This window comes from Drosophila santomea, chromosome X (assembly GCF_016746245.2).
Source record: "Drosophila santomea strain STO CAGO 1482 chromosome X, Prin_Dsan_1.1, whole genome shotgun sequence".
Lineage (NCBI taxonomy): Eukaryota > Metazoa > Arthropoda > Insecta > Diptera > Drosophilidae > Drosophila > Drosophila santomea.
This window is the reverse complement of record NC_053021.2, coordinates 20991862-21063950: the sequence shown is the minus strand read 5'-3', so window position 1 is coordinate 21063950 and position 72089 is coordinate 20991862. Positions and strand designations below refer to the sequence as shown.

General features: G+C 40.0%; 4 protein-coding genes and 2 long non-coding RNA genes across 8 annotated transcripts; 5 read left to right on the top strand and 1 right to left on the bottom strand.

Moving 5' to 3' along the window:
• Positions 1 to 2657: 2657 nt before the first annotated feature.
• LOC122756538 lies at positions 2658 to 5569 on the top strand. The gene is made up of 3 exons (XR_006356525.1): positions 2658 to 3735; positions 3851 to 5009; positions 5291 to 5569. It is a non-coding gene; the product is annotated as an uncharacterized LOC122756538 (long non-coding RNA).
• Positions 5570 to 39872: 34303 nt separating this feature from the next.
• Positions 39873 to 42937, top strand: LOC120455780 (double-stranded RNA-specific editase 1). Its single transcript, XM_039642237.1, has 4 exons — positions 39873 to 40026; positions 41341 to 41719; positions 41956 to 42524; positions 42585 to 42937. Exons 1-4 carry the CDS (start codon positions 39964 to 39966, stop codon positions 42780 to 42782), a joined length of 1209 nt encoding a protein of 402 aa, XP_039498171.1. The 5' UTR covers positions 39873 to 39963; the 3' UTR covers positions 42783 to 42937.
• A 572-nt stretch (positions 42938 to 43509) lies between these two features.
• On the top strand, positions 43510 to 45922 carry LOC120456732 (NFU1 iron-sulfur cluster scaffold homolog, mitochondrial). Its single transcript, XM_039643719.1, has 3 exons — positions 43510 to 43669; positions 43729 to 43985; positions 45196 to 45922. The coding sequence occupies exons 1-3, from the start codon at positions 43602 to 43604 to the stop codon at positions 45720 to 45722; spliced, it is 852 nt and encodes a 283-aa protein (XP_039499653.1). The 5' UTR covers positions 43510 to 43601; the 3' UTR covers positions 45723 to 45922.
• Positions 45923 to 47438: 1516 nt separating this feature from the next.
• LOC120456805 (tektin-3) lies at positions 47439 to 49718 on the top strand. The gene is made up of 3 exons (XM_039643842.2): positions 47439 to 48039; positions 48092 to 48679; positions 48882 to 49718. Exons 1-3 carry the CDS (start codon positions 47609 to 47611, stop codon positions 49417 to 49419), a joined length of 1557 nt encoding a protein of 518 aa, XP_039499776.1. The 5' UTR covers positions 47439 to 47608; the 3' UTR covers positions 49420 to 49718.
• Positions 49719 to 50277: 559 nt separating this feature from the next.
• LOC120455592 (neutral alpha-glucosidase AB) lies at positions 50278 to 54599 on the top strand. Of its 2 annotated transcripts, none has more exons than XM_039641964.1 (5): positions 50278 to 50410; positions 50987 to 51124; positions 51602 to 52351; positions 52516 to 54001; positions 54071 to 54599. In XM_039641964.1, the coding sequence occupies exons 2-5, from the start codon at positions 51018 to 51020 to the stop codon at positions 54500 to 54502; spliced, it is 2775 nt and encodes a 924-aa protein (XP_039497898.1). In that variant the 5' UTR covers positions 50278 to 50410; positions 50987 to 51017; the 3' UTR covers positions 54503 to 54599. The 2 variants fall into 2 exon arrangements, with proteins under 2 accessions (XP_039497898.1, XP_039497899.1); XM_039641965.2 differs by lacking the exon at positions 50278 to 50410 and adding an exon at positions 50879 to 50898.
• An 11471-nt stretch (positions 54600 to 66070) lies between these two features.
• Positions 66071 to 67302, bottom strand: LOC120456069. Of its 2 annotated transcripts, none has more exons than XR_005616801.1 (3): positions 67037 to 67302; positions 66726 to 66965; positions 66071 to 66657 (listed from the first exon to the last, which is right to left on the bottom strand). It is a non-coding gene; the product is annotated as an uncharacterized LOC120456069 (long non-coding RNA). The 2 variants fall into 2 exon arrangements; XR_005616802.1 differs by having other exon boundaries at positions 66075 to 66122; positions 66191 to 66657; positions 66726 to 67302.
• Positions 67303 to 72089: the final 4787 nt, after the last annotated feature.

The window sequence follows — 72089 nt, the reverse complement described above, 5'->3', positions numbered from 1 at the left end:
TTTTTTTCTTTCCGGTCTATCGTTCTCTTTTCCTTCAAGATTATTTGTTGGCTATTCGCACGCGATTTTAGTTTATTTGTTTTAATTTTTAAGAGCACGTATTATTGCGGTATTTAAATTCTAACCCAGCCCATTGCCGACAACATAGAGCCGGAACCAGCGCGTGCCCCTGCTACCACTACGACAATTACATCTGCTCGCAGTATAACTAATCTTCGTTATATGCTACAAACGATGAACTAATAAAGACAGCCGATAGACCAATGAATTCAAATCACAATACACTTTCGAGCTGGGAAGTGAAGATCGGACTAGGAATTACATTTTACATTATTTACATTTTACATTACTTACATTTTACATTATTTAACTAAGATCAGGTTTAACCTTTACACAATAACCGAAACTTTGAAAGAAATTCTGACCCAATTTTTGAGCTTATAAAGAAATCCTACGCTCAACATTTCAAGGAGTATAGGTTAATCCAATTTAAATCCCTTTTAACGGATATTACGGGTAGGGAAGAACAGGATCACGCTATAAAGGAGTACCACCTAAGGAATAATCATCGGGGAATTGAAGAAACCTTAAGTCACCTGAAGAGGACTCTTTATTGTTCGTACATGAAACAAAGGAATACCTAAGTAATTAATCTGTGGGATACGCGCCAAATACTCAAGTATGACAGAAGACCACCTAGACCTAAGACTCCGGAGTTCCATTGCAAATTCTTCATATGAATATTTATACCTTACACTTATTGACAAATTCTCAGAGTTTGCCAGTGCTTGTACAATTCCAGCAAGGAGTTGTATAAATGTGGTAAAATCCTTAAGGCACTATTTTTGTGTCGTAGAAATACCGACAAAACTGGTTTTCGTTCAGGGCACGGAATTTTCTGGGAAGATTTTTACCGATTTTTGTAACCAATATAATATTGATACACACGTGAAGTCGTTCCAACAATCGCCTGGTAATGCTCCGGTGGAAAGGATACATTCATCTCTCACTGAAACTTACAGGATAATCTTCGAGAACAGGAAGGCTGAAAAGCCTTCTCGTGTGATCACGAGGAAATATTATGTGAAACTTTTATTACGTACAATAACGCAATATACAACGTTTGAATTATTTTCGGGGAGAACGTATTCAATAAGGCGGTGATTTTCGATACTGAGCACGATTACTTACAAAGACTAAATGAATTTCAGAATACATTATATCCTAGTTTCAAAGCACAGTTACAACAGAAGATGGGCGCTAGAATTAAAAAATTAAACAAAGATAGGGTCAAACCAATCACAGTAAATTCAGAAGATGTAATATTCAGAAAAGAAAATAGGTGGAATAAGCTCACACCTCGTTTTTCTAAACACAGGGTGCTAAAGGACAACAAGATTACACTAATTTCAACTAGGAAACAAAAATTACACGAAACTAAGATCAGAAATAACATTTTAGAGAAACAAATCCCTTTTAATTTTGCAGATTTACTTGCATCGCAGCCCAAGCATTAAATGTCTAGCATTTAGGAAATGAAACGCCCCTATTAAAGATCAACCTGGGACAAGCAAGAGTCATTCAGTCGCATATATTCCTGACCCACAGAATCAACCTCCAGGATTTCATCGATGGTACGGTCAACTTCGAAAGAGCTATTAATAAGCTTGAAAGAAACATAGAGTCAGAGTATGCAATCGAAAATGTATCAACAAAGATTGGACAACTGAAGGCTAGGGTAGAAACATTGCTACCAAAGAGGAGGCAAAAGAGAGGATTAATTAATGGATTGGGAAATGTAATTAAGATAGTGACAAGGAACTTGGATGACGCTAAATGCAAACAAGCAGGAAATAACAACATTCAGGCTAGATCCGACAATATAACGGAACACATTAAAAAAGAACAACAGATAATTAATTATTTTTTAAACACTTATAAAAATAACATCTTCAAGACTGTTAGCTCGGAAGACCATCTTTTACACACGATGCACGATGTCTCTAGAATAAACATGAATTTGGATGTTTTGTCAACCCATTCAAAGAATGTAGAAGAAAGTTCTTTACTGGCCAAACTAAAGATTGTACCCACTTTTATTGTATCTGAGGAGGGAATAAACGTAGTCAGACGACCCGGAGTTACGGGAGATGTAAGAACTAGATACGCTCATGATTGGAATTAAGATAAACTTTAGAATAAGCGACTTTTTGAGATGTTTCTATTGGCACCACTTGTATAAGCTGTTCTGTATAGTAGCGCCAGTGCGGATAGCGGTATTAAACAACACACAACTGCTTTACCAACACACTACACTGCCGCCACTTTTTTTGACATTACTGGTGAAAGTACGGAGACAGAATGAATTCTGTTCCGCATCCACGAATTTATTTCGCCTCTGATTGCACCGAGTGGAATATATACAAAGGTACAATTATTTGCTTTTTTTTAATATTACATAGGTGAGGTGAGTATAGGGTTTGGATAAAGTGGTATTACTCTAAGTTTGTATTTTTCTTAGGATTTTAACATTGCGTAGGATGGTAACACTAACATATGTCTTGGTTTGTTTACATTGTCAAAATGCAATAATATTTACAATAGTCATTGATATTTATTTTAAAATTGATTTTTATTTCTCTTTACAGGTACTCCCGCTAGAAGGACGGATTCTCCGAGTCGCTGGAGGACTCAGGAGTCATCGCCGGTGGAGAATTGGAGTTATTGGCCCCGATTTGTTGCAGACGCAAGATGCAACATTTAAATCGGGCCGGCGTTGCTGGTGAGTAAATTCGTGGTGGAAATATAACGCAGCTGACATTTGTGCCACTACAGCAGCCGTTATTTGCGTTTGCAATTTATTTGAATTGCAGTTCCGGATGTGAGTCCCGCGCAGCCGTCATTGCGATTTTCTTGGAGCCGCTGGCATCATTTGACGGTGGAGTCTGGCTGGATTTGGGCAGAGAGCTCGTCGCTTTAAGTGGAGTCGGGTGTTGCCAGCAGCGCCGCGTCTTCCAGTCATTTCGCCAGGAAACTGCCAACCCATTTTCGGGATTCATCGCCAGTCGTCCAGAGGGTCCAGAACGTTGTAAATTCCCGCGCCGCCGTCTTGTTGCAAGGTCCGGAAAGTTGCTGCATCTCAGCTGGAGTCCGTCATAAGATCGGCAAGGAAGTCGTCATTTTATTTGGAGTCGTCGGAAGCGCCGCTTCTGTAGGCCATTTCGCCAGGAAAAGAGAACCATCTTGCAGTCGCCGGGCCAAAATGCTTTGCCGAGGGCCGCCGCTCGAGAAAGTCCATGGAATTGGATGCATAAAATTGGATTAGATAAGTGTGCTTATGTGTTTAATTTTTGTTTTGTCTGATTTTGGTTTCTTGTCTTTTCTTTTGCAGGTCCAGTTGTCCGGGATTTATCAAATTTGGAGGACAATTTTTCAGACGTTTCTACAAGGATGTCGTTGTATTTTGCCGTCGGGATTGGAAACGGTATACATACATTGCCCATACATTGCTCACCAAAAGGCTGCAGGAGTAATCGTTCGTGTGTGTCGTGTTACCACTGTCTGTCGTGTCATTATTGTCATTTTGCGTGTGAATTTTTGAGACATTCCGGCTAGTGGTAGCCGATCGCTTGGTACTTGTGGCATTCAGTGGTGACTGTGGCATAGAGACGGAATGAAAATAGGTTGTATTTCAGCAGCGCGCTTGCAATTTAAATTATGGAAAACGAAACAAGGGTGAGTTTTGATTATAGCGCGACTTTTTTAGGGGCCGCATTCATCTGGTCGGTCTTGTTCCTAATATTTCGCAACTTTGTCATTTTATTATTTATTAATTAACTGCTATTTTCAGTTCCTGTTGTCAACCTATTTAAGCAAAATGCCAATAAATTTACACACATTGTCCATTGAGCCACAAATGAATCTACATTTTTAATTGTACCTAGTTACATGGCATATTTGAATACTTAAGATGTCTACTATTTTTCCGACAAATGTAACAATATATACAAATACTACATATATCTGCGAGAACGCAATGTCAGTCAAAAATAATGTTAAAGCTGAATGTCTCAGTAGCATACTTACGATGGAAACTGCAAATTGTAAAACTTAAGACATAGGGAACCTAAAAATTATAAAAGAAATAGAACCAGCACACATTTTAATATTAAACACACAGAACACAACCATTGAATCAAACTGTACTACTAAAATTTCCATTAGGGGATCCGCATTAGTAACGAAAACTGCAAAGTAGTTGTAAACCAAATTCCGTGCGACAAGGAGCTATCTCAGTACGAGGAGATGATAGATGCCCACATCCCAATCATAAAGAATATAAATTTCACCGAGAGCACAGAAGACATCAACCTACATAAGCTGAACCTTGTAGTATATACATACATGTATAATAATAATAATTACAAAATTACACATATAAATCATAATAATAAGACAACCAATATGTAAACATAAGTCCACCCTAGAATCTTAAGTCCACCCTATCTTAATATGCTAATTCAGCAATGTACGCATTTAGGGGTTGCGCTTGACTTCCATTGGTTATCGAGCATGAACTTCATACATGCATATTGCTGTTTTTGCTAGTGTCAGCACTTTTGCTGTCACGAACGATCGGCCTGCAGGCCACGCTGAGTCTCAGTTATAAAATAAGAATATATCAAGAAGTGCACGTTGTGAAGAAAAATCAAATAAAGATGAAAATAACTAATTACATTGGAATTAATTAACTACATGGCGACCGTGACAGGACCAACCTTCGGAAGGACCAAAAATAAAAAGAAAATTTTTTAAAATAAAAGCGACAACAAGTACGAGTGGCAATCCGTCACTTATACCAACGTTGGAAGATATGCAGATGCCAACTACAACAACACCAGCGCGGGAGACCTAAAAATTGAACACCAAAGTTACTAATAAAAATCGTTGGTGTTCGATTTTACTGAATAGCAGAGCTGAATACAAAAAGGATGGCAAAAATAAACTGAGTAAGTAAAGTCTAAGTGTGATATGGGTAAGCGCGGAGGCGAAAACAATAAAGTGAATAAAAGAATAGCCCATATTAAGTGGCTACTATTCACAAAAACGCCCCCACCGGCCGGGTCAACTGAACAAAAATTGCAAGAAGAATTAGACCATCTGCAAAATTTAATAAAGCAGAAAAAAGACAAGACCCACACCAAAACTTACTCTAATATAAAGAAATTAACAAACAAAGAAATTAACAAACAAAGAAATTAACAAATCTAAACCGCCTCCTAAGAAACAGATTCCAACCAAGAAGATACGTGACCAGAGGACTGCGAGGGAATTTGGAGCCCTTTTTGTCATGGAACCTGTGCGATGACCAGCACCGGTACCGCCTGATCCCAAAGGCTCCGGGCAGCAGCAGATTGTCATCGAGGAAGTGTCAGCGTGTCAGCACCGGCGACGACCAGCTGACACAGGAAAAAGAAGACATCAACAACTATAACATAAGATGACATCAAGCAGAAATTTTTTTAATAAAATATTTAAGATACAAGAATATAATATCCATAAAATTGTAATTGGGGGGTACATTTACTGCCCGATAAGCTTGTGGACTTGTATAGTCCACAAACTACTAGGTAGGAAAATGTAAATCAAATAAAAATCGAAAATAATAAAATAATAATAATAATAAACAAAACAAAAATTTGTTTAAATAAGATAAAATAATGTAAAATAAACCAAAAAACAAATTATTGTAATTAAACATATACAAAAATTAATCTGACGATAGTCACACAAAAGATAATACGGCCAATGTGATCAGTAATGTAAAAATAGTCGACCATACAGAACACATTCAGTCACTGTGGTTGCTTCTTTTAATTTTAACAATTGTAACCTAACCTCACTATAGTTAATACAAAACAATATAAACAAACAACGCATCAATAAATAATAAAATTACAGCTAATAATACAAAACAACATTTAACAAGAATTGACTAAAATAATAAATAACAAAATATTGCAACATTGTTCAGTTCAATAAACTAAACACCCGCCGACCCAACTGAAGAATTGCAACATGGTTAATACACTGTTCAGTTCAATAAACTAAGCATCCGTTCAAAACGTCGCAAATGCCATTAACAGCGTCCGTAGTTTGTCTTGCGTGCGCACTTTCGGCCCTTGACGACAAATTGCTGACATTGCAGATCATGGTCAGTTCAAACCAGATCTGCAGAGCTCTGCCGCGTCGCTGCCTAACACCCACAGCTAGCTAAGGGTATTCTAAGATCTTTTCTGTTCAGTCACAATTTGGAGTTGAATAAAATCACAACGATATAAAGTTTCTGAGTTTTTAATTAAACGGAAATTAATTGGCGCCCGAATAGGGACCAGTGCGAGGAAAAAGTGATTAAGTTCAATTTAGTGCAAAAAATAAAAAGTTTTGTGCACAGGTAATAGAAGATAACATATTTTTAGGAGAGGCCACAATTTATAAAGTTCGATTGCACAGATAAATCCATATTACTTTTTAAATGGACTGGCAAGAAATGAAAAACGAGCTTAAAGAAATTAAAACGACTTTCGACAAGTCTTATAAATGCATGACACCAAATAGAGAAGTGCAACAAGACACTCTTAACAAACATGCACAGATATTGGTAAGATGCTTTAATGAAGCACGCCAATTAATTCACAGAGAAAGAAAAAGACTAACAAAAAGTCATTTATCCCAATCAGTAAAATTTCTAAACAGGCTCCGTGAGAACTTGTTAAACGTCAAGTACAGACATAATTTAAATGTTACTATCCCAACGATTTTAAGCACACCTATAGTGGCTGAGATCGGTGAGGATATCGAAAGTGTAGGAGAATCAGAAATAGAAATAAAAGAAGAGGATCTCCACGATCTTTCAATTCCAGCGGTAATAACATTACCCCAATTACTCGAAGAAGAACTTTTAGATTCAAATACTTCAAGTATACAAGAAATAGCCAAAATGACAGACTCTGCCGCAACGTCAAGGGAAAATGTGCGACAAATTTCGTCCAAAATACCTGAGTTTGACGGCAAAAAGTTAAACCTAAATAGATTCCTCACGGCTCTCAAGCTAACAGATCTGACAAAAGGAGATCAGGAGATGCTAGCGGTAGAGGTAATCAAGACAAAGATACTTGGTCCATTATCATAGGTTGAAAATGAAAGGACCATTATCGGTATAATAAATGTATTAAAGGCATCAGTTAAAGGCGAATTTTCTGATGCCATTAAAGCTTAATACACAACAGCGTGGCAAAACTGCAGCGCAATATACCACGGAGATAGAAAACCTACGTAGGTTGCTCGTGGCAGCCTATATAGATGATGGCTTAGATTCAAACAATGCAGACAAATTCGCTACAAAGGAAGCCATATCTGCAATGACTAAGAGTTGTGAGCACGATAAGCTCAAAACCATATTGGAAGCTGGAAATTTCAACACAATGAATAGCGTGATTGAAAAGTACATACACTGCTGTACAAAAATGACCGGCAATTCACACTATTTGAATATAATAATTTGATCTATAATAATAGAAGACACTATCGGGGTAATAATTACCGAGGCAATTACCAAAACAGAGGTAATGGCCGAGGAAATTATAATTCATATGATAACAATTATAGAGGCCGAGGTGGTTACCATGGTGGAAACAGAGTACGAGGCGGTAACTCAAACTATAATAAAGGTGGAGGTTACTCAAGAGGTAACCAAAACCATAACAACAACACAAATTATACCAACAGTGTCCGAAACATTCAATCGGAAAACGAACATGCCCCCTTGAGTTACAATCAACAGTAAAACTGTACAAAATTAATCTCAATTTAAGCATTTTTATACGATTAAAGAATATGAGTACCAATTCATGGGTAACTCTTTTAATAGATACAGGTGCAGAAATTTCCCTGCTTAAATGCAGAAACAAAAATCTTACTGATTTCAATAGAAATAAAAACACAACAAATATATCAGGAATAGGGCAAGGGACAATTCAGTCTCTAGGTACACTACATTTTGAAATGTGTATTGCTAATGCAGCAATACCATATGAATTCCTTATCTATTTCAGAATATAATAGCCCACTTCTCTTAGTGCCCAAGAAAAGATATGGCGATTAGTAGTCGACTATCGTCAAATCAATAAGAAACTGCTAGCAGATAAATTCCCACTTCCAAGAATATAAGATATTCTTGATCAATTAGGTCGAGCAAAATATTTCTCGTGCCTAGACCTGATGTCAGGATTTCATCAAATAGAATTAGATGAAAGGTCAAGAAATATAACATAATTTTGAACTTCAACAGGAGCATTTGCTTTTAAAATAGCCCCAAATTCTTTCCAAAGAATGATGACTCTTGCATTTTCAGGCTTAACGCCTTTGCAAGCATTTCTGTATATGATTTAATAGTCAGTCATAGGCTGTTCTGAAAATCACATGCTTAAAAATTTAACCGACGTTTTTAAATTATGTAGGCAACATTTAAAGCTACATCCAGAAAAATTCACTTTCATTATGAAAGAGGTTACTTATTTAGGTTACAAGTGTACTGACAAAGGTATATTGCTAGATGACTCTAAATATGAGTTGATAAAAAATTACCCCCAACCACTAAGTGCAGACGAAGCTAGACGATTCGTCGCATTTTACAATTATTACAGAAGATTTATTAAGAACTTCTCTGAGAAATCACGCCACATAACGAGGCTTTGTAAAGAAAATGTTCCACTTGAATGGACAAGCGAATGCAATGAAGCATTCGAATATCTCAAAAGGGAATTAATGAAACCTACACTTCTTCAGTACCCAGACTTCAGAAAACAATTTTGCATAACCACAGATGCTAGTAAACATGCACGTGGAGCGGTATTATCTCAAGACAATAACGGTCAACAGCTGCCTGTGGCATACGCTTCAAGAAGCTTTACAAAAGGCAAAAGTAATAAGTCCACTACAGAACAGGAGCTAGCAGCTATTCACTGGGCAATAAATAACTTCACACCATAGGCCACTATCATATCTTTTTTCGATGAGAAACCCCAGTTCAAAATTAACAAGAATGAGACTAGACTTGGAGGAGTTTGAATTCACAGTAGAATACCTCAATGGAAAGGATAATCACGTTGCAGATGCTTTGTCCCGAATAAACTTCGGAGAACTTAAAGCAATGAATAGGCAAGTAATAAAGGTCACAACAAGATCTTCAACAAGACAGAAAAATACCTGCGCAGGTGAAAAATTGCATGAACCAAATAAGAAAGAAAATATAAAAATGCCCAATATCTATCAGGTAATCAATAACATTGATGCCAAAAAAATATGTTATACTTAAAATAGTCAAACAAGCACTTATGCTAAAAAGAGGAAAAAACATTATAACATATTTTGATACGACTAATTTTTATTCTAATGAAATAATCGATTTAGATCAATTCTTTCAAAGGCTTAATAAAGAAGCAAGAATAAATAACATAATTCAAACACAATCTTCGAGTTTGTCACTATGAAGTATTTTAAAGAAAAGGGCAATAAAATATTAAAAAGTTTAAAAATAGCGCTATTAAACAAGGTGACTAAGATATGTAGATAAAAATAAAATACAATAAAAGTCACGCGACGTACTGATTTTTTTATAAGAAAGCAGCTATAAGGTAAGTTTTTACGTACTCAAAATTTGACTACGTAAAATTCTTGAATTGAATCTCGCGCCACATTTTGTCACTAGTGCCAACTTTGAACGCACGAGAAAATTTAATGATTAATCAGATAATTATATAATACTGAGTGATAATGAGAGTCACCGAGAGTGATAAATGTGTTTGAGGTGAAATCACAGTCTACATCGTAACGGGTGAGTTACCTTTCAAGTTATTCACGTAACATAATTTTTCATAAATATATACATAGATCACCTCACGGGAAATAGCCAAATGTGTTGTGTGGAATTTCCAACCTCATTTGCTAAATTTAGTATTTTTTATGCGTGATTATAATTGTGCGCGATTATAATTTCGATTATTTTCGAAAACAGTTGTTGTGACTGATTCTCCCTTTCTTTAAAATTTATTGAGAATTAACTTGCACGAGTGAGTGACAATTTATCACGTGACGGTCAGGGCGGGTTGCGGTGAGAGTCACGGTATGTCACATAGGGGGGGGGTCAAAATCGCCCAAAATTAGCGTCACGAGGTTTATGGACGGCCCCATATGCGATAATTTTATTCTCAAGTACGGTTGAAAACAATCATCACGGACATGGGAACAGAACGACCTGTGCAAATATATGAAGATCAACAGCACACCATCATCAGACATCGGGAACAATAGAACGAAGTCACAGAACATTCAACGAGTATATTCGCTTATATATATCTGTTGACAAAACCGATTGGGATATATTGTTTCAACACAACACCATCAGTAGTTCATGAAAATTGTCCATATGAATTAGTATTTGGAAGATTACCAAGACAGTTCATAGGTTTTAACAGGATAGACAGAATAGATCCTATTTACAACATGGATGACTATTCAAAAGAAGTTAAGCTAAGATTAGAAATAACATATAGAAGAGCTAAAAATATTTTAGACAAGGCAAAAGCCGATAGAAAAATAAAATATGATAGAAATATTAGTAACTTTGAATTAAAAATAGGAGATAAGATATTACCTAAAAACGAAACAGGTCATAAACTTGACAATAATTATTTAGGACCATATTTAGTTTCAGAAATAGGAGATAATGACAATATTACAATTATAGGAAATAAAAATAAACAACAGATAGTCCATAAGGATAGGTTAAAAAATTTTAATTCCTAATACATTTTGTTTGTTTGGCCAACTACAAATTAAAATTAATAAAAACATTAAAATACAAAAAATTTTAATTTTAAATACAATCTAAATAAATATATTTTTTAATATATATATATATGTATATATATTATATGAAAAAAAAAACAAAAAAATTATTGAATACATATATACTTGAAAATAACTTTATATTATTACGTTATTTTTCAAAAGGAGGGAAATATAGTACATACGAACATAATAATAATAATAATTATAATATAAATCATAATAACAAGACAACCAATAAGTCCACCCTAGATCCTTAAGTCCATCCTAATCCTAAATATGCAAATTCAGCAATGTACGCCTTTAGGGGTTGCACTTGACTCCCATTGGTTATCGAGTATGAACTTCATACATACATATTGCTGTTTTTGTTAGTGTCAGCACTTTGCTGTCACGAACGATCGGCCTGCAGGCCACGCTAAGTTTCAGTTATAAAATAAGAATATATCAAGAAGTACACGTTGTGAAGAAAAATCAAATAAAGATGAAAATAACGTACAGCCTTTTTGGAAGATCGTAAGACTTTAAAGATTCAAAGCCGGAATCTAAAAGCAGGGGAAGGGGTACCATCACCCCGTTGACTCAGTTGGATTGCGACAAGGAAAATGCAAGTCGACAGTAAACGAGTCTCCGATGACCCGGTCAGCGGCCGCAATAGATTGCAGAAAGTAAAGAAAATAAACACCAGTTCCGGGCACACTTCACCGAAGGGGGTATTGACTACCCAAAATAGGGGAAAGTGAGAAATATGATTCCTAGGTGGGAACACTTGGCATAGAAGACCAATAGATCAGAAAAAAGCTCTGTGCCGGTATAAAAAGGCCATGGCTCACCGATGAAAGGGCAGGCAGATAGAGAGTCAGTACCCGGGTAAACACCCGTCGTCCGTCGGTACCCGGGAAAACATCCTTACGTCAGATACCCGGGCAATCATCCTTTTGTCCATCGAGGAGAAGACTCAGGGATAACTCCAGTCTCAAAGAAAAGCGTCAAGGAGCAACTACACTAGCATCCTTTAAAGGAAATAACAGGACTAACAAGGAACACACATTGAAGGAAGACCATAGTTCCACGAAATTCTCAGGATGGGCGGCAAGGAGTCTAAGGCCTCCGACAACACAGCAAATGTGATAAACACCGTGGAGGTTGTCGACCACAAACAGGAAATAGAAGGAGTACAACATACCCTGGAATTCATCGCTGCTATACTGATCTTCCTGGCTCTGTTAAAGATCGTAAAAATGTACAAGAGATCCGTACAGCGGAGGAGGGACCATCACCATGTCCTGGACAGAATTGTCTCTGGAGTCCCGCAAAGTGCTTAATTAAAAATACGAACTGCAAAACAATTAAAAGGTCAAGTTAACCGGTGCAGGCCGTTAATGTGAACATTAGCAAAAACCAAACAACAGCAAGTGCTCGCTCCAAGTAACCGAATGAGAGCCGAATAGCAGCCAAAGCGTGCTACAAAAGAACAGAATCCCAACTCATTCATACGTTTATATATGTATATGCATACTCCACTTTTTTTTTATTTTGTGTTTGTGTATATCTTATTATTGTTCGGTTACAATTAAGTGGTGCACGAAAGTATATGTACATATGTATAACTCCATCACCATATATGTATATAGCAACACCCAGGTTCCAACGCGTCGAGATCTCATCGCTCCGGTTTAAAGTGGGATAAGTTTGACGGAACCCTGTTCCCAAGTTTTTTTATATTCATATATATACATATATTCCCGTGGTCATTTTATTTTTACACCATTACTACATATAAATATATTGGTGTCAGGTTTAAAGAAAAATATCTTATTGTCAGCCTCTTCCAGGCAATTTATTTCATTAATAGGAGTTAAATATTTTGTGTTCCATATTGTTTTAAATTAATAAAAATTACTTGCGCACCTTTACGTGCGCACCTTTGCTTGGTGATGAATTCGATACTCCTCGCTAACAACAGTTATAGCCAACTTATCATAAATTCTGTGTGCTAGCTTTTTTATTCTTGTTTGTATTACATGGCACTAGCCAACAATCTATTACTCAATAAAATTGTGCTATTATTGTAACTACAACAAAATGAGTAGGTAAACATTTCCAGAAGGGGTGCTGACGCGCGAAGTGGAGTAGGTCAAAAACGATGACATAACGTTTGACGGACAACCTTGACAAAAGGGGATCGTATTGCGCGGCCCGCGACGATCCATAAGGCATGCGGAAGCATGAAGGGGAGGGAACGTGGCCGAAACATTGCCCGATCGTTTTACGATCAAGCTACAGCTTGTGGGGCAGTGAGGACTGTTGACTGACGAACTGTACGAACTTTTTCAGGCACTACTAATATTTATTCTCGTTATGTTTGGGAGGTGAGGGGCTTACCAAGATCCCACGACCCAAAATCGACGAGCTTACGCCGGCATCCTGGTGCCTGAACATCGGATGCCCCTCCCTCGGCCTGAGTCCTTTCACAGGACACAGGCACGAATACACCGACGTAACATACATTGGAATTAATTAACTACATGGCGACCGTGACAGGACCAATCTTCGGAAGGACCAAAAATACAAAAAAAAATTTTTTAAATAAAAGCGACAACAAGTACGAGTGGCAAATCGTCACTTGTACCAACGTTGGAAGATATGCAGATGCCAACTACAACAACACCAGCGCGGGAGACCTAAAAATTGAACACCAAAGTTACTAATAAAAATCGTTGGTGTTCGATTTTACTAAATAGCGGAGCTGAATCCAAAAAGGATGGCAAAAATTAACTGAGTAAGTAAAGTCTAAGTGTGATATGGGTAAGCGCGGAGGCGAAAACAATAAAGTGAATAAAAGAATAGCCCATATTAAGTGGCTACTATTCACAAAAACGTTCCCACCCGCCTGGTCAACTGCACAAAAATTGCAGGAAGAATTAGACCATCTGCCAAATTTAATAAAGCAGAAAAAAGACAAGACCCACACCAAAACTTTCTCTAATATAAAGAAATTAACAAACAAAAAAATTAACAAATCTAAACCGCCTCCCAAGAAACAGCTTCCAACCAAGAAGAAGACGTGACCAGCGGACTGCGAGGATTTGGAGCCCTTTTTGCCAAGGAACCTGTGCGATGACCAGCACCGGTATCGGTGCCCATAGGCCCTTTCAGGCACTTTTATACTAACTTTAGGTCAAATATAAACCAATAACCCAAAAACACACTCTAATTTTAAACAAATTTAAACACTAAATCAAACTTCATTTTTATCGATAAACGTATTAGTTTAAGTAAAATCAAATCTCAAACTAAACTAAATTCCCTAACATCGACAAATTCCCTAACAAATTTCACTCGTATGGCTAATCAAAATAACCTTATCGGGCCACCCGTTCTCAAAAATTAATTCAACAAAATAGAAACATGGAGCAAGAACAATTACAAACTACCATTCGTAACAATTTCCAACTTTACTACTTAAAGCCTAGAAACCAACACATGACTTTACAAGTGCTGAAAACCAAGAAATTTTACCACAATTCCGAGCAAATTTCGTTGATCTTGATAAGATTCCTGACATAGTAAAAAGTCTTCGCGAATTTTCCGGCAATCCGTCCAAATTCAGTTCGTGGAAGAAGAGCATTAATCGAATACTATTAGGAATAAAATTAACGGTAACGCAGACACAGCCCTCGAATCGTACAATGTCCCCCTTAATTGGAATGCTATTTCCAAATGTCTTACACTACACTACGCCGACAAGAGAGATTTGGGTACACTTGAATATCAAATGACAATAATTACCCAAGCTGCAAATCAAACTGTTGAAGAATTCCACCAAGCAGTATACAAAAATTTATCCTTGATTTTAAATTAAAGTGGATGCATGGAATTATGCGCCGAATCAGAACAACTCATGACCATGCTGTATAGAGATAAAGCACTAGACACCTTTGTTCGAGGACTTCGTGAACATTTGCCACGACTTCTGGGCATCAAAGAGCCCACTGACCTACCTTCAGCCCTCCATTTGTGCTTGAAATCAACTAATCAACTATGCTTGAACTAATCACGTGACGATTAAGGGACAGCCTATTGCACATAGAAATCTACCACCAAAGCTTACTACAGTTCCACCACATCCTCATCAAAACCAAAATTTCCAACAAAGACCAATGGTTCCACCAAAGAATCCTTATGCCACGATCAGACCTAATAATAACTTTGGACAGCCACCAACAAGACCATTCTTCCCCTTCACACCCACAGCCTAGGGTATTCTAAGATCTTTTCTGTTCAGTCACAATTTGGAGTTGAATAAAACCACAACGATATAAAATTTCTGAGTTTTTAATTAAACGGAAATTAATTTATATATATTTACTTCACTTAATGTATTTTTTTTATTTATAGTAAATATAAGTATATTTTTGTAACAATGGTAACAGAAGGGTGTCAGGTTTAAAGAAACATAGTTTATTGTTAGCCTCTTCCAGGCAATGTATTTTATTAATAGAAGTTAAATGTTTTTTTGTCTTAAATAAAAAAATTACTTTTCAGCGGCGAGTATCCGCCTTGTTTTTTTTGTTATGCAAAAACAAGAGCCCTCAGATCGACGTTTGTAGTCGTGAATACCCAACAATTTTTGTTGACGTGCGCACCTTTGCTTGGTGATGAATTCGATACTCCTCGCTAAAAACAATTATAGCCAACTTATCATAAATTCTGTATGCTAGCTTTTTTATTCTTGTTTGTATTACATGGCACTAGCCAACAATCTATTACTCAATAAAATTGTGCTATTATTGTAACTACAACAAAATGAGTAGGTAAACATTTCCAGAAGGGGTGCTGACGCGCGAAGTGGAGTAGGTCAAAAACGATGACATAACGTTTGACGGACAACCTTGACAAAAGGGGATCGTATTGCGCGGCCCGCGACGATCCATAAGGCATGCGGAAGCATGAAGGGGAGGGAACGTGGCCGAAACATTGCCCCATCGTTTTACGATCAAGTTACAGCTTGTGGGGCGTGAGGACTGCTGACTGACGAACGGTACGAACTTTTTCAGGCACTACTAATATTTATTCTCGTTATGTTGGAGAGGTGAGGGGCTTACCAAGATCCCACGACCCAAGATCGACGAGCTTACGCCGGCATCTTGGTCCCTGAACATCGGAAGCCCCTTCCTCGGTCCGAGTCCTTACCCAGGACACAGGCACGAATACACCGACGTAACACATTACACTATTGTTTGGCACCAAGTTCAAAATAGTCACGGATCATAGACCATTGACCTGGTTGATGAGTGTGAAAGAACCTGATTCTAAGCTTGTAATATGGAGACTCCAGATGTTAGAGTACGAGTAGTTTATAAATAGTTTATAAAAAGGGTTCCCTGAACGTAGTGGCAGACGCACTGAGCAGAGTCCAACCAGAGCTAAATGTCTCAGAAAATGCCTCAGATGTAGCAACGAATGGAGATCGCGGTAGAAGACTTACACTTAGGATTTCCAATTTCTGAAAAACCATAAAACGAATACAACATTCAGATGTTAATAGAAAAAGGGGGAATGCCTAAGGTAGTGAAGGAGATTCCGTTTAGGAATAAGATGAGAATAATTTGGACACAAAATAATTTCGAAGACGAAACAATTGGACGAAAACTTAAGGAGATATTAAAAGAGAACGGTGGCGTTTGCTGATACCGGAATACTTGTTTTTGAACATCCAAGAGGTGTACTGCAATTATTTTGCTTATAGTAGGTTATATAGGACAATAAGATGCACAGTGTTATGCCAGATATAATAGAGAGAAGCCAGCAAGAGGAAGTTGTCAGAGAATATCGCATGAAAAGTAACCACAGGGGAATAGAGGATACAGTAGCGCATATATAAAGGAAGGTGTTTTTCCGGCATATGAAACAAGTGATAACACAATCGATCAACAATTGCGATATTTGACAAATCCAGTCGGAAGTCGGACAGAAGACCTCATAAAATCAAATACAGCGTAACAGAAACCCCAGAAAGGCCCATGGAGATAATGCATATTGATTTATACTTTGTCAATAAGAAATCTATTTTTACAATTATTGATAAATTTTCAAGATATGCATGGGGAAAAACAGTTCCAGCCAAAGAAAGTATTAGCATTGTTAAATCAACGAAGAACTTTATGGCTTTGTTTGAAATACCCAAGAAGGTTATCTGCGACCAAGGACTGGAGTTCACATCAAATATCTTTAAGGATTTTTGTAGGCAGTAAGAAAAAATAAAACTGCATACAAAATCCTTTCAGCAGTCTTCGAGTAACTCTACGGTCGAAAGACTACACTCCACCATAAAAGAAATATATCGGATAATTACAGACAACAAGAAAACAAGTAAAATGGATATTAAGCATGACGAGGTATTGAGTGAGGCATTAACGCTATTAATTCGAACAGAAAATACAAGAATTAACGCATTCCAAGCCAAAATATATCCAAAGATTAAGGAAAGGGTAGAGAATGAAAAAATAAAAATAATTGAGTCAGCTAATACAGACGGATCCGGATCCAGTACAGATAGGGAACACTGTATTTAGGAAAGGTAACAAACAAGATAAACTGAATCCGAGGTTCTCAAAACACAAGGTGCTGGAGGATAACAATTTAACCATAACAACAACTAAACCTCAGAAAATCCACAAAGAAAAAATCAGACGGATTGATAAACCAAATGAATAACATTAATTAAAGATGGTCAATTGCCGGGGCCGAAGAAAACAAGTTTGAAGTCATACCGTTGAAAGGGAATAAACCGTTGGCTCGAATACAACTGGGAGCAGCAAGGGTAATTCAGACTCACAAGACATTCATCCATATTGTAAGGTTACAGGAATATCAAGAAACGATAGAGAGAATAGGAAATACACTTAGGGAGATTGTAGAAACAGCCGAAACCAGAGACCTAGTTAAATCACTGCAGAAAAAACTGCAGATGATAAAAACAAGACTGGAAAGCATATGTCCCAAACGTAGGAAAGCAAGGGGAGCCTAAGAGCCATAATGAATAGAACGGATATCATATTTTCAATTAGATTACCTATTTTTAAGAAAGAAATGTTTTCATTGCGTCCAATACGAAGCAGTGGAGAAGCTTGGCACAGCTGGATTGAAGCTGGATATACCGCGGATAGAGACGAGCAAGAAGAACAGAACCACCCAAGAATTTGGGATACACGAGTTAAGGATGGAGGATCTCGAAACCAAAATACAGATACAAACTATATATACGATGCATGGCGTCTTACTGATATCTGCTGTGGCATGTTTCTCCAGGAGGACAACCATCTTCTCACCGGCGGGCACACCACTTACCACCTTCACACCAACCACCGCTCCAGTTGCAACGTTTGCAGCAACCATGTCCCCGCTATGGTCGGTAGTTCAGTCTGAGAAGGGAGGAGTTACCGCCTCAGCATACTCTATCATTCCCACATAGAATCTACTTATCAAACCTAGCCTTTTCCGCAGTAGGCGGACATTTCGAATTTATCCGAATGACATTTGTCTTATTTAACTCGCCTACAACCTTCCAAAGGGTGATGGATAATGTCTTGGCAAAATACAATGGCAAACTTTGCTTGATCTATCTCGACGATATAATAGTATTTTCTACCTTCTTAGAAGAAAATATCAACCACCTAAATTATATTTTCAAAAAACTCAGGCAAATTTAAAACTTCAACCGATAAGTCGCGGAATTTCTCAAGAAGGAATTAAAATATCTTGGCCATATAGTAACCGAAAAGGGCGTCAAGCCGAACCCAAAGAGAACAGGAAAAGATTGAGGAATAGATTAATAATTTTAAAAATAGCATTTATAAGGAATTCGTAGTAGACGATCAAAGACTTACAATTTTACAAATATTAAACATAATCAATAACAATATTGACATTCTACAAAACCATATACACAATTTAGCTGAAAGTATATTGTTGGCTAAATTTAAGATAATATCAAATTTAATTTTACCATAGATGAATTATGGGATATTGCACAGATTTTCAATCTTCAAAATTTTTCAATCAATTCAGAAGGGCATATCTACAGGCTACTTAACATAGAGATAGAATTCGAAACAGCAAGGATAATATTTCACATAAAAATCCCAATTTTTGATAAATACATTTACACACTCTCACATTTAATTAAGTTACCAATTAATATCACAAATTAAATACATTTATCATATAAATTGTATGATGATAAATGGAATTACATATATGATAAGTTTTCAAGAAAAATGCCCAAAAATACACTGTACATACATTTTCGACCCCAGACCTGCGGAAAACAACATGGGCAACAAAGAGTGCGTGAAGCAAATAATACAAAGAATGAACCCTATTTGCGAGGCCAAAAACATCAACACAGACGAGACTGTAGTAGAACCGGAGCAACAGTGGATGGTTATTATCAGTAAAAATCAAACAAGTGCTGAACCAAGCTGTGCTGAACCATTCCTCATCGATCATCGATTCCTAACCTTCGCATCAAGTGTCATCCTAGTCATCTTTATACTGCCTTATATAGTATGCCTTAGTAGTAAAAAGGAACATTACTTACCTGACCAACCCTGTTCCATCGGTCAACTACGTTTCGTCCATTCCTTAGTTATGGCCGTCACTTCAAACGGAGACATTCACCAAATCTTATGGGTCAGCAGATTCGGGATTACCAGGCATAGATATATATTAAATTTTCCTCTGTTAGTCTTAAGACACCATTTGAAGTGACCACATTTTATAAATTACTTTGTAATACCAAACAACTTAATTATTCCTTGGGAACTGGAAGGATTCTTTTGCAACTACTAATAAGAAGGTTTTGTCTAGAGCATTACCACCACCAAACTATAATTGGCGCATTATCCCTGGGAACTGTAAATAACAGTAAGCAGGATCATTATATCTGGAATACGTTTAGTGAATGGGCATACTGGGTTTGGAAAAACTGTGTAACGATATATACATGTTGACAACATATAAATAAGTGTTTGTATATATTTATACAAGAACAAAGCAGCTGAGTTCTGATAAAGAAAAAAAGAAATTATATCACTTATTTATCCCGGATTTACTCTGAATCCAAGAGCGGACTCAAGCATTCAATTCATTTATACCGAATGCATCTGGAAAACCAAGTGCGAGGTCAGCACAGGTCCTCATGATTACACAACGACGGAGGCTCTAATCAGGCTGGAGTCAGATCTGCAGCCGAAACGACGGAACAGATTGTACTTTAGTTTTTGTGGACCTTTCGAAATAAAACGCGCCTTTCATACCCGCCACTAAGAAATATCTTAATATCCCAAGTATAGAATTCTTTAACTTTTATATTCTTGATCAGGATCACCAGCCGGGACTATTTAGCCATGTCGAGCTGTCTGTTCGTCCATATGTATGTCGAGATCTAAAGGCTTTAAGACGTAACGATCATTAAACATATAGCAGCTAGATGTTGACTTCAAAACAAACGCTCACGCGAATATTCTCCGGCTGTGTTCGTTGACTGGTGTAGGTCTTTGCTACCTCGTTCGCGCTGCGTAACTATTATAAAATTAAAAAAAAAAAAAAAAATCTCGTGAATGTGACAAGCTAAATTACGAGGGACGATCTACTACCTATCTAAGCCCAAAAGTTAACAGGAACAACGGAAAAAATGGGGTTTTGATACACATTGTCCTCACTTGGGGACCCCGGACTGCAAAATTCTCAGATGACTTCGAGAACGCTTCGCCCTCCCTACCTTTTTTTTTTGGGCGGCCCCTCCTGGTTCCAGGAGTCTCAAGGATCCATGTCACAGTGGGTAAAGGGATATTTCGAAAATTAGAGCATTATAAAATGTATGTTACCGTCAGCGCTGGAAAACAAAACTTCGCTGCCAGCATTGGGCCGCGCCGCTGCTGTTGTCGCTGAGCTCGTTTCGCAACATCCGTTGTGCCACTATTTAGCCAAAGGAGTTTTGGGCAGTCCGGTCTGGAACGGCGAGCGGTGTCGACTAGGAAATATTAAACCCTTCAGATCAGAAACCTTAAATATTATAATAAACTGAAAATTCACGGAATTGAAGCCTTATGAATGAAAAATGAAAATTCTGATCCTCGCGAAATCGCAACTAGGTAACGTGTCGAGCCGAATGGATCGGCTAAGGCGACAACTGACTAAGAATAAAAAAACTTGGAGAAATGGTTTTTACGTCTGTATTTCTTTAATCTCGGCTTAAGACTAAATTCTTGTGTCAAAAATCTTACTTTTGCTGCCCTTTTGTTTACATTATTTCGGAACCAAAATCACCCGCTTGACATATTGATTGTATACAATAATTGAAGACTTAGAGTGACGCTTAGGGAGAGCGGCATTGGTTGCTCCGGATGTGGATTGTCCACATTGCGTGCACACTCTGCATATTCTTATTTCTTCTTATGTGAATATGTCACTATATATATGTACATAGGGTCTGAAAAGCTTTCTTCTTCATTCTGTTTAATACTTTTCATCGAATAATATATACTTGTTTTCTCTACAAGTTAATAAAAAATATTAAAAGGAGGAATTTGCAAACAATGAAACAACTACATTAAAACCAAAAGTACAATTACTTCAAATGACTCCAATAGTAACCAAACGACTCCAAATATTAAATCAAGAATCTTTAGAGGCCCTAAATATTAAGAATCTAAAACGCTTAAGGCATTTTCTATGCCAAACGAAAATGACGAGTTCCTTTGGTTCCCGTGTTGCTAAAAAACATTGGCAAAATATGCTACGTGTACATCGACGACACAATCGCCTTCAGCGAAGAATATGGAAGCCACTGGCAGTGCTCGAAAACGCAAGAAAAAAACCAACAAAGTTAAACTTGAGAGGACAGACAAATGTGTAACTTATCGCAACACTACTTATACGTTCAACGACTGTCCGACTTGACCGATCGCTTCTGGAAAGGACCGACCGACTTATCCACTTTTCCACAACTGACGCTCTACAACCTTTTTCTCGACTTCTACGCTGCCACTGCTTTTCGATCATTCCGGCCGACTGCACTCCTGATCCTATCGATAGTTTCCTATCAAACTGCCACCACCAACATTATTTACATTTATGTAAATTAGGCAAACGACTTTTCTGTCAACTTTACTTCTAAAAACTGCGTCAAATCGAATAACATACATATGTTGTTAACCGGAATTTTGAACTTTATTCTGTGGCTCTTCGGGACGGTGAGCCGAGATCCTCGAGCATTGATTTCAAGTATTTTATTGGACACGCGTCCCTACGAAATTGGCTTTGAAATCCGTGAGACTGCGCAATCGTACAAACACAGAGATCTGTTTTTCGGATTGGATGATACAGACCCCATCCAGGCTGATGAATCCATCCAGGCTGATAAACCCGTCCAGGCTGATGAAGCCGTCCAGGCTGATGAACCCATCCAGGCTGATGAACCCATCCAGGCTGATGAACCCGTCCAAGCTGATGAACCCATCCAAGCTGATAAACCCATCACCGCCATCGCCGTGTATACAACCCCAAACGAAGAAATGACATCAGCATTGAGATACATGGGAGTCATCCTAATGACACTAGGAATACCCGTACTGTTGTTCGAAGGATCTAGTGTAATTCGCAGCATGTGGGAACAATAACGGATGCAAAGCAAGAACATGGATTAATGCTTGGAAACGTAGAGGACACAGAGAAAACATAAGCATTGAGTTACCCTTATGATGTTAAATTTCTTTGAATTTTCTTTACATGTTCCTTAAATCTCAAATCTGAAAAAACAAATGTTACTATAAATCTAAAAACGAATATGACTTTTGATTTTAATTATATCAACTTTTATAGTTCACAGTTATAGATCACAGCCTTCATACGGAAAGACTGGAATTTTGTTTGAATTTTCTCGTAGCAAAAACTGTAGCAAAAGCTTTACTTGAAGATTTTATTCTAAAGTGCGGTCCAATAGACATTTTTTACGGACATGGGAAAAGAATAAAAAAATACAATAATTGAAGAGTTTTGTAAAACTTAGGACAGTAGAACAGTGGAGGGATGCCACACTACCAACTTTATGGCAACCGACAAACTTGCGCTGCGTCTATATCCCTGGAGTCTGTATGCTTAATCACAACTTTCTAGCTTTGGTAGTTCCTGAGATCTCAGCGTTCATACGGACGGAAAGACAGACGGACATGGCCAAATCGACTTGGCTATTGATCCTGATCAAAAATATATAGTATACCCTTTTACTCTACGAGTAACGGGTATAATAACAAAACAATTCAGCAACCGCCTTGTTGAACTCCCGTTTAATTTAATTTAGTATACCCTGTTACTCTACGAGTAACGGGTATTATGACAAAAGTAGAGACTAATATGAGACCAAGTTTTATTACAAATTAAACAGGTCAAAGGTTTTTAATACAGGCTTTAAATACACAGGACCACATAAGGTAGAGAAAATAGAAGACAAAAAAAAGGTATCAGTATCAAATATAGAAGATAAAATACAATCAGTGCATAAAGATAGGCTAATGTCGATAGGCTAATAAAGATAGACTAATGTCGACCACGGAGTCGAGTCGATCTAAACCTAATGGAGTATTGACGATTGAATTCTTAGATAATATTAAAATTAAGTTGGCGGAGGTTGATTCTACTATGTCTACTAGAGGTGGGCGCGGACCGTGCTTTTTTTCGTGGCCCGCGGGCTTTTGCCAAAAAAAACGTGCTCGTGCCTAAAAAAGCCCGGAGGCCAGCAAAATCGAACCGCACAATCGGTGGGACTCGTGATATAGAAAAAAAATTTTATTTTTAAATAAGAACTTGCCATAGGTTATGTTTAAAACACTGTATAATAACACTGTAATAATTAATAAGTATATTGGACTTAACTAAATTTCTTTGTATATGGCATACTGTAAATTAAAAAAAATTCCATTGGTTTTTTTTTGTTGAAATTTTCGTGTTTGGCTTGGGCCGGGCCGTGCTTTTTCAAAAAAAGTCGTGCGGGCCTCGTGCTTTTTTTTGGGACTAGGTTTCGTGCTCGTGCCGGGCCGGGCCTCAAAAAGTAGGCCCGCGCCCACCACCAAGCCTTTACATTATCGGGCTAATACTTTATTTAATATTGGAGATACATTTTCTGGTGAGTATCGCACTTCAGGAGCGCCTGATACGATTGCATTTAAGTTTTTGAAAGAAGAAATAACAATACCAAACGAGGCACTCGCTATATCACTCAATACTAGATCCAATAACTTAGGTGTAGTATATTGTACCGATGCTGGTATGGCTACCATTTCTCCATTTCTCTTGCACTTGTCATCATCCTGTAAACCCATTTGTTAGCATAAGGGCTTTGACCATTCAAATTAAATTTAACAAAAGATACTGCCTACCTATTCATCAGGTCACATTTTAACTTAAAACAACATTACCAATGAAACTCCGCTAAAATACACTAAAATAAGGAAATCGTTCTTTTATTATATTTCCGAAGCAAAAACAAAACTGGCGGAGCCGGTGGGATAAAAGTAAATATTCTCGCGAGTACATAAAGTAAACTTCATAAAATCACCTTGTGAAAATATTATGTCTATCAGTATCCATGAATCATTTTCTCCTGCAATTAAGCAGATGAACTAATTTAATGGACCCCATTTTACCTAGCTCTCATTATATAAGAAGTTGATGAACTAGTCGACCTAATGGTAGCCCCTACAACATCATACAATTATACAAGCAGTCAGGACGAGCCGGATGAGGAACAGAAAGACTGTTAATGAGGAATATAGCAGAGGACTGGGAGGAATTGAGAACGAGTTCAAGAGCGAAACGCCTTCGAAGTATAGATAAAATAATTTACGTACATTTGTTAAGGAATTAAGAACTGAGCTTATTAAATAATCCATCAAACACAGCGCTAGCTTAGGTGGCAAAAACAGTAGTAAAGGAAATAAAAATAAGTATAAGACTAGTGAGGTTGATACGAAAAATCAGACGCGTGATCCAGACCAGTGCTACACATGCCGCCAGGGATTCAGAGTATGTCTAAAAAAATCATACACTAACCCTCCAAGATGCATGAAATGCGCCAAAAACCACCACACAAAGATGCTAGCTAGTCTATTACTAGCCATTTTTATATTGTTAATAATAAATGCTTTATAAACTAAATAATAACAGCATATTCAAAAACTATGATAAGCTATGATGTTTAATTTAAATAAGATCACTTTCCTGTTGCTGACCATTTTCATATTTTTAATTATTAACGCATTCATAAAGGCATATAAGTAGCTGATAATTTTTAAATTTAAATTTGAAATTTAAAAGTACTTAAAACAAATAAAACCTAAATCGGAAGACTAAACATTAACAGCTAGCAACCGCCACACTATCAGCACGTTCCTACAACGTTCAGGAAACAACAAATAAACATAATACATAAAACATAATATAACATAACATAAACAAATCGGGACTTAGGTCAAAAATAAGAACAAAACTTTAAAGCTCAAAACAGAGGTATGATCGTAGAGGACGTCAGAATGAGAAATTAAGTACAGTTCTTTATTAAAAATGGTAAAACCAGTTTGTTAAATGATATATGTCTTTTTATTATATATGGGGAAATACGATCAATAAATCATTCAATTCGTGAGTGAATATATTGATACAAAATGCCAATACCGGCGACTTCCAGCGACAGGAAGGATGGAAACAATATCATCATAGAAGGAAGAGCCCAGAACAAGGAAGCGCGCAGCAACGAAAAAAAAATGTCAATTCCATTGCACTGCGTTGCATACCAATAATCACTTCGAGCCTGTTACGTACAACCTGAATACCCAGAACAAGGAAGCATCACGGACACGGGTATTTATACAACTTCTTGGCAGAACTACGAAAGTTATACTACTGGCCCGGGCAGTCGATAGATGTGCAAAAGATAGGAAAGGCATGTGAAGTATGCAAAGTCATACACCATCAAGAATAATCGCCCACCAATGGGAGAACAGCGAGTAACTAAACGACCCGAACAAAGGCTCTTTATAGACTTCATGGGACCGTATCCACGGACCAAGTCCGGGAACTCAGTTACTTTTGTATGCCCCGACCATTTTTCGAAATTCGTTTGGTTACAGCCGATCAGTGCTACAAATTCTCCGGCTACAATTGCAACTAATCAAGGAAGCTGGGATTTTCAAATCAGCCGAATTGAATGTACCCTTCGCAGTGGCTTTTATGAGCCGATCGGTGTGGAACCATACTATGCCATGTTCGGAAAGCGAATGATCACCCACGGCTCTGTCTACCCGGTTCTGAGGAAGTTAGGATGCATATAATGCGCAGACCTCGAGATAAGCCTTCCGGATAAAATGGAACTTATTCGGTAAAACGCAATACATTGGTTTAACAGGACCCATACAAGCGCAGAAGCCGGTAGAATTTTCAATTGGACAAGTTGTCTATAGAAAGAACTACAGGCAGAGTACAAATGCAGAGGGTTATAATGCCAAGCGTAGGGGTAAATCGTCATACGAGCTGGGCAATCTCAGGGCAAAATTGTCAAAGTGTTCCATGCCAAAGATTTGTATGCCACCTGAGAACTTGCAGCCGCGTCCAGAAACTCCCTATATATTTAGCGGATCACTGAGAATGGCTATCAGAAGCAGACATACACTACAACGATGACCAGCGGAATCACCGATGACTGGAAGTCCCAGATGTAAGTCCCTTTTTGTAAAAACATAAGATTTTGAAGATTCACAACCAGAATCTAAAGCAGAGGAAGGGGTTCTACCATCGCGACAACGAAAACGCAAGTCGACAATAAACGAGTATCCGATGATCAGTTCAGCGGACCGCAAAATGTCGCAGAAAAAACCTACTCCAGGTCTGAGCGCAGTTCACCGAGGGGGTACTCCCAAATAGGGCAAATCCCCTAGGTGGGAACACTTGGCATTGAAAACCGATGTCCGGCTCTAAGCCGGTATAAAAAGACCGTAGCCCACCGATAAAGTAGTCAGTTCTCGAAAGTCAATTCTCGAGATTCAATTCTCAGGAAGCAATTCCCGGGATGTCTATTCTCGGGAATTTAATTCTCGAGATTTCATCCTCGAGAACCTATTTTCGGGAAGGTCTATCCTCGGTCTATCCTACACAAATCAAAAATTCGAAAGATAGGTTTGGGAAAAGAGAAAAGCAATAACCTACCTAATACTGATAATAGCTGACCCAACTACCTCTTAACTTACCATTTCAGGTTCACCCTTGGCTCAACTCAGGCTATCTCTACCCATTACTTAAATGATAACACCCCTATAGCCAGGACGGAATTAGGAAAAGCCTTACTAATTGAGAGATACAAAATAATTAGTCATGTAATTAACTTACAAGACTACAGCAGATGTATGGAACACTTTCATCTGACCATTAATAAATTCAACCCCGACTCCACTCTGACGGACTCCGTCACAATTTTAAAAGCCCAAGTAAAACTCAAAGCCCTTACAAAAGCCTATACAAAAAAAATTCTGAAATCTCACAATTTAAAAAGACAAGAAATGTTTAACAATGAAATACTCATCCGGTTCGAAAATATCACGGACCATATAAATAATCAGCAAATTTTGATAAGCAAATTCTTTGATACCTCACAAAACAAAATTTACAAACAATTAATCTTGCAAGATACGCTTCTGGAAGAAATACAATATTTAAACAGAATTAATTATAACATAGAATTATTCACTAACCACTTAAATGACTTAACAGAAAGTATGCTATTGGCGAAAATAAATATAATTCCCAAGTTCATCCTAAATGAACAGAAAATAGATAAAATAAAAACAATACTGGAAAAACAAAAAATCACAGTCAAGAATGAACAAAATGTATATAATTTCCTACAAATGAATACACTGAGCAACGAGCAAAAAATAATTTTTAATATCAAAGTCCCAATTTTTAAACAGCCTGTTTATACCCTCGCCAGACTAGTTCAATTATCAATAAATAACATATATTTTGTAATAACCCCAAATTACCTAGCTTATAATAATAATAATAAGAAATATCATATGACCCGTAAATGCCCCAAACTGGATGATACATTCTTGTGCGACGCGGACTTTTTCACTGACACACCGCAAAATAACACATGCCTGGAACACCTGAGGAGGAGTTACAATTCCGCCCCCTAAGCCTCCACGCCTCTAACCGGGACCCGGCCAACGAACCGGGAAGACCACAACCGGGAAGACCAGCTACACATCCGGCCGATCTGACACAGCGTCTACCAAATTGTTGCGCAGCAACAATGTCTAAACAACAATCCGAACTATCCAGCTGAATGCTGACACAGCGTACACAGCCATACACATCTTTCCTGCAACCAGAAACGCTTCTGACGCATACTCACCAACCTATACAGGGTTGAATCATCCCCGCTCCCCCGCACTCCACACTGATAACTCGCGCGCCGCCGTGGACGGACCCGCCCCCCTCGAGCCCCGTTCGGGAGCCGCCCGGACTCGCGCCCTGACCCGCCGATGCGCCGCGAAAGCATTTGATCCGCGATATAAACTACCGTCTCGTAGGACATTGCAAAATGTTTTAATGGCAGAGCAATACGAGGACAAAAAAATGAAATTGATGCATATTCTAGAAAAAATTTACCATTGCGCTATAACCACGAATCTGTGGTTAAAAGCACCACAGCCATTTACAGTGGATGAACTGGACATTCTTTCTGACCTTGTAAGGTTACTTGCTCCATTTGAAGCAGCTACCAGACAAGTATCTTCAAATACATCAGTGATGATATCACTATGTATCCCCATAACTTGTGGACTTTTGCATAATTTGGAGGCCGTGAAACCTAGCCTAAAATCAAATGAGGGTCTTTCGGCCTGCGATTACCTAATATAGACGAGGCTGTCCAGATACGAACACTAATAGACCCGCGTTTTAAAAAGCAAAGCTTCCGGTCTCCTTTTCAACGCTTGGCATGCAGAAAAACTTTTAGAAAACGAAATGACGGTCTTTAAAAACGCCTCAGATTCCCTACTTCATCCTGTAGAGCCGCCACCACCACTTCAAGTCCGCCAACCCCTTTTCCAATTTGTACAAAAAAACAGCGAAGAATTGCCTAAAACAAAAAGGGCGGGCGCAATTGTTGACCTCAATATTCTTAATATTTTAATATGTTGCCCGCGCAACAACATCTGGTCCTCAACACCCAGCAACATCAACACCCGCAACACGGGCCCAACAACATCGGCAGAGCTCACAGCGACAGAGCCACCCGACGCAACACACAACATCGGCAGAGCCCACAGCGGCAGCGCAACACCCCAGCGGCAACACTAGAGAAAGACCCTTGAAGGGCACCTAGATTAAGAACCCCCAACACACACACACACACCCACCCGCGCAACAACATCAGGCTCTCAACACTCGCAACACGGGCCCATCAACATCAAACCCCGCAACACCGGTGGCGAAGTTCGCAACACCGCATCATCAGGCCCGCAACATAATTGGCCAAACCCCGCAACACGGGCCCAGCAACATCGGCAGAGCCGTTGTTTAATGTTGTACAACAATTATAAAAAGATACATTTCTAACTAAAATTAAAATACAAAGGGTATCAATATACCCTATATTCAAAAAAATAATCTGTAAGTTCATAAATAAAATTTTAAATAACCAAAAAACCTAAAATTTAGAAAAACATAAAGAAATTCCTAAAAAAAAAAATCAATGCCAAAAGCAATAAAAGAAGCATTTTTCAAAATTGTGAGCTTGGCAGTTTTGGGCGGTTTGTGGGCGTTAAAGTGGCCGTGACAACATAAATCAACAAACTTGCGCTGCGTCTATGTCTCTGTAGTCTGTATGCTTAATCTCAACTTTCTAGCTTTTGTAGTTCCTGAGATCTCGACGTCTTGGATAATAATAAGTAGCATGAATCGCATCGAATGCCCTAATCTGTCGGAAACGCATCCTTCTACATGTTACACACTTTTTAACTCGTAGAATAAAAGGGTAATCTAATATACAAGTAACGGGTATAAATAATTAAAAAGTAGGGTATTCCGTTTTTAGAGTGAGCGTATAAGACCTAGCTAACTAACTAAATCTGCTGCATTACTTGTCCACATCCGTTTGACTGGACTTCTCAGGACTTTTGATAAGCTTATGTCTAAACTAAGCAAAGAAGTGAAATACACTTGCATAAAAGATTTATAAATAAATTTAGTTATTTGTTGTTTTTGTAATATTTTGATTTAAAGGTTAAACTTGAAGACTACTATTGTAAATTTAACCAATCTATTTGTATTCATGAAAGGCATAAGGTGCGAGAAATAATTAACTAATTATAGGGGATAGTTCATTAGGTGAGGACTGGGGCCAGTTAATTGTTTCCAATATTTACCACACAAAATTGTATTCCTTTGACTAGTAACGAAAAAATAAAAACTTGTATATATTCATAAAACATCGTAAATGAAATCCGATAGTTAGATTTACTACCTTACTTTTTGATAAATACTCTAAAGTGTAACAAAAAAGTGCAAGCTTAGTGTTAAAACTGTGATACAATTCGTTTGTAATTTGTTGTTTTAACGTATAAATTTGTCCCTAGATTGCATTTGCAAATCTCAAATTTTAGTCTTTGTCGCTAAGCTAACTTCATACTGCGCTATTCAAAGGAACAAACGCTTCATGAAAACTCAGAGTTTGGGCTAAACTTTTTCATAAAGAAAAAGCAAACCACATTTTTTGAAAGTAAATTTGTTTACTTTCTTGATTTATAACATGTTTAACTGCGGTTTATCCGGTCAGTATGCCCACGCAAATATTTTTGTTTGCTTTAAAATATTTATTAAAAGGTAGGTAAAATTAAATGTGAAAAAGTAAATATAAAAAAAGAGTTATTTCTCAGAGGAATACAATTTAAGATAAAAATGTGCCCTTTTAAAATCGCTCAGCAAAACTTAAGCGATTCCATAAAAGAAAGAAGGATACAACTGCTGATAGTGGCATCGGTGAAAAATTAGCAAAGGAAAAAAAAGTTCTCTTTTAACTTGTTCTCTTGTAAAATGATACATTACTAGCTTTAATATTTTCTTAATTCTATTATCCTTTAACTGACCTGAGTTTGCTACTAATTGTTTGTTGTCACTAATTCTATTTCGCATTCATGTCATATCATAACGGATAACTTTTGCTCAGTTTGGACAATGAAGGAGTTTATTTAATTTATTAAAAAATAATCCAAAAAAAAAAAAGCTTAAGGGAGGATTCGAGGATTAAAAAAATTTAATTAAACAAATTTAGAAAGTGAATTTTTGTATCTTTCTAATGTGTATTTTCAGTCAATTTAAGACTTTTTTTAATGTTTCTATTCAAAAATTGTGTTTTCTTTTTGGTCTGTTTTTGCACTTTGCCCATAAAGTATACTTACAAATTGATTTAACTACGTATATATCAAATATATACACATGTAAAAACCAAGAACGCACTTAAAAAGTATTTTTGTCGAAAAGAGATGTTGAAGAAAGCTATTTTTAACGAAAAGAACGATCCAAAGAAAACACCAAAATGTTAGAATAGAAAAAAATTGTTTCTTCTGTTTTTTGAAATACGTTTCCAAGTGAACATAGTCACAAATTAGATATGTCTTTTAAAAAGTATTCATTAAACCTTTTTAGAAGTAACTATCCTTTTTGACTCCGCTTTACGTTTTAGTACCGACAATAATATTTTTAGAAATTATTGTTTCATACATTTTGTTTTCTGGATATACACAACAAATTCTGAAAAAAAAACATTATACATGAATAAAAAGCTGGGATTACCACAGCCCGTTGTTTGTAATTTTAGTTCTCCTAGCAAAATATTTTAGGCAAGTCAAATTAAATTGGCGGATGGGTAACAACGCAATGATCAAGTAACAAAAACTTAATTTTGTCGAGTAAAATTAAATTTACCTGAATGCCTAAAAAATATGAAATTTATTTAAAGGTTGGAACCTATGTTTTTAGGAGGAACCCTATTATACATGCTTTCGAATTGTTGCCAATCCACTTTACAACGACTGTAAGATGTAAATGTAGAATGCAGATATAGATAATATCAAGAACTGGCTCTTGCTGATGCTTTCATGTTTTGTTATGAAAGCACGTCGGAATAAACTGGGTAATATTTTCAATAAAATTAAAGTTCTAGTCATGACTCAGAATCTGACCTGCTGGATTCACAAATTCAACAATTGGTAAAATACCCAAAAAAGTCTTGCATCAATAAACTGCCAAGCTTGTACTAAAAGTGTTGTTGCCTACTTTTCGGCCGAAATATATTTTAGCCCACAGACAAGCTACGCCACAACAATTTGAAAAATTTATAGAAATATACGTTTGAATGTCCTTCTTGGGTGATAATTCCGAATAAGATTTTTTTGTGATCGTGATTTCGTGTTAGTGGTCAAGCAGCCAATACTTCAGAACAAGCTATTCCTCAGAAATAGCCTTTTTTTATTTTTTGAAGAGTCGTTTCCAAAAATTGTCGGATCCAATTAATATATTTATCCATGCCTTTAATGCTTTTATAACCAAATAGTAATCTTAGAGTACATTTTTTAAATTTGTATGCTGTTTGTTTTCCGAATTTAGCGGAAATACTAATATGGCTTCCATTATGATTATTAAAACATAAATTTGCTTACAAAGAGAATATAAAATATTGCAATGTTACGTTTGTACCCAAAAGTACCATGAAAAAATATTTTTAAAAAATACAAAACAATACAAATTTAAAAGATAAAAACATAACTACATTAATTAGGTTTTTAAGAAATGATTAGAAAGTTTATTATATTAGCACTGCAAATACTGATACATAATCAAAATATGAATTTTGAAACCCTTTCTATGTGGAACCAAGTATTGTTCATTGCAATATAAGCTATGACACATAAGCCTACAATTACCAAAACCAACTCAAAAACTTCAATCGAAACCCGAAAAAACGGACTCTCCCCACACATTACCATGATATTCAAGCCAGCACAAAATATTCCCCATTAGTTATCGAAACTCCTTTCTTGCTAATTTGAAAACTGGATCAGTCAGCTAAATTTTCATAAATCTCCAATGTCCCATAAATGCAAACGCGCTGACTCCACAGATCTCCACTTGGCGCTTGTGGATATACAATTTCTTACATTACGTAAGTGACTCGAATTTGATATATCTAAATACCTTGTATTTTAGGCCACTATATTCTACAATACCACTGCACTAATGAGTATGATTAAAAAATTATTTGAAGTCAAACAACAGATCTGTTTAACAGATTTCACTTGGGCACATTTTCAATGAAGTGACCAAATAGATTCCTTTATTATTTCGTTGTACCGCCGTTAAATTGTTTTCATTCTTCTTCCTTTTGTTTCTCTTTGAATTAAAATTACGCAGCATTCTTTTTTGTTACACGAAACGTTTTCGAATTTAATCAAATTTTTGCACAACTTCTTGAGTATTGTTTCGAGTCCGCACGCGTCCGCCGTCAAAAAGCAACTGAGCGTAATGCAAAAAGGGAACCTAAAGAATGATTCTCATACACACAAAAAAAAATGTGGGGCAGCTGCTGGAAAAATGTATTTAAGTCCTTGAAATTTAAAAATCTTTTCATGTCTCTCTCAGAAAGGAAATTAATATTGATGTGTATATGTGAATATTAATGTGTATATGTAAATATTAAATAAATGGAAACGCGATTAACATTTAAAAATTAAAATTTTGAGGTTTTAAGTTTTCCCGTTGCGAAATTAATAAGCTAAGTACTATACAAACTCATTATTTTTTTTAGCTGTGTACGATTCCCTATTCGCGCAGACGGTATACATTTATTTCGGTCAGACGTTTGTACCGCTAAGAAAGCCAACCCCATTGGGAATATATTCTGGCTCATTTTAAGACATCATCTTATAGACATAAAGCCATGTCCGTCGGTTTTCATAGGGTGTGCAAGTTCAGATAACTATTAACCTATATTTCTCCTAATCCTTGAAGAAGAATTTATAATTTTAAAGAATTATTTTGTTTTGTATATGTAATAGTTAAGGACTGCAAGGGTAATAAGTCTTCGGCTTACCGACGCAACATCCGTCCTCGTTTTAGATGGTGTGTTTTTTTTTTTATTAGGGTGGACCTCAGTTAACCAAATTATACAATTTTTTTCAAACATTCGAATTGGTCCGTATTCTTAGCTCTAGTTCGTAGCTTTTTTTTGATCCGAGTTTGTTTCGTTTTTTACGTCAATGGGATTTTACGTCAGTGCAGAAACGTTCCCATTGTGAATAGTTTGGTGACTTGAACATCGAAAAATCTAATTACAAAACCGAAAAAATCAAAATGAAGCTAACCTGTTCTCCATCCGCAGCAAACAGCGCGCTTTTTGTCTCTGATGAAATTCACGTAAGTGCTTTTTAATTTTTGAAAGTTAGTGTCTGCGTGCAGGCCCGGCGACAGGGAATACGGGCCATGGGGGAAACACCTCGTCCCCCCTCATTAGGTGAGGACTGGGGCCAGTTAATTGTTTCCAATATTTACCACACAAAATTGTATTCCTTTGACTAGTAACGAAAAAATAAAAACTTGTATATATTCATAAAACATCGTAAATGAAATCCGATAGTTAGATTTACTACCTTACTTTTTGATAAATACTCTAAAGTGTAACAAAAAAGTGCAAGCTTAGTGTTAAAACTGTGATACAATTCGTTTGTAATTTGTTGTTTTAACGTATAAATTTGTCCCTAGATTGCATTTGCAAATCTCAAATTTTAGTCTTTGTCGCTAAGCTAACTTCATACTGCGCTATTCAAAGGAACAAACGCTTCATGAAAACTCAGAGTTTGGGCTAAACTTTTTCATAAAGAAAAAGCAAACCACATTTTTTGAAAGTAAATTTGTTTACTTTCTTGATTTATAACATGTTTAACTGCGGTTTATCCGGTCAGTATGCCCACGCAAATATTTTTGTTTGCTTTAAAATATTTATTAAAAGGTAGGTAAAATTAAATGTGAAAAAGTAAATATAAAAAAAAGTTATTTCTCAGAGGAATACAATTTAAGATAAAAATGTGCCCTTTTAAAATCGCTCAGCAAAAGTTAAGCGATTCCATAAAAGAAAGAAGGATACAACTGCTGATAGTGGCATCGGTGAAAAATTAGCAAAGGAAAAATAAGTTCTCTTTTAACTTGTTCTCTTGTAAAATGATACATTACTAGCTTTAATATTTTCTTAATTCTATTATCCTTTAACTGACCTGAGTTTGCTACTAATTGTTTGTTGTCACTAATTCTATTTCGCATTCATGTCATATCATAACGAATAAAAAAAACTTTTGCTCAGTTTGGACAATGAAGAAGGTTATTTAATTTATTAAAAAATAATCCCAAAAAAAAAAGCTTAAGGGAGGATTCGAGGATTAAAAAAATTTAGAAAGTGAATTTTTGTATCTTTCTAATGTGTATTTTCAGTCATTTTAAGACTTTTTTTAATGTTTCTATTCAAAAATTGTGTTTTCTTTTTGGTCTGTTTTTGCACTTTGCCCATAAAGTATACTTACAAATTGATTTAACTACGTATATATCAAATATATACACATGTAAAAACCAAGAACGCACTTAAAAAGTATTTTTGTCGAAAAGAGATGTTGAAGAAAGCTGTTTTTAACGAAAAGAACGATCCAAAGAAAACACCAAAATGTTAGAAGAAACAATTTTTTTCTATTCTGTTTTTTGAAATACGTTTCCAAATAACCATAGTCACAAATTAGATATGTCTTTTAAAAAGTATTCATTAAACCTTTTTAGAAGTAACTATCCTTTTTGACTCCGCTTTACGTTTTAGTACCGACAATAATATTTTTAGAAATTATTGTTTCATACATTTTGTTTTCTGGATATACACAACAAATTCTGAAAAAAAAACATTATACATGAATAAAAAGCTGGGATTACCACAGCCCGTTGTTTGTAATTTTAGTTCTCCTAGCAAAATATTTTAGGCAAGTCAAATTAAATTGGCGGATGGGTAACAATGCAATGATCAAGTAACAAAAACTTAATTTTGTCGAGTAAAATTAAATTTACCTGAATGCTTAAAAAATATGAAATTTATTTAAAGGTTGGGACCTATGTTTTTAGGAGGAACCCTATTATACATGCTTTCGAATTGTTGCCAATCCACTTTACAACGACTGTAAGATGTAAATGTAGAATGCAGATATAGATAATATCAAGTACTGGCTCTTGCTGATGCTTTCATGTTTTGTTATGAAAGCACGTCGGAATAAACTGGGTAATATTTTCAATAAAATTAAAGTTCTAGTCATGACTCAGAATCTGACCTGCTGGATTCACAAATCCAACAATTGGTAAAATACCCAAAAAAGTCTTGCATCAATAAACTGCCAAGCTTGTACTAAAAGTGTTGTTGCCTACTTTTCGGCCGAAATATATTTTAGCCAACAGTGGTCAAGCAGCCAATACTTCAGAACAAGCTATTCCTCAGAAATAGCCTTTTTTATTTTTTAAAGAGTCGTTACCAAAAATGGTCGGATCCAATTAATATATTTATCCATGCCTTTAATGCTTTTATAACCAAATAGTAATCTTAGAGTACATTTTTTAAATTTGTATGCTGTTTTCCGAATTTAGCGGAAATACTAATATGGCTTCCATTAGGATTATTAAAACATAAATTTGCTTACAAAGAGAATATAAAATATTGCAATGTTACGTTTGTACCCAAAAGTACCATGAAAAAATATTTTTAAAAAATACAAAACAATACAAATTTAAAAGATAAAAACATAACTACATTAATTAGGTTTTTAAGAAATGATTAGAAAGTTTATTATATTAGCACTGCAAATACTGATACATTATAAAAATATGAATTTGAAACCCTTTCTATGTGGAACGAAGTATTGTTCATTGCAATATAAGCTATGACACATAAGCCTACAATTACCAAAACCAACTCAAAAACTTCAATCGAAACCCGAAAAAACGGACTCTCCCCACACATTACCTGATATTCAAGCCAGCACAAAATATTCCCCATTAGTTATCGAAACTCCTTTCTTGCTAATTTGAAAACTCGATCAGTCAGCTAAATTTTCATAAATCTCCAATGTCCCATAAATGCAAACGCGCTGACTCCACAGATCTCCACTTGGCGCTTGTGGATATACAATTTCTTACATTACGTAAGTGACTCGAATTTGATATATCTAAATACCTTGTATTTTAGGCCACTATATTCTACAATACCACTGCACTAATGAGTATGATTAAAAAATTATTTGAAGTCAAACAACAGATCTGTTTAACAGATTTCACTTGGGCAAATTTTCAATGAAGTGACCAAATAGATTCCTTTATTATTTCGTTGTACCGCCGTTAAATTGTTTTCATTCTTCTTCCTTTTGTTTCTCTTTGAATTAAAATTACGCAGCATTCTTTTTTGTTACACGAAACGTTTTCGAATTTAATCAAATTTTTGCACAACTTCTTGAGTATTGTTTCGAGTCCGCACGCGTCCGCCGTCAAAAAGCAACTGAGCGTAATGAAAAAAGAGAACCTAAAGAATGATTCTCATACACACAAAAAAAAATGTGGGGCAGCTGCTGGAAAAATGTATTTAAGTCCTTGAAATTTAAAAATCTTTTCATGTCTCTCTCAGAAAGGAAATTAATATTGATGTGTATATGTGAATATTAATGTGTATATGTAAATATTAAATAAATGGAAACGCGATTAACATTTAAAAATTAAAATTTTGAGGTTTTAAGTTTTCCCGTTGCGAAATTAATAAGCTAAGTACTATACAAACTCATTATTTTTTTTAGCTGTGTACGATTCCCTATTCGCGCAGACGGTATACATTTATTTCGGTCAGACGTTTGTACCGCTAAGAAAGCCAACCCCATTGGGAATATATTCTGGCTCATTTTAAGACATCATCTTATAGACATAAAGCCATGTCCGTCGTTTTTCAGATAACTATTAACCTATATTTCTCCTAATCCTTGAAGAAGAATTTATAATTTTAAAGAATTATTTTGTTTTGTATATGTAATAGTTAAGGACTGCAAGGGTAATAAGTCTTCGGCTTACCGACGCAACATCCGTCCTCGTTTTAGATGGTGTGTTTTTTTTTTATTAGGGTGGACCTCAGTTAACCAAATTATACAATTTTTTTGAAACATTCGAATTGGTCCGTATTCTTAGCTCTAGTTCGTAGCTTTTTTTTGATCCGAGTTTGTTTCGTTTTTTACGTCAGTGGGATTTTACGTCAGTGCAGAAACGTTCCCATTGTGAATAGTTTGGTGACTTGAACATCGAAAAATCTAATTACAAAACCGAAAAAATCAAAATGAAGCTTACCTGTTCTCCATCCGCGGCAAACAGCGCGCTTTTTGTCTCTGATGAAATTCACGTAAGTGCTTTTTAATTTTTGAAAGTTAGTGTCTGCGTGCAGGCCCGGCGACAGGGAATACGGGCCCGGGGGGAAACACCTCGTCCCCCCCCCCACCACCCCCTTACACTGTCGCTGGGCCCGGGGATAACACCCCCCCCCCCCCCCCCCGTCCCCCCTCCCCTGTCGCTGGTCCCGGGGATAACAAACCGTCCCCCCCCTCCCCTGTCGCTGGGCACGGGCCTATATGATATAAGCTATGTTTCCGTCAAAAATCCGGGCCCCCCTCAGAAGTTCGGGCCCGGGGGGAAACACCCCGGTCACCCCATGCCCCCCTTGTCACCGGGCCTGTCTGCGTGTATTGAGTTGCCTGTGTCTTGTCCAGGATCACGAGACGAGTCGATCTATCTATGGTACATATGTACGATTCCTTAAAATTTCAAAATTACCGGTTGCATTTTAAGAATCGGACGACCTTTAAATGCGTGATTACAAGCTCGTAAAACATGATTTTAACTAAAAAACTTATATAAGCATCGGCGTGACGATATAACTTTCTTTTTTATACATGTCACAATGTAAAAGGGTATACTACATTCGATAAAAAGTAGAAGGAGCATCACTGTCCCTTGTTTTAAGATCGATATTTTTAAAAACTCCAAAAGCTAGAAGTTTGATTCAGAACGTTGCCACTAACGCTCACTAGCCGCCAATATAGCCCCCAAATAAATATTTTGTCATTGGTTCCTTGTTTGTTTTAAACATATGCCCCCTTTCCTATTGTTGTTGGTTTTTAATCAAAGAATACTCGAAGAAACGTCAAAAATCTTGTTAACGGAGTGTGAACAACTTGCCCGCCTTGTTTTGATATCAATAGTCCGCGTTGGTGTAAAAGGGCTTTTAGTTTTATGATTTTAGGACTTCTAATATCTGATATTCGAAAATCATTCTAATTGATCTTTCCTCATAATAGTGATCTTCATATAATAATCGAATTCGGTACTCTCCTGCTAATTTTTATTATTTGAATACAAGTTACTGGCCATTGCTTAGAGCTACAGTGAAATTGCGTTTAACTTCATATAGATACTTTTAAGTCTTAATTAAAAACAAAACTGTAACTCTGAAAACGGCGTTCCTCTTTAATAATCAAATAAACAATGCAACAGCTGATATTCAATTAAATTTTAAAGTTACTGTTGAAGTCGCTATGTAAAGGCTAACACTAAATTATAAACATAGTAAATTTATTTATAAAATATAGTATAATATTAGTTAATTATGCATGTATGCATGTGTTATAATACAAGGCTTCAGTGTGAAATCTGTTTCACAATAGCGTCATTTTTGCCTCCTGTCTGACACATCACTTAAAATACTAAATTTGTGAAATTATTTTGATCCGGGGTTGTTTTGATTTTCCCGTCAGTGCAGAAACGGTCTCACTTTCGAATAGTTTTGCGTCGTGAGCAGCGGAAAATTAAATAAAAATAAAGCAAAAAATCAAGATGAAGCGAAATCGTCGTCCATCCGCAGCCAACACCAAGCCATTTGTCTCGGGCGGCATTTACGTAAGAATCTTTAAATTTTTTGCGTGTGTGTATGAGTGTATACGAATTTTTTTTTAAGACGTCACGAAGAGGTGTATTCCATGTAAAAATGCATCACGAAAACAAGAACCATTGACTCATCCACATTTGATTTGTGAAATAACAGAGTTTCCGTTTTTATTTCTATAATTTGCAGCGCACAAAATGAAAGTGTGTGTATTCACTCCAATTGTGAACCCATTTGCAATAGCCACTAAAAGCGGGTTAATCGAAAGTGCAGACCGTTGTCCGAATTCCACCAGCATCCACAGCTCTCGATCCACAATGCACCCCAACCACCCACCCACCCATCACGCCCCCCCTCTCGTATCCCACCCATTTGGTCATTCCACTCTGCTCGTGCTTTCGAACAACTAGAGATGGCCAGCACTGCGATAGTTTCACGCTGGACTTGCGGTTATCGCTAACTTTTATGGCTACTGAAAATGCATTCACCCGAAATTGTAACTAAAATTATTAGTTTTGCGTCAGATAGCAATGCCCATTCACTCCACCTAAAGTGCCCGAAACTAGCCGGCGACCATAAACTCAGCCGATGAACGAAGGATCCTCTTAACTATACCATGTCCATGTCCAGTCCAAAAATATTTCGTATTCAATATGTTCCATATTAAAAATTTTTTTTATATTTTGTAAGAACTGTTTTTACTCAGTTCTTGCTTAACAATGTAACGGCCGTGATGCTTAGATGCAAATTGGAGAAGTCGGCGAAAAAATTAAAATTATGTGCTTGACGCCCCAAAATTTCCGACATATAGGGTATAAAATCGCAGGATATACGTCGCTGCATTAGAATGCATTTGTAAATAAACTAGGTCACAATGACTTAAACTATTTGTCAATTGCTTACAGTTAAGCGAATGGCTTTAGCAACAGGAGTTGCCCTTTGAATTATTTGACCTATGCACGCACGTGGTTTCAATTAGCATAGCAATTAGCATAGACTACCAGGTTCCAGAGTCCTTGGCTGGATGCGATGACCGGAGATCCACAGTCGCTGGGCACGTGGCTCCGTTGGTGCAGAGCTTCGTTTCGGGGCACTTGGGTCGCAGGAATGGCCATGGCTAGTTCCTGAACTATGGTTTTTAGTAGACCAGCCGACCAGCCTAACGCTTCCGGGTAACTTGACGACTTGATGGTTTCCGTTGGCCAGCGAGTCTCTTTTTTGTTGACCCACTGGACTAGCCCGCTGCAAGTGATTTTGTCCGGGGGAACCTGGCGAAACCCGTTGCCATCGCCAACTAATAAGCTAATGAAACTCTTTTGCAAACGCAGAATCCCAATGCCACCGCCAAGCCTTTGATCCAACAGCCGTTGCAGATCGTCAATGTCCAGGAGCAGCAGGCTCTTCCGGTGGCTGAATTTCAGGCACCGGCTGCCCCGGTGGCTGTTCAGCCGCCACAGGCCCCATTAGTGGCTGTTCAGTCGCCACCGGCTCCTGTCCCCGTTCAAGTGGGGACCCCGGCCGCCCAGCAGAGGAATCCGGATGCGGACGCCATCGTCCACAAGCTGCCCTTGCCAATCATCGTCAAGGAGGAGCCGATGTCTGTAGACGAGGGAGAGCCCATCGACATCGTAGAGGATCTCAATGCCAGCGGCACCGGGGGCAAGATCCCATTTAAAAAAATCTTCCAAAAGCGCAAGAAGTCGTCTGGTAAGCGTGGAAACTTTTGGTCGCTCAGATTTCCCAGTTTTTCACACACACACGAATTACTAGACAGTTAATGAGGTAATGGATGGAAGCGAACCGTGTTAACATTTTTGTAGGCAAGACAGAAAATACTAATAATAGTACTCAAAACAATACTTCCTTTAGATAGCAATTTGATTGGCATGCCTACAAAAACATGTTCTCTATATCATAATTATTCTTTATTTACTCGATCATAGAACGCACTCGGGATAAGAAGCTGCGACAGAACCGCCAACTGCGCAAGTCCATGCTGCCCAAGAACGCTTTGATGGCCCTTAACGAGGTGAAGGGCGTGACCATCAGCGATTTCACCATCGACAGCAATCCCGACGGCGGGTTCACTGCCGTTGTCACTGTGAACACCAATCAGTACGAGGGAAAGGGTCTCTCAAAGATGACAGCCAAGAACGCGGCCTGCGAGAAGGCTTGGCGAGACTTTATAATTGCAAAGATGACCCCCAAGCCGCCCCGTGTTCAGCACAGTGAAGTCGACGGGGATACAAACGAGGATGAGGCCGATGCACCGGAGGATGATCTGCCCATGTTGAATCTGGCCTCGTTTGCAATCTACAAGCTGTTCGCAGAGTGGGAGCGTGAGGGCTATGTCGTGCCCGAAATGCATCCTTCGGCCAATGCTGCTCAACAGGCCGGAGGAGATGCCGGAACTCCAGTTCCCGCATTGCCGAAGGAGCCAAAGAAGCCGCCAGTGCGCACCGAGCTGCCCTCTGGCTGGGAGACCATGCACCCGGCCACCATTCTCTGCATTGTAGGCCTGCCCACCTCACCATACACACAGTTACTGATCAATTACTCAATTACTCTGCAGATGCGTCCGGGACTCAACTACGTGGACTACGGGTCATCTGGCGACAAGCCCAACGTCATGCAGCATCTGGGAATCACGGTGGACAACCAGGAGTTCCAAGCCAACGGAAGATCCAAGAAGATCGCCCGTCGCAACGTGGCCGTGGAAGTGTGCAACTCTCTGTTCGGCACCAACTTCACCTACAGCGACACAGCTTAAGACACCAACTGTAGTACACACACACACACGAATGCCTCTCTTAACGGCCAGCAATCCGAAGATTGTGACCCTGACGTCAAATGCGCAACTTTGTTAAGAATTCCTTCTCTGTGAAGATGAAGAGGCATATTAAACAATAGGTATTTTCCATTTTAGTTTGCATTTGGGTCAGATCTTACTTGCGAATTCCTTAGGCATTAGCTTAAGTATATGCAGTGGGTCACAGCCTTTTTCAACCAGTGGTAAACTAAAACTGTAAGAGTCTATGAAAGAAGAACTAAAATTATCCAAATAACGCAGGATTCTTTGTAAATGTTGAACATTTGTGACCCACTGCAGAATTGGAACACTTTTTGGTGGCAGATTGGATATCAAATACTAATTATGCTTCCCAGATAATTAATTTTTTTTTACGTTGACTAGATTAAGAAATATAATTATTTTAATTACGTCAATAAAAGTATTGAATATAAAAATGTAGAATACATTTTGATTTCTTGTAATCATATTTGGGAATATTTTTGCAATGTTTTCTTTTATTATGAGTTTTGAAAGCTTTAAATGAAAAATGTTAATAAAACGACATACAGTTAATAATTGCCCTGCTGCATTTCCCTGGGTGTTATCCACGAAGTGGTTTCACATTATATAACAATACAAAACAAAATTTTCTCAGTGTGCGGAGGCAGGGTTTGAGTCCGTGCTAGTAAGGTATTCCGTTTCTCCACCACAAACTGTATTTCAGCACCAGCGTTGCCAGTCCGTCAGTGCCAGCTGATTTTTCGTTAGTTTTCATTATCAAACGCAAAAGCGAAGGAAATGTCGAAATTTCTGTCCCAAGCGGCCCTAAATACGCTGCGAAACACGCGCCTGGGGTCACGGCAACTGTAAGTAGTCGACGATCACCCGGTGGCCATCGGAGTAACCCTTTGCTGCTGTTGTCCAGGGTGCGAAGTTTTACGGGCATCGCCTCCACGCGTAACCATCTCGAGCCGGCTCGCCAGGAAGAGGTATATGGACAGGCTCGCGGACGCAGCCTCCTGCAGATGCGCATGCCGGTGGCGGGCAGGAGGAGCATGTTCATCCAGACGCAGGACACTCCGAATCCGGACAGCTTGAAGTTTCTGCCCGGCGTGGACGTCCTGGGAAAGGGAAACACGTACGACTTTCCCAACGGAACCACCGCACACAGCAGTCCTTTGGGTGAGTGTGGATCCACGAGTTCCTCCCTGGGTATACCCAGTTATCGGTTCTCGGTTGGCCGCAAAGATCAATTCTTCCGAAAGTCCATCCGCGAAAAAGGTGTCCTGGTTGCATCCAAAATAGGCAGTTGACTTGTTACCAGCTCATTGCAGTTGCCTCCACGTCGCAATGGGATGACTTTCTTGTCCACTTTCTTGCCTGTGTTAGAATATATATTGTGTGGCAATTATGTTGCCATATATACGTAGATATGTTATGTTGTAAGAAAGCGCAATATCTACAAAGGAGAAGTGGCGCTCTTTTAGGCCTTAATCACAAGGCTTTAATCACAAGGGCTTACATTTAAGTAACTAAGTCACTAATTTGTATTAACTTGCCATTGAAATAGTTTTGGTTAGGTACGCCAGTTATTTTTCGTGTGGAATATTTAAAATGTTGTTATAATAGTAATTATCTAAGATTAACCGAGGGATACCAAATAATGAAACCAACATAATTTTGTGGGATGCTGATCAATATATTAACATAAAATGTAAGTTATAGAAAATAACTACATTTTCTGTGACAAAAAATTACACTTAAGTCAACTATGCCTATATTATGTTTTACTTATTAAGTTCCTCGCTGTTTATTAATTCTAATTGATAATAACATGCTTTCACTGACGATATTTTGTGACGATAATCCATCCATTAGAACTTATAATGCATAATGTAGAATTCATTACTGGAATACCACAATTACCTTTCCCGATTTGAAGGTCAAACAGCACTTTGAAGTACAACTGTTTACCCTATTTTTAAGCGTTAGATGCATACTTTGGAAATACTTTTCAATATTTGCAATAGTTATTTCGCACTTTTCTGTTAGCTTGATAAGAAACCATTTCGTTACTATAATACTTGGGCTTTTGTGAACCCACTCTTTGAAGTCTTCCCAAGGTGTTCCGTCTCTATCTAATTAATGCGCGGAGCCGACACAGAAAGTAGGAGCTCTCCAGATTCTGAATGGTTCGATATTCTTGAAGATCAAGCATTTTCCACTTCAATTATTTGCAACATTTACATTTTGGTTAGAGTCACAAGAATAAAAATGCCAAAAAAAAAAGGACAACCGACTTTATTTGATATCATGTAGTCACAGAAGAAGTTTTAGCTTTATTTGCATTTATCTCTGGATAATACTAAACTGTGCTCTAATTAATTTGCAGCCAAATTGCTGTTTCGCGTGGAAGGCGTTAAGGGCGTGTTCTTCGGCGCCGACTTCGTCACCATCTCGAAGCAGGAGGGCGCCGAGTGGAGCCTGATCAAGCCAGAGGTGTTTGCCGTTATAATGGACTTCTTTGCCAGCGGCCTGCCCGTCCTCCACGATGCGCAGCCCAATGCGGACACAGAGATCCTCGAGGACGACGACGAAACGGTGATGATGATCAAGGAGCTACTCGACACGCGCATCCGGCCCACAGTCCAGGAGGACGGCGGCGACATCGTCTTCATGGGCTACGAGGCCGGCGTCGTCAAGCTAAAGATGCAGGGCTCCTGCTCCTCCTGTCCCAGCTCCATTGTGACGCTAAAGAACGGCGTCCAGAACATGCTGCAGTTCTACATCCCAGAGGTGGAGTCCGTTGAGCAGGTCTTTGACGAGGCGGACAGGATGGTCGACAGCGAGTTCGAGCGGTTCGAAAAGAACCTCAAGACGCTCAAGCAGCAGGAGCCCGGTGGCGGCGGTCCCCAATAGGGGGAGTCATTTTAGTTTCCCTGTTTACGTTGGTAATTCTCTAGTGAAAGCAATAGTTGTATACATAACGTACATGTAGTTGATTGTTTAAATAAATCTACGGCTTTAAGCTTAACTGTTAGTGCATTAAACTGATGTACAGAAATTTAATTTGAGCTTTGATCTGTTGTCACTAATAAAAGTTACTCTCAATAGCAGGACAATTTGCAAACATTAAAGGCAAACAAACACCTAATGAAATTAATAGAAATTTGTTTGTGCAAATTTAAATTTATAAATATTTAACTAGACCTTTTTAAGAAATGCATACATATGTAATTGCTTTAATATTATTCTTTAATGGCACATATTCGCAGAACTATCTGTTGTTTAGTCGATAAAAAGAAACACATTTATTAATTGGTAATCAGGCATTGAAAAAAAGGGATTTCTGACTTTACAAAGACGTCCCACTAAGAATATCTGGAATAAGTCATTCAATACCAATAAATTCAGAATTCTTCTGTTTACCTAGGAATGCGCCTTGGCCTTCCAGCTTTCAGCTAATCAAGTAAAGGCCAGCAGCCTAATGAATTCCGCACTAGGCAAGGTCAATAATTCGATGAATAACTTACCGGGGCTCTGCGACCCAGTTTGACTCCCATTGGCAAGTGGGTCAATAACCCGTGTCATTGCCATCGATTCCACAACCCGTTGGAGGGAAGCATTGCCAGGCGATTCCGCTGCCAGGCTACCGAGTTTAATCGATAAGCTCCCCAGAGAACCCAGAGAAGAACCCTCCAAGGGCTGGTGCTCAGGACCATTCTATCCACAGCCGCAGGACCGAGCAGACCCGTAGTAAACAGATCTCCGAGGAGGAAGCGAGGAAGCGGGTAATACATACATACACCGAGTCCGTCGACCAATGCTCTGCTGGGCCAACGAGGATCACTTTCTGAGCCAGCGCTACCCGAATCCGCAGCAAAAGGCGCCCGAAACGCTCAAGAACCTACTGTTGCGATCCAGCGTACCGATAGTGAGTGCTCCGAATCCCGAGTGGGACACCCAATTCGCCGGCACCATGGCACCGCTCAAGGGGCAGGAGGTGCTCAAGTTCCACAAGCACTCATACCTCGAGAACCGCATCTTCGACCACCGCCTAGTGAAGGACAACCTGCTGGACAAGTGGCCCACCGCTGACATGAACGAGTACAACGAGCGCAAGGACCACCGCAACCTCATGGAATCCTATGTACCATTAAGCCATACCACTAACCCATACCATCTAGCATTGCACCTAGCTTCGTATCTTGGCTTCCATCTAGCACAGTAGCACGGAAAAGTAGCGAAGCACCTAGCCAAGATGTAGCTGCTTTTCAAAGATGGAACTTTGGAATGTCGTGAAGTAGATGGGCACCTAGCAAGCACCTCTAGATGTCTGCTTCTTGTGTGAAGGACTATATCGCATCACCCAAATCATCCTATCTCTTTATATTCCATATATGTATACACCGCTTGAGCTAGAGTCATGGCACACCATGCATCATAATTTAATATCACCAAATAAGTTTCATTTCTGTTGCGATTAAGTTTGGAAAGGGATTTGAAGTTGCTGCGGACCACTTCCTACTTATCTGTTGTCAAATCGATCCGATCTACTTCCATTGCTCCATGAGCAATCGGAGTAGGCCCTTTCTGAACGCGGCGCCCTGTCACCTGGTCCCAACCAGGGATTGGCTCAGTTTTTTCTCTCCTCCAAAGGGAACGTATCTGTGCTCTGTGCTTTCTGAAATCATTCGTTTAATCCGAGCACCCAGTCCAAATTCCAAGTGGCACAAATTACTAGTACTCTAATATCCTAACGATTTGATTCAAACCCGAAACCGAAACCAAAACCTCTGACCACGATGAGTCACAATGGTGCTGGTGGCGGAGCCGGTGGATCGGGCATACCACAAACCACGGTCATGTATTCCCAATTGCAGCCATGGAGCCAGGCGGGCGCTCCGCCCTGCATGGAGCCCGTCATGGGACCCTCGATCCCGCCGAGAGTTGGCGCCGCCTACGAGACGCCCACGAAGCACCCGTGGCGCCCGGCGATGGCCTATGAGCTCATCCAGGTGAAGCACCTGCCCGAGCAGCCGGTGACCAACCAGCTGACCAAGCAGTGCTTCCTGCCCAAGGGCATGAAGACGGACGGCATGATATTCCCGAACCTGGTCACCGGATTCGATCGCAATCCGCAGCACGCCGCCCGGGCTGCCCTCTACACGAGGTACACCAGCAACGAGTGGTACAACAACAACATGACCAAGTATTCCGAGTCCAACATGAATCGGTAAGTGGCCGCCACCGCCTTATTATTGGTTTATTGATTTATTTGATTTCAGCAACCTCTCGGAGCGCATGCGGAGTGACGCAGTGCGTCTGATGCGAGAGGCGGACGAGAAGGCCACCTCGGGCCAAAGGGACGCCGGCCGAAGGCTAGGCGAGCGCATCACCGACCTGACCTTCTGGCGCAACGAGCTGAACGCGGAGCTGGAGAAGCTGATCGCCGAGATGTCGGACATCAATGAGCTGCAGCGGCAGTGCGGCAAGGCGCTCCTCGACCTGGAGATACCGTTGCACATCGCCCAGGAGTGCCTCTTCCACCGGGAGTCGCGCCAGGGCACGGAGAAGGTGCATGACATCGTGGAGAAGGCCCTCCTCGTGGAGATCAACAACCTGAGGAACTCCCGTGACCGACTGGGCGGACTGCATGAGAAGATCTCGAAGCAGGCCCTCGACTGCCGCGGCGCCCAACATCTTCTTGAGGACGACGTGTCCCACAAGGAGTCCTCGCTCGGCATCGACTCCATGTGCCACCAGCTGAACAACCACAGTCGCGGCATCACCTACTACGGCGGCATCGAGAAGTTCGATCCGTCGGTCAGCACCCAGGAGTCCTGGGCCCAGGCCAGCAGCGAGCACGTCCGCCGGTGAGTTTCGTAACGAGATGGGATCTCTCCCCTTAGTCATGTGTCTCGCCTATCAAGTACCCTCTATTCAGCACAAGAAAATAGTTCCCCCTAGCAGTGTAAAATAATTTATAGTAGTGTGAAGGCTTCCTCCATGTACATATTTCCATTTACTCAGCAGATAGAAAACATAATGCTAATTGGCAATCCCTTGCATCCACAGTTCCCAGGCGGAGCGGGCTAAGCTCTCCCAGCTGCGGAGCGATGCCCAGAGCGTGGTCAACGCGGTGGCCACCACCGTGTGGGACTTCTGGAGCAACACGAACAACGCCTTCGATCGCCGCTCCCAGGAGATGGCCGAGGCGAAGAACCGGGTGCAGCTGCACCTGCAGAAGGTCCAACAGGAGCTGTTCGACATGGAGAAGCACCTCTTCCTGCTGCAGAAGGCCGTCCAGGACAAGTCCGGGCCGCTGAAGGTGGCCCAGACGCGTCTGGAGGCCCGCTCCCATCGGGAGGGCGTCGAGCTGTGCAAGGACTACGCCCAGAACCGCCTCGTTCAGGAGGTGCAGGACATCCAGGGCGCCGTGGAGACGCTGCACCACAAGCTGATGGAGTCGGAGGCCACCCACCAGGGTCTCCTCAAGACGCGCTGCACTCTGGAAGTGGATCTGCGGAACAAGGTCAATGCCCTGTTCATAGACCGAGAGAAGTGCATGAGCCTCCGGCGCTCCTTCCCGGTCAGCAATCTGATCAAGTACTGAACAGGACCGGAACAGGACGACGGGCTCTGGTCTCTGGTCTCTGGACTCTGGTCTCTGGTCTCTGGTCTCTGGACTCCGCACTCCCACTCGCTTTTCCGCCACCCACGTCGTAGTCTGTCCTCATTAAGTTGGCTTTTGTGTGTCCACTTCTAGTAGCAAACTGATGTCTCTTTTTTTTTAATGGCAAATATGATATACTGTCGAAAAGTACAATAAGTACAACCGATTTGGAAATTTTAGGAGCAAGCATTCAAATAAATCATATGTGTACGTGGCTGTTGCTCGTTTCATGGATTAAATGCTCGTTTATTCGCTTATAGATTTCATATAAATATATGTACATATAACGTTTAGGATTTGTTTGGCACTTTCATACCTTCATCTCACTACACTCGCACTCCACTTAGCAGAGTAATCGGTATCAGGTAGCCGAGTAGCTCGCTGATTTCATTCGAACAATGTGATAAATTGTCATTTTTCTATCATTCGAACTCAACCTGTAACTTAAGCAAAAGGTATTAATTGTAACTTATGTATGTTGGCACAAATTGCGAAAGAAAGGATGAAAATGGTACCGTAGAACGGTAGAAATTCCCTATTCAGTGTGCTTCTCGAGTTTTCAACTTCCTCAATTGATTATCGGAGTTGTTAAGCTCGAAGCTTCCATTCCTAGAACTTTAATCATCAGTTCTTTGTGTTAAATATTATTTACATTTGTACATATTGTTCATATGTATGTACCTGTTAAAATAGCTTCACCGCCCAAGAAAAAACTCTGAACATCTAAATTTTTTTGAACTGGCGCCTAAAATTAACACTAATAGTGGGGTTTGTGTATCTGCTAACTTTGGTATTATAGTGCATACTTCAGCGAATGTAGTGCATATTTAAACAGCCGAGCGACGGTCACACTGCGTGTGTCCTCTGCAAAATTTTTAATAAAAGTTATTAACCAGAATTCAAACGACGGCGAGCTGTTTACAACTAAAAGGTTTGCAATTCCACGAAAACTAATGCACGGGCCAATGTTTCACTGGCTCCTCGAATCTCCCGAAAGTGCAGTGTCAGCGGAAAGTGCATTAATAACCGGCGGCATATTTTTACGACCATAATCCAAACTTTTCCCTGCAAATCAGCTGCAACACAGACATACCAACACCATATGTTTCTTTACCGCAAGTGCGCATATCCCCCGCCAGGGTTGAATTAGAGGGTAATCCGCAGCCCCGCTGCAGCAAGCTGCATTTTCCGACCATTTTCGCCTAACGATTCCGTCGTACTTTCTGGGCCGCGACTGACGTGTACATTAAGTTTGCAGCTGTGGTGCCCCCCACACACACACACGCGCGCGATTGTAAGCCTTTCATTTGTGTGTGTGTGAGTAATGTAAAAGCGAAGCCACAGGATCGATTACCCTGTACTTTACAGTTACCGTTACCATTACTACTGTAGTAGGCCGCCTCGTAGAGAGCAAAAAAAGTAATAGTAATAATAGTAAATACCTAATTTGTAAATCGGTCGAGTCAGCACAGCACTAGCAGTTTGTAATAATAATATATTTTTTCAGCTCTTCAGGTTGAAATCCAGGACAATCCGCCATGCGATTCGCTCTGGCCACCGTGGCCATCATCTGGGCTCTTTTCGTCCTGGCCGACGGAGTGGATCCCGGGAACTTCAAGACCTGCGAGCAGAGCAGTTTTTGCCGGTGAGTTTGGCTGCGTCCATGATGGGTAACTACTTGAACTGCGTAGGTACGGGTTACGGGTTACTGGTTACGGGTTTGGCCATTACTTTGCATTATACATTCTTAATACTGGGGATCAGCACTTCATTCTATAGAGAGTTATTCCTCACTCTAAAAGCCATATATCAGTGCTTCTTTTCTTTAGAACTATTTCATGGCATCTCCTATTTCCTGGGTTTTTTTTGAAAGCATTTTCATCTATTTTCAAAACATTAATGAAAACCGATAAAATCCCAGAACCACCTAGCTTCCAAATCTTGCTATTTTAGTCCATAAAATACAGTTTAAAATTTGTAATGTCCACTTAAAGAGGAAGTGTTTTTTTTGTAGTTTTATAATGTTTTTAGGTATTTCGGGGGTAAACAACATTAAAAGCAACTCTTATATCTGTTCATAGGAGCAAAATTATTCGATGGTGATATAAATTATGGTTTTCAGACGCTCCCGGAAGATTCAGGGATCAGGCAGCAAGTACGCTTTAATTCCCGGCACCTTGAACACCTATGCGGATTCGTTGACCGCTGATCTCGTAAACAAGGAGAATCATCACCAGTTCGCCTTTAAGCTAGAGGCTCTGGAGGGCAGCACATTCCGCCTGCAGATCGATGAGAAGCAGCCACTCCGACCACGATATCGAGTCGAGCACGCCCTAAAGGGCCCAACCAAGGCCGGACGCATTCGTGTCCAGCGGGAAACAGATGGAGAGATCGTTATCACATCGGAGAAAAACAAGGCTGTGATCCACGGAGACCCGTTCCGCATCGATTTCTTTGAGAACGACGTGCTGGTGGTCTCGGTGAATGCCAAGAACTGGTTGTACTTCGAGCATCTGCGGCAAAAGGCCCAGGAACAGACTCCCCAGCCGGCGGAATACGAGAACCAGCAGGAGCAGGATGCCGCTGTGGAAACTCCCAAAGCAGCAGATACCATCGATGATCCTGGTGCATGGGAGGAAAACTTTAAGTCACACCACGACTCCAAGCCCTACGGTCCAGAGGCTGTGGCTTTGGACTTCTCGTTCCCCGCAGCCGAGGTTCTATTCGGTATTCCAGAGCACGCAGACAGCTTCATACTAAAGTCTACCTCGGGCACGGATCCGTATCGCCTGTACAACCTGGATGTGTTCGAATACATTGTGGACAGCAAGATGGCCCTGTATGGCTCAGTGCCGGTGATCTATGGCCATGGGTGAGTTACCTTTGGGTTCTTCCTGCTTTTATAGGAAGACTTTATACTTAATAGCTTAAAATCTGGCTTATAGCCTGCTGATTGTCCATATACGCTATACACCCTATATACATATATCTCTTTGGAAACCCAATGATTGTACAATGAGTTTCAATATCTTTCAGACCGCAACGCACTGCAGGCGTTTACTGGCAGAATGCTGCCGAAACCTGGGTGGACATTCAAACCTCGGAGACCAATGTTGTATCTTCGCTGGTAAATTTTGTATCCGGCTCGCGGAAGTCCCCTCCTCCGGCTGCCCACTTCATGTCGGAGTCAGGCATCGTGGACGCCTTCATCATGCTGGGTCCCAAGCCCATAGACACTTTTAAGCAGTACGCTGCTCTGACTGGAACGCACGAGCTGCCTCAGTTATTTTCTCTTGCCTACCACCAGAGCCGCTGGAACTACAACGACGAGAGGGATGTGACCTCCGTGTCAGCGAAATTCGACGAGCACAACATACCCATGGACACCATGTGGTTGGACATAGAGTATACAGATGGCAAGCGCTACTTCACCTGGGACAAGTTCAAGTTCCCGCAGCCGCTGTCGATGATCAAGAACCTTACAGAGCTGGGTCGCCACTTGGTGGTGATAATCGACCCGCACATCAAGCGGGATAACAACTACTTCTTCCATCGGGACTGTACGGATCGTGGCTTCTATGTAAAAACGCACGAGGGCAATGACTACGAGGGTTGGTGCTGGCCGGGATCGGCTAGTTATCCGGATTTCTTCAATCCCGTGGTCAGAGAGTACTACGCCAGCCAGTACGCTTTAGACAAGTTCCAAACGGTCACCGCAGATGTGATGTTGTGGAACGACATGAACGAGCCGTCGGTATTCAACGGCCCTGAGATCACGGCGCCCAAGGACTTGATCCACTATGGCAACTGGGAGCACCGCGACGTGCACAATTTGTACGGTCACATGCACTTGATGGGCACCTTCGCGGGTCTGCAGCAGCGCGATCCCAACCAGCGGCCCTTTATCCTCACACGGGCCCACTTTGCTGGCTCCCAGCGCTATGCTGCCATTTGGACGGGTGACAACTTTGCGGACTGGTCGCATCTACAGCACTCAGTCAAGATGTGTCTCACAGAGGCGGTGGCCGGCTTCTCCTTCTGCGGTGCCGATGTAGGTGGCTTCTTTGGAAATCCAGATACCGAGCTGCTAGGGCGCTGGTACCAAACCGGTATCTTCCTGCCCTTTTTCCGGGCTCATGCGCACATCGACACTAAGCGCCGGGAGCCATGGCTCTTCCCAGAACGCACTCGCCAGGTGATCCAAAGTGCTGTGCTCAAGCGTTATTCATATCTGCCCCTGTGGTACACCGCATTCTACGAGCTGGAGCTGACTGGAGAGCCAGTAATTCGCCCATTATTAGCCCACTACCCATTGGATAAGGAGGCCTTCGGCGTTGACAGCCAGCTGCTGGTGCAAGATCGCCTGCTTGTAAGACCCGTCATGCAGCAGGGCGTTAGCAAGGTGGACGTGTACTTCCCAGCAATTGATGACAAAAAGAACGGCGACTGGTGGTACGATGTGGATACTTATCAGCGCCAGGAACGATCCGGCTATGTGTCGGTTCCCGTAGACGATCTTAAGGTGGGAGCTGTTATTCTGTTTTCGAAAAGTCGCGTGAATTATGTTTTTCGCTTTTTACTCTGCTTACAGATCCCCGTTTGGCAGCGTGGTGGCAGTATTGTTCCGAAGAAGGAGCGACAGCGTCGCGCTTCAACCTTGATGCTGCACGATCCTTACACACTCATTATCTGCTTAGACCGACAGGGCAAGGCATCCGGTTCCCTCTACCTGGACGATGAGAAGTCCTACGCGTACCGCCAGGGGCAGCGCATCCACGTGAACTACGAGTTCGCCAACGACCAACTGGTCAATAGCTTCGTTGGCAAGCCCAAGTACAAGTCCCTGGCTTGGATCGAGCGAATTGTGATCGCTGGACTTGAGAAGGAGCCCAGCAGCGCCACAATCACGGTGAATGGCGTTAGCCAGCAGTTGGAGGTGCTCCAGCATGATCACACCGTCGTCGTGCGCAAGCCGGGCGTCAAGATGGACGTCGACTTCGCCATTAAACTCAACTTTGCGTAGTCTGTAGCCGCAACATGCGCCACGTATTAAATTTCGATAAAATATTTTAATTGTGTACACCTTTAAAATTGCTATTAAATGTTTTAAGAATCCCCAACCCTTTTTCCTTCAAGGAAAAATCAAGTTATAGATTCCCCAACTGCCTTCGATTAGTATCCACTGTCCCTGTTCTGCAATTCCAGCAATTCAACATTCGGAGAGTGCAACTCAAGTTGAACGTAATGTGTCAATAAATATACAATTTTTTGTGTACAAACAATTTTTTATTAGTAAAATAGCAGTAAGCACAGCGCCATATAAAGTGTACATTCTTGATCAGCTGAGTCAACACAGCCTTCTGCTTATACGCAAACTAGTTCCTCAGTTTTAAAGCTATCTGCTTGAATCTTTCCAAAAAGTAGTCTTTCTATTGCAGGTTGCATACAAGTCTTTATGCTACTAGTGTATCATAAATCGGAAAATGGCTATCTAATTAATGGAAAATAAATATAATAAAAATAATAAAATAGACTAGCTCATGAAGCGTTCTATTTCGGAATAAACGAGTTTTTTGATAATATACATAAATATAAATAAATAAATATATATAAATATATGTTTATATATAAATATATGTTTATATATAAATATATGTTTATATATAAATATATGTTTACATATAAATATACCAAAAATACTATAAATAATATAACCCCTTTTATTAGTGACGAAGCGCACCATGAAAATGAAAAGCTGCCGTGGTCTTTTGATCATAATACGTTATGCAACGTATTCAGCAGTGAATGTGGAAAGTAAATGTTCGTAATCTTCAAGGATTCCTCGCTTGTCTGTAAAAATCACGTTTCAAATTTAATAAGCAGCAAAAATGTTCCCTTTACCAGTTAATTTCGAAGGTATTAACTAGTCGAATAGCCTATTCTTTTTCGCGGCATAACTTTCTTGTTTCAATTCGAACTTATTTATCATTGGTGGAATCTAATGATCTTATCATATCTATAAGATTTGGATACTGATAAGTTAAGTTAATTTTAACGAGTTTATTTGGCTTATTTTGCTTGGCTATTCTTATTTATTTCTTGCTCGGATGTGGGCAACATTTTCAAAGTTATTTCAATTAAAATGTGGCTCCAAGTCAGTGTGGCGAGAAAATGGGCTGTGGCATCGCTGACCTCCCACTTGCTGACCTCTGACCCCCGACGGCCTTAGATGTATTTTCATAAAAATTTTCATAACTTTTCGTTTCGGTTGAGCTTAAGAATGTTGTTAAAATATTTTTGCAGCTTTCCTCCACTTCCCTCCCACTGGCACTTTCTCTCTGCGGTCATTTCCCCATATTCTTGTGTACCCCCATGCACATGTGTATATTTAAACATTTTAAACGGATGTGGGTCGGAGCGGGGGGGCGTTTGGGCGGTTGGGCCATCCGTTTGGCCATGTGAGCACTTGTATGGAGGTCAGCAGATTTTCCAGCAGCATAAGCATAATTATTTTTAATGCGCTCTGTAAGAATTTGAAAAGGGGTGAGCGAGCGAACCGAAAACAATAATAGCAACAAGCACATCCTTGGCATTTCTGGCATCCTTGGCTTTTCCGAGTCCAGCGAAAACCCCATCGCCACTCCAAGCAAACCAAGCACATTACATAGCGAAATTAGAAAATTAGCTGAGCTTTTAGGTCCCTTCTCTGCGGTCCGATAGTCTCCCCAACGCAAACAAAATTTTAAAAATACGAAAGATAGAGTTTCGGGCATATAATTAAAGTGTCCCGAAAAACCACTGAAGATGTTAGATATTCTTAATTGTAAAACCCGCCACTCGTAGTGCAGTAGAAACTGTTGATTTGGGAAATAAGTATGCCGAAATACAGAAGGATTCGTCCTTGTTCTGGTTAGTATATATACATGTATATAAACACCAGGATCTCGTGTTTACTTTAACACTTATGTATGTACCTGAATAAATGAAAGTATGAGTATAGATTTGTATTCAATCAACAGGAGTATCACTTGATTGCCAGTAGATCCGAAACTTACCATAATCGTCGATTTAGAACATAAATGGAGCCTGTACGTAACTAAAGGTCAGTTATCTGATAGTCGATTTACTTGAAAATTGCGTTCCTTCTTGATTTATGTAATTTGGTTTTTAAATATATCTGGCATGCTCTATGTTTTAGAACTCCTAACTGCATTTGCCTTTTTTTTTTTTTAATTATATTTTATTTATTTGGTCATTTGGCAGTGGGTCATTTGGGCAGTGGTTGCCATATTGCGGTGTTTGAAACTGTCTCAGGCTATCTAATCCCAATTTTGTATGTGCAACATTGAGCGCAACGTCAGCAATAGAACGAATGTCGGTGGCACTTCTCGTCTGCCATCATTTCAGGGTTCTTTCACCACACTCCCGCCCAATCCACATTCCACAATGCTCAGGCGCCGAATCCCGACTTCGTTGACAGCAGTATCCCCACCCGACCGGCTGGGTGCACTGGAAAAAATTGGTAGATAACCATTCTTAAGGTCTGTGCAATATCACTAACAATCGAACAAAAAATACTTTTGACTACCGCAACCTCAACATACAAAAGTTTTGAAATCAAATTTTGTAGGTCATTTAAAGTTTAGTCATACATCCATATTTCTTGTGGATGTGTGTTACCAACACAACACCCACTAGGCCCAATTTTATGTTATAGATTTTCAGTTTTACTTTATTACTACTTTATTTTAGGTCTTGAGTTGCTATCCCTTTAATTTTCACGCTACCTTTTGATAGTTGTATCAAAATTTGTCAAATACAGCGGATGCCGCCTTCGCACACTCTCGTGGTGCGCTTCGTTACTATGTGGAGTGCGGTTCACAATGATAATAATTTGTTTGTTTTTTTCGGCTCAAATACTACATATACTTTTAATGTTTAGTCTACAAATTAGAGCACAATATTTGCAAAAGTATTTTTTTTCCTATGCATTGGCTTTGGTGCCTTTTGGGCTTTTGAATTATGTGCGTCAGGCTGAAATTGCTGTGTCACAGTGTCCATCCAAAATGTAATATAACATAAGATATTATATACAATTGGCTCAAAGGATTGCACAAAGTTAACTGAATAATGGGTACGCGATAGTCGAGAAACTTGTCCACAGGGTCGAAGTCCGATCAATGCGTTTTGCATGCATTAGAAAGAAGTAGTTTTGAACATTTAAAATGATTGCATTTTTCGATAATTTGTAACGTCGTACTATGGTATTTCAGGCCTATTTCTTTTGGCCACTGTGCAATTTGATTTGACGAAGGCAGAGCGAGCGAGAGGGCGGTTTGTGGGGGAAAGAGAAGGGGATAGTGGCAGATGCGGGATGAGGGACGGCGGATGTGGCTGACTGACTGACGACAGCACTTGGCTGACTTGCTGACTGTCAAGTTAAGTGCGGATGCACACACGTAGTGCGGCGCCACGCCCCATGCGAGAACCCTTTCCCCCCTTTCCCGCGTGCACCACCCCCTTTGCGCCTGCGAAAATAGTGGAGGGGGGAGGGGACAAGGTCGGGGGGAGGTGTGTTAGTTTCGGGAGGACCTGCCGCAAAACACAGTAAAACGCGCGCATATTTATAACGAAATGCTCAATTTAAATTCCCATCAATCTTGGTCGAATACCACACACACACACACACTCACACTTGCCCTTGCACACACACACGGAGAGGCGTACACGTTCAGGATTTGGATTTCGGTATTCCCCTTCCACTCACATAATTTCGTTCAACACTGAGATAAATCTGTTTTATTTCAGATCGAACAGGACGAATCGAACAGCTATATTAACTCGTAATCCTTTCTTGTAACTCATACTTAAAAATGAACGCAGCGGAGTTTTGCTACACAATCTTATCTGTATCTGAATCTGAATTTACTGATAGCAATTAGGGTAATTTAAGAAGCTGTGTTCTTTCTCTCAGTGTGCGCCACACTCAACTAAATGTAGTTGCTTTCCCCGAAACCCATCTACACAGATACATAGATATGTATGTACATATAGTAGGACTGCCTCGTCTTCGCTGCGTTTTAGACAGCAAAAAAAATTACGCCCATCCAAAAAGCAGAGCAACAAGAGCAACAACCAAATAAAAAACATTAAACAAAAAAAAGAATGGAAAACCAAAACGAAACGCGGCAAAAGCTTATTGAGCGTTAAATTAAAAATTCTTATGAAAAAACAAAGGCGGAGAAAAAATAACCTATCGCAGACGGATTTAGATAAAAACGTTAAAATGGTAAGAACACGCATAACAAGAAAAATTGTTAAAAGGCGACGGATATGGCCACCATTACTTTAGAATTCCGCATATGCAGAAGGATCCTCTCTTCATTTTCCCTCTATTGTCTTGTCTTCTAAACAAATTTAGCAATTGGAAAATACATAATTGAAAATGCATTGCAGAGTCATCTCTCACACACAGTACCAGGAGGATGCCTGAAGGCCATCTAGTGTCACACAACTGGAGTGGAGGATAGTTCTGCGATTGGATGACGAGCTGGGTGTCCAGAATGTCCGGTTAGCTGGGACTGGAGAGATTGGTCGGGAGTAGGCCGCCATTCCCAGACGACGTGGAAGTGGTGGTTCCGGTCATAAGCCCAACAGTTTACGGGGAAGACTGAAAAGCATTATTTAATGCTGTAGGATGTAGGATAAGTTTAGTCAAGATCCTACGTAAAGGGACCAACTGGCACTGGACCTAGGTCATAGATGCCTAAAAGTTAATAGAATAAAAATATTTGAGGAAAAATTTAACATTTTGATCCATTTGACACCTAAAATACTCTTTTTAGAAAAATTGTCCTTACAACGAGAAAAAAACAAGAAACAACGCTATAGTCCAGTTTTTCAACAAATTTCATTAGAATGTATGGTGAACATATTGCAAATTCGGGAGCGGGAGTATAAAGAAAAGTCTCTGATTGTATCGCCGACTTGTATCCCAACCAAATGTCGAGGGTCATGTCTGAAGGTGTCATGACTATGCTATCGCCACCCAAAGATTCAGATAAGAACGATTTCTCATCTCAAAAAGTTAGTTGCATACGTCTTTTTGATAGGGATAGGCATCTGGAAATCTCTGGCTAAATTTAACGATTTCGCTGATTTTTTTATGACAAAATCAGGCAATCCTTTAAAAATACGTCTAAAAAAAGGCGATGAGAAGTTTTAGTGAGTTAAAAACTTGTTCATGTGTTTTAAGAATATAGACAGAAGAAATGCACTCCTGCCTTGGCTGACTTCAAGAGGAGCTGGCCGCAAATTGGATTCGAATGGCTAGGTAAACAAATGTTAGCGACTTTTCTGTTATTAAACAAAGCCAGCAAATGGCATTGCAATTGGTCAAAGGGCGCCGGTGAGAGGAGGCACACTTGGTCATCGCTCGGCGAGATGCAATACAAATATTATACTATACATGATGGCCAGCCGGAGGAGTCGGACTTCCAATTGAAAATGAAATTGTGGCAACAAAAAGTGGGAAATAAAAGGAGTGACAGGCAGCAGGGCAAACACTCATCTCACTCCGCTGTTTGAGACCCCCTTCCAGGGTTTGTTTACCCCCTTACCGCCTTCTTAGACCCGCTTTAGCCAACCGCTCCCACCTATTTATTTACCCCCTCGTGGAGCCCCTTGTAGCCCCTCACCCCCCATGAACTACTCACGTCGCGCTTTTTCATTACGGGTCCACGCACACAAGTGCGCCACTTGACCAGGGGCGTGGTGAAAGGGGAGCTGTCACTTTGATCTGTGATGCAGGTGCAAATAGACACAGAGCCAGAATAGGATGGCACATGCATGAAGGGCATATAGGACGCGGGACACGGGACATGGACATGGATGTGGATGGGGATAGGGATGGGGATGGGGATGGGGATGGGGATGGGGATGGGGATGGGGATGGGGATGGGGATGGGGATGGGGATGGGGATGGGGATGGGGATGGGGATGGGGATGGGGATGGGGATGGGGATGGGGATGTAGAACCCGGGACCCGGGACCATCACGCAAATGCCACCGTCAGCAAGTCAAAGTTTATTGTTTCACTCTTTTTTTTTGCAGACCCCCTTCCCATCGAGCCCGTGCGTTTTTGTTTCCTCTTCCTCTTTTAACGCTTGTGTTGCATTTATTTTAATTGAAGCTCTCTCTCTCTTTATGTTGTTATTGCCGAGCACTAACTTGGATGAAATTTGCCAAGTTAAATTCCAGTGGTCGGGGCTGAAAGGCGGCCTTAGTCGGCGGATGAGGCCGATGTATTTCGATCGGGACTATCAGTGCACTAGGTAAGCAGCCACAAAATAGTACATAACTGGAAAGGCGACTATAATGTCGATAATTCCGATTGTACGATAAGTACGTCGATGACAGAAATGCGGTGTTGTCATGTCTTGATTATTTTAAAATGTTGAGATTTGTTCATTTATAACTATATACATTCACATAACACAGCGTTACTAGACATAAAACCTTTACATTTACATACATTACTACATACATTTTAGTAGTTTGAACCTCAATCAACAGCGTTATTTATGTATATGCTCATATCATTTGGTTCAAAGAGGTACGATTTTTGCGTGGAAAAAGTTCTAATGGCCCCACTGTCGGCAGAACTGAGGGGAGTCCCGCGTGCTTATGCAGCATTTGGCTTTTGTTTGCTTTTCACTTTGAGAGTCGGGCGAAAGTTGAACCCTGCAATAATATTTATTGATATCTGCTCGATCTCGGCGTTTTCCAATTAATTACTCAGCAAGTAGGGTGCAGAACTATTGAATTTCAGCCGGCGAGTTGAAAGCCATAGTATCCGTCTGAACAAACCTCCAAATTAAGATAAGCTGTTAAAGAATGTACCTTCAAATGCTGGTATTGTAAATAGCGAGAGGTATATTATTTACTAAAGGGTGATTTCTAATTAGCTCTCTCCTTGGAGTATAACATTTTACGAATGTGGTTTTTCGGTATTCATTTTTAGTTTCATTAAGCAAGGTTATTTGTTTTTACATTTATCTAAATTTATCTAAAGGCGCCGTATTATATACATTTATTTATGAGAACTGGATCGGAGAACATTTTAAATTACTTCAAACAAGACGCCTGGTCGTGAATGTCGATGGTTTAGCCTAAACCTAACTTGACCATTGATGATTTGTTATTGTGGAAAGAATAGTTAAAAGACATAATGTGAAGACAATGTTGAGAGCTTATTATGCGGTGATTGCCAATGAGTTGATCAGTTAAACGGCACCAAGATTTTATATACCTTATTATACAACTTTGAAGGGTTCCAGGGTCAAAAGTATTTTAATTTTCGCACTGCATCCTAAAACTGGTGAGGATTGGGAAGTACCAACTTTAAGGTCTGTTGCCAACCTAAAAGCACACCAACGCCCCGAGTGCCTGATGCCTGATGCCTGATGCTTCCCTTATCTCTTTCGCTGGCGTCAGTAAAAAAAATAATGTATAAATAAAACTAAAATAAAATTTGAAAGCCAAACAACGGGGCGACATGCAATAAACTGGCTGCTCGCGGCTTCCAGATGCTCGTGGCTCGTGGCTCCAAAAATCCCGAAAAATGTCCGTGGATGCCGATGACGATGCCTGGGCCATGGATGATAACTTGGTCGCCTTTCCTCGAGTGGCAAGCTCCACGCTCGGTGCCGCCTGACATCGTTTTATGCATAAGCAAACAAGTCAAGTCGATGCCGGGATCCCCCGACAGCCACTTCCACTTCCACATCCACTTCCTCCGCCCGCTCCAAGATGCCTGCCTGAAGTCAGGCACACTCGCAGAAACATGTATTGGCTTTCCCTTACATTTTCGATGAAAGTGCTCTTAATGGGGGATAAGTACTTATGCACTTTAGAGATAAATGCGATATTATTTTAAAGGTTATATTTTCAAAAGATGTGTGCAGTTTTTAACTGCGTCCAATTAATAAGGACACTCGATTCACTCGAAGTGTTATTTACAAAGGGTGTTTAATAAAACAGTAGTGTGTTTCCGAAACGTCCAAAACACAGCGCCCAATTTCTCTGAGTGCTGGTCCCCGTCCCCGTCACCGTCCCCTCTCCCAGCCCTGCTGCTGAAGCATACTGTTTATCCAGCCGGCTAAGTCAGGCAAAAGATGTTTCGCGTGATTTGGAGCTGCCGAAAGGGGCGGTGGGCGGTGGGCGTTGGTTTTGAGTTCATTTCGGGTTAATGTTAATGTGCTGCCCGGGCGCTGCAGGATGCGTGTGTCCTTACAGATTTCGTGTGAGTTATGGCTGGAGATGGAGTTGGAAATGGATACGGATACGGAGCTCGGCTGTGCAGTTCCGAGCTCCGAGCTCCGAGTTTGCAGCTGGAACCGTTGCAGGTTTTGTTCGTCGCGGCTTGGCATTAAAGTCTACACCTTTAGTCCTCCTACTTCGCCTCATCCTCCTGACTTTTTCCGCTTCGCAAGGAGGGCGACTGAATTGGCGGAAAATCAAATTTGCACATATTGCTGCAGTGCGAACTGGCAAAGTGCGACGGGGACATCAGTAAGCTGACAGTCAACACGGCGGAAAATGTGAAATGTACGACACGGCGGCTCTGTGCCACGCAATTCCACATTTTGTTGCCATTTCTTAGTCACTTTTTGTTCCAACTCTAAGACTTGAAGCCTAAAATAAACACATCCTAAGAACTGGCAGATAGTTTGTGCTATCTGTAACTACTTTATCGAGAATAAGCTGAACAACATCACTCATGACTGCACGTATTGAATAACTAACTAATAGCTAACTAAGCTCACTGCAACAGTTAGGGGCCCTCGCCCACGTTGACCACTTTGCTGACCACTTCCCCTTGCTTGACCAATTCTTTGTTTGTTGCCCCTGTAAAGTTCGGGAAAAATAAAAAAAAAAAAAAAGCGGCGAGCAGTGGCGGCAAATAAAGGGGTCAAAGGAGCGTATGGCATCGGTCGGACTTTCTTTCATTTTATATGGAAAAACGCGGGCGATTCCGGGCTTTTGAATTTTCAATTGGCCGGAAGTTTGATTATGGAGCCAAAAGTGGATTTTTAAGCCTTTGTCACGCATTTTTTATGGATCAAACACATGGCCATGCACGTATGCATGTCCTCTGGACATTTAATTGATTCATTGTGCAGCGATGGAAGTTGTAGAGCGCACTTAAAAGTTTTCCTTTGCAGGGAAGCTAATGCTGAAACGTAATGCAAAACATTTTGAAACATATAAATAGTTGAAGTTCATGCTTTCGAGCTCTCAGAGTAATGGCAAAACTGGCTTCTAAAATGCAAATGTAAAGTAATTGAGTGATTTTAAAAAGGCTTACCCGAAGGCGAATGAAAAGCGCAGGGCATTATTTTTAATTTTCCCCTCACCTCGCCAGACAAACAGACAAACACACAAACACACACACACGCAACAGGAGGAGAGGTGGAGTGGGGTTGTCAGAAGTCAGTTTTGTTTATTTTAAAATTCAGCTCCTCGAATCATTTTGTTGGAAAATGTTGCACATAATTCTTGTTTAAGTATCTTGTAAATTGCTTAATAACGCCAAAGGGACTACCTTACATCCCCTCCCCTTCGATCCACACACACAGTGGCAATTACCCCTTCCGGGGGGCGTGGAGGAGGAGGAGGAAGGCTAAGGAAGGTCGCTGGGTGGCAACTTTGTATTCAAGTGCGAAACGGAACGAAACGAGCGAGAGCAATTTAAGACAAAAACTTTTGAGCCAAGATGGCAACAAGGCAACTGCAAATTAATAACATACTGTGTGCGCGTCGGGGGGTCGGGTGTACGGCGGTGGGGGGTGGAAAGGGTTGGAATGAGCTGGAGGGTGCAGGGGTTGAGGGGTGGCACTTGTTAAATTTAATAACGAAATAAATGTTCACGCGCACGCTAATTTATGAGTGGAAAATGTTCTCGCATTGCACACATTAACACGTAAAGGGCGGCTTTTCTTTTCACTCCCAATCTATTCCGCATATTTGAGGCATAACTCCTTTTTTCTGGTGGCAGTGGAATAAAATCAACGTTTCACTTAAGGATTTTCGGCAATGGCTGCGAGAGGAATTGTTGCGAAATTAATTCGGGGTTCAGTTGACAGGCTGAGGAATTCCAGATTAATGCGTACTTTAATTACAAATGCAAGTTAAGACTAAAAAGGAAGCAGTGTCTTCCCTCTGTTTTCTTTTTTGTTCCAGTCAAAGATCATTCTTTTTAGCTCTAAACCACCACCTGGGGAAATCCTTCCACGTGGTAAGCTTCCAGGTGTTTCTGTCTTTAATGGCTTAAAGTTTAAATTCAAGTTCAAGTTGCCTACTGAGTAATATTCTGTCCGGACTGAAACCAATAAGCGAGTGGATTTCCTAATTAATGAGTTGGTTACCCACTGCTGCATAAAAAGGTGCAGAGAAGCTATTTAAAGTCTAGATATTTTAGTACTCTAGTGCGTTGAACTATGGTTTTGGAGCTGTTTCCAGTACTAGGATGCTAGCTGTGCAATATACTCACATGTTTCAGGCTCGATTTCCAGCTGCCGAAACATAATAGATTCAAAGTCCTTGTTTACTTTTTTGAAAATTATAAAGAAATTATGAATATATTTATAGGTATAAAGGTAGTTTAAAACTGGTGGTCCTAACACTTTTGAAAAAGGCGCTCGATGTGGGCTGAGCAAGCTGCAAATTGCGCTGCGAAAATTAATAATTTACAAACACAAGGCGCTGCTGTCATGGAAAAGCTCCCAGGATCTCGGGCTGTCAGGCTCCTTACGCCACATCGTTATCCTGGCCAAAGAGAGCTGGGCAGGGCTGGAATCGAGGGGTCGGGGCCCAAATTATGCAAAGCGTTTGACAAATTAGCTAAAGAAACTTGTTAAAAGCGCAAAAGCGCATGCATAGCAACGAGACCGGCAAAATCCTGCAACCCGCCATCAGCTTGAAATTGTTTTAATAATTAGCATTTTAAGCGGACCACTCCCCCTCCTAGTCTTTCAACATTTTCACACATGGAGTGCTAAGGTGGAGACTGCTTTACCGAGATAATTACAGGCCAAGATCACAGCGGAAGTCCTTAACTTGAAATCACGCACATATGCATGTATTGTGAGAGTTTAAAAAAAAAGGTTTTACTCGGGTTTTCTACCCGTGGAGACCGAGTAACTTTCGACCCAATAGGGTGTATATATGCATTTCTTGTACCTTTTAACCGCCATCTTTGAGCATACCTTCTGTGCATAAACTAGTAATTTTGGTTTAGGGATACGTTTAAATGTTTCAGTTACAGTACGCACAAACTTAAACGCGATTCCAGTGAAAAAAAGAAATAAGAGCAGAATAACAATAGGTGTCGGGATTGGACACAATAAACTTAACTCGCGACACTTTAGACAATATTTTGTCTAGATGATATATCTATCTTTGGATAGACAGGCTAACTCGACTCGGCTAGTGTCCTCCTGATTATGTGCTTATATCTAGTGTATCCTTTACTCCACGACTAGCAGGTATTAAAACAAATCATTTATTTACTTGCTGTCAATTAATTATTTAGTCCTTAAATTCCAATATAGTATAATACAGGGGCAGTGTTATTAAGTTGTCTGCAAATTAAAACAGATCATTTTGTACGTTTTTCTTTGGAGACGCGCTTAGAGATGTATGTATGTACATTATATACTTGCAGGTGTAGCAGGCAGAAAGGATATGCGAGCTGTTTTGGCAGGGAAAAGACAGCTCCGGTGACAAACTCCCTGAGCGCTTATTTGAGAATCGTTTTATTTTTATTGCAAGACTCCCAGGCGACGAGTGCTCAGTGTCAGTGAATGTCATTTTAGCTCCGCCGGAGTCGCAGGCGGCGAGGAATACGCGGATGGTAGGAATCCACCGCATCCCCAAAGTCCCTCGTATCCTGAATCTACACCAAGTCGGATCATCTCCCTTGATGGTCCCAAAGTAAGGTTGCTTGGTCTGGACCACAAGGAAAGGGAAGCGTTCCGGGAGCAGCATTGAAGAAGTGCTTGGGTGTTAAAGTGTCTTTCAATATTCTAATTATAACCAACACGATTTTCCCAAATCTGCGTGTCGAAGTCTTAATATTGAAGTAGCATAAATGCGACTATCACGTAGCATCTATTACTAAAACAACACATGCAATTGAAATGTTATGTTTCGTGGTAAGGACAGTCAGTCAGTCTCATACTTACTTAGGTACTGTAGGGTATTCAAGGTTCTGCTCGGTACTCCAAGATCCCATTCGTCTGCTACAAGTGTCATTGCTGGTGAGGCCGATGTGGGAACCCTTTTTTGCCTTGCCGAGAGAACTGTGTGTGCTTTTTGCCCCTGCATACCAACGTCTCTGATGTCTGGAGCATTTGACAAATCAAATGGGGATCAAGTGGCGCGGGGTGTTCGTGTTCGTGGGGGTGGGAATTGAATTCCTGTCACTGTAAATGTTCAAAATGAAAACGTTGAAGGTTAATACGATGCGATTTGCCTGAACGGCTTTTAAGACAACCCTGTTTTTCTCGTTTCCGGAGCGGCCATAAAATGTTCCAGGAGGTCATGACATGACACGACAACTGACACGATATACTCATGCCGAAGACTTTTACGACTTCTATCGGGGGCTTCCCTTTTTTAAGATTGGTTGGGGTTTTAGGTCAGGGAAGTGACCTTTAATAGGCCACTAACTCACTGCCTCCGCTGTCCAGTCAACAGATTCCTTTTTGCCACGGTTATTATTTTTCTTTTTTTCTTTTTTGCTTTTTCTGCATGCTGGGGTGCGACACTCAGTCGGCTGTGAAATCCACTTAATTCCATTTACTTAAGCTAATTTCACGCCATATTCAATTTACCACATCATGGTCGTTCATTATTTATTCACAGCATGTAAAATCAATGGACAACACGGGCGCCTGGAGTGGGCGTAAAAAATCAAATTGTTGAATGTCCAGGGGGTCAGAGCAACACACACTCAAAATGAAAAAAAGCTCTGAAAAGAAACGAGACTGAAATTATGTGGTAACGCCCATAAAGTACCGTGATTTCAGAAAATAAAACCATTGTTTATAGTATATACATCTCTCTTAGCTTAGAGAATACACCAGCAAATGTAGGAAAATATTTTCTGTAATAAATGTATATATAATGTATAATATAGGCGTATGAATAACAAATATATTTTTGATATTCGAACCGTAACTCCGAAATATGACCCCGTTTTTCAGTATTTAGACTTTCTTGTGTATGGAATTATTGTATAATTTTTATGTTTGTTTTATCAAAGTAACACCCAAGTCTAGAACGGATATTATTTTATGTAACTGCTGCTTGTTACAAACGCTTCCAAAAATTCGCAATACACACGGTAATTTCAACGTCGAGCATAAAACAGCCGGGAAGACCATCAAAAGGCGATGACGTTCGCTTAATTTGGAGCGCTGGAATAATTTATGGGGTATCGTTGAGCGGAGGACGAAGGACGACGGACGAAGAATGGAGCGAATCAAATGCCATTGGGCATTTTTGGGAAGTCCAGGAACGAGTGGACAGGAGAGGAACGTGCCGAAAAACCGCGCTGTGGAAAAAGCGGAAAACTGCGTCCGCGTGTGGAGTGCATTTCAGGGGCACCTGGCTGGCTTTAACTCCCAGGGCGGGGATTCTTTGTAATTTGCCTAAATTTGGGACCACAAACGGGAATCCTGCGGAAATCCTGTCAGTTTCAGGGTGAATATTGCAAGTTCTATAGTTATAATTCTCATATCAGATAGAATCCACTGATGGTTTTAGGCTTGGCCTTAGACTGCTCGGTGTAGCTTTGATCTTCTGACCAATGCTTCCTAGCTCTATCATTTTATTGACTTTTAAATGGGTGCAGCATGCATGCACCCCAAAATCGCACTCGACAGAAAAATATTGTTGGGACTGTTTCGCATCCATTTTTTTTTTGATTAATATAAAAACCCCAGATTCCTATTTGTAGAAAAATGTGTAAGTTACACGTTGAGTTACTATTCTAACAGTAAGTTAACTTGAGCACGCATGGACTTTAATAAGCATCTTTTTGGACTTTGCTGCAAACAGCAGCTCTCAAATTCAATGAGAGGCATGCAGACCAGGTTTTCCATGCCCGACGACAGTTCTACATAGTTTACCATTTTTGGGGAGTAGGAGGAGACGAGCGGGCATATTCAAAGCCGAGCGTGGACACTGTGCAAACAAGTGGCATAGGCACAGTCCGCACTCCCATTTCCGTTTCCGCTCCCCGCGTCCAATTCCATTTGTTCCCCCGGTCAGGTAACGGTAAAAGCGCCAGATGTTTGCACACCCGTCGCCGTGGGAACTGGAACAATATTTGCGTAACGTGTTTGACAAAGAAATGAAAACTGAAAGCGCCAGCTTGGAAAATCAAATGAAAGCACACACCTACCACCCACACCCATACATGGGCGGGGGATGGGGAGGGGAGGGAAGGGAGACGTGGCCACACGGAAGTCAGAAACGAAATTCAAACGAAACAAAGCATGAATAAATAAATACATAATAAATAAATAGATAAATGAACAGATGGATCTAGAGTAAACCCGATGCACTATTAAAACAACAACCCATGGAGGGATACTTTTGCACTAACATTGGACTTTCGAGACTTCGAAACATGTTTTGGAATCAAAATTCTGTATAATAATGCAGTGACATCTTTTTATTTGCTGTATGAACGCCACAATGAACCCACAAATGAACGCACCTACTTGGAAGAGATTTGTTCTTGACTTGTTCCAGTAATTATATATTCCTTCGACATCTGGCCTTATTTACCTTGATCGTTGCTGTTGATTGACTTGCAGAAGAGATCTTAATGTGTAGCGCTTGCTCGGGAAAATAAAGATACTTTTTAGCGCCGTCTGTGGGTCACATGAAGTTCAAGGAGCTGTGTTGCCGCTGTTGGCAAGACAGGCTGGGGGACAGAGAACTGCAAGAGTGGCATTTTTTGCAGAACAGGCAGAAAAAGGCAAGTGCCCAAAAAGGGATGAGTGGCAAAAACACTCATTTATGTCTCGGAAACACCCGGGTGTCTCGTAGATAGCCTCAATTTTTGGCTCAATTTTAAAAAAATTTGAACAACAAGAAATAGACATTTCTTTCACATATATTTTTTTATTTAGTATTTAGTATTATTCATGATTTTCTTTTAGTGTAACGTAATACTTTCAGCTATCTTACTTATAATTTTGTAATTTTACTTTGAATGCCGGCTAGAACAATAGAAATAGAATAGTGTTAATTAAGTAATAATATTATTTAATAATGTATAAAATTATTATTTGTTAAGACATTAGATACATCAAAACGACCTTTTTCTTGGGTGTTTCCTTTCACCTGCGGCCGATCGTTGCTTGTGCGTCACTCACCCTAAACTTTATTGCACAGCAGGCACACGGGTGTTTTTGTGGATAGAGTGTCTACAAACACCCGGGTGCTGAGACACCCGGTGTTTAGCGGGTGCACTTAAAGTGCCGGTGGCTTGCTGCAGTTCTCTGGTAGGGAATTGGCATAGACGAATAGATGCGAGAGAGCAACAGTGGCTAACGTCAACTGTATCCGTTTCACGCACTTTTTCATAGTGGCTTACCGCCACTTTTCCGGCTTCATAGGGTTCCATTTCTTTTTGGCAGTCGTTGAAAAAGGTTAGACGTGTCTGAGGCAAACCCACCTTTTTTATTTAAATCGAAAGTTTTCGCGATTAAGTGCCATCAAGAAATATTTGCTTTTAAATAGGTGTCGAGCTGGGATCTGAAGGTAAGCGGAGAAGGAGCGAACGCTCAGGTAGATGGATATATTTGTTGGATCTGCAGGCAGCAGCTTTTATCGTTCGGAGGCCTTATAGGAAAGGGGCAGGCCTAAGGGGAACGACGCAGCCGATCTTCGAAGAGCAGCCAATAGCTGGGGAGCGAGCTACCCGCGCAGCAGCGTGCCAAGGAAGTACAATTAAAACCCCATAAATAAATCCAATTTCGCCAGATAGAGAGGGAAGGTTCTATGCAGCAGTACGTACCTTACTTCTGATCCGCTCCGCATTGATTATTATTTTTGCATAAAGAAATGCCCTTTCAGCCACAATATTCCTCTAGAAAATTCTGCAAATATACCAATGAATCTTAATTTTACTTTGAGTAATTATCCAGTAATTAAATTGTTTGAGAAATTTCCATAATTTAAATATTTGTATGGCCTTGAATATTATATTTTATTCTCGATTTTAATCGCATATTTCATTATATTATTATATTTATTTAGTCTAAGAGATTTTCCTTTTTTTTAATAAAATTTTATAATGTTTTAAAGAAGTTTGAAGGTGGCCGCAGCTAGCTTTGCCTTGTAATGTAGGGTAGCACTTGCAAAGGGGGTCGTTCAGGCTATTAAGCGCTGGGGGAAGGAGCGACCATTGGTAGGGTGGGCAAGAGACGAGTCTCCAGAACATTAAGGGAAGCGAGAGAGGGGTTCAGCCAAAAATGAAAATATTTTTCCAGGAGCAATTATTTATTAGTGTGTGTGCTTTTCTATCCCGGATATCTTAAGTTAAGATTATGCATAGGCATTCCGAGATCTGAGCAAGACTATCACCCCCGTAGCCGACGAGCCGGTGACGGACGAGTCAACATCTTGCCTGTTATATTGTTTGTCAGTGAAACTGTACGTTACAAATGAAATTTTAATAAACAAGTAATGCCGATCAAACCTTTTTTAGCTTAACTCGTAAAAATCAAGATTTGTAAGTTCCACAGTTAAAATGGTAAGTACAAGCCATCGCCAAGAACTTAGGTTTTTCTTTCGAGTACCTCTTTGAATATCAGACTGATCTTTCTTCCACGAAAAGTTCTTCGTGGAATTCGACATCCGAACCTAAGGACAAAACTATACTAGACATGCTTTAACACCTTTTTGAATATAATTCACTGCTCAGCAGATAAAAGTATAATTGAAGTAGTTTGTATGAAATTTTGATATTGTCAAGTTGAACTGTAATTGTGGTACGTAGTGAGAAGGTATCAATGAAAACGATTATTGCTTACATGCATATACAAAAAAGAATTCCATAAAAGCATGCGATTGTCACTGGTTGTGGGCCTTTGTGTTGGTTTTGAGCGCCAGAAACGATCCGACTATGATATCCCATATCCAAACACAGTCCCTACTTAACATTCCGAGAGAGCACCTTAAGATGAATGTAATAATTGTTTTAATAAATATAAAATTTTAAGTGTGGAGGCTTGTATATTGTTACAAAGAGTACACAAATATTATAAAATAACTCAGCCCCTAGAAACAATTATATAATATAACAGCTATACTAAATACTAGATTTTGCAGTGCAAACGGTTGTGTGGCTTTGGGGACGCGTTCGGTTTTACATTACTTACGCACACAATATAAGGATCACTAGCCATGTCCGTCGAGATCTCGAATACTATAGGAACTAGACTTTAGAATTTAAGCATTTAGATTCTAGTGCCACACCCTATTTTACTTAAACATAGGACGATTTTCGAACTATCCTTCGCACTCTC

Coding starts and splice junctions, on each gene's coding strand:
- LOC120455780 (XM_039642237.1), top strand. CDS start 39,964: ATGAAGCGAAATCGTCGTCCATCCGCAGCCAACACCAAGCCATTTGTC. Junction 41,720..41,955: donor AAAGCGCAAGAAGTCGTCTG/GTAAGCGTGGAA, acceptor ACTCGATCATAG/AACGCACTCGGGATAAGAAG. Junction 42,525..42,584: donor CGGCCACCATTCTCTGCATT/GTAGGCCTGCCC, acceptor ATTACTCTGCAG/ATGCGTCCGGGACTCAACTA.
- LOC120456732 (XM_039643719.1), top strand. CDS start 43,602: ATGTCGAAATTTCTGTCCCAAGCGGCCCTAAATACGCTGCGAAACACG. Junction 43,670..43,728: donor CGCCTGGGGTCACGGCAACT/GTAAGTAGTCGA, acceptor GCTGTTGTCCAG/GGTGCGAAGTTTTACGGGCA. Junction 43,986..45,195: donor CGCACACAGCAGTCCTTTGG/GTGAGTGTGGAT, acceptor ATTAATTTGCAG/CCAAATTGCTGTTTCGCGTG.
- LOC120456805 (XM_039643842.2), top strand. CDS start 47,609: ATGAGTCACAATGGTGCTGGTGGCGGAGCCGGTGGATCGGGCATACCA. Junction 48,040..48,091: donor TCCGAGTCCAACATGAATCG/GTAAGTGGCCGC, acceptor ATTTGATTTCAG/CAACCTCTCGGAGCGCATGC. Junction 48,680..48,881: donor AGCAGCGAGCACGTCCGCCG/GTGAGTTTCGTA, acceptor TTGCATCCACAG/TTCCCAGGCGGAGCGGGCTA.
- LOC120455592 (XM_039641964.1), top strand. CDS start 51,018: ATGCGATTCGCTCTGGCCACCGTGGCCATCATCTGGGCTCTTTTCGTC. Junction 52,352..52,515: donor CCGGTGATCTATGGCCATGG/GTGAGTTACCTT, acceptor AATATCTTTCAG/ACCGCAACGCACTGCAGGCG. Junction 54,002..54,070: donor TTCCCGTAGACGATCTTAAG/GTGGGAGCTGTT, acceptor CTCTGCTTACAG/ATCCCCGTTTGGCAGCGTGG.